Source organism: Lactuca serriola, chromosome 5 (genome assembly GCF_051521515.1).
Source record: "Lactuca serriola cultivar US96UC23 chromosome 5, Lser_US96UC23_V15, whole genome shotgun sequence".
Classification (NCBI taxonomy): domain Eukaryota; kingdom Viridiplantae; phylum Streptophyta; class Magnoliopsida; order Asterales; family Asteraceae; genus Lactuca; species Lactuca serriola.
Window position 1 is genome coordinate 280761523 of NC_136412.1, and position 62598 is coordinate 280824120.

The 62598-nt window shown below is 36.5% G+C and overlaps 3 protein-coding genes, 1 long non-coding RNA gene and 1 other non-coding gene across 6 annotated transcripts; 3 read left to right on the top strand and 2 right to left on the bottom strand.

The window, feature by feature from the left end:
- Nucleotides 1-11021: 11021 nt before the first annotated feature.
- On the bottom strand, nucleotides 11022-12332 carry LOC145051662 (uncharacterized). The gene is made up of 3 exons (XR_013683758.1): nucleotides 12249-12332; nucleotides 11411-11478; nucleotides 11022-11121 (listed from the first exon to the last, which is right to left on the bottom strand). It is a non-coding gene; the product is annotated as an uncharacterized LOC145051662 (long non-coding RNA).
- Nucleotides 12333-19057: 6725 nt separating this feature from the next.
- On the top strand, nucleotides 19058-19771 carry RPS17 (ribosomal protein S17). Its single transcript, XM_079002657.1, has one exon. The coding sequence runs from the start codon at nucleotides 19094-19096 to the stop codon at nucleotides 19559-19561; it is 468 nt and encodes a 155-aa protein (XP_078858783.1). The 5' UTR covers nucleotides 19058-19093; the 3' UTR covers nucleotides 19562-19771.
- A 14683-nt stretch (nucleotides 19772-34454) lies between these two features.
- On the bottom strand, nucleotides 34455-34527 carry TRNAA-UGC (transfer RNA alanine (anticodon UGC)). The gene has a single exon. It is a non-coding gene; the product is annotated as a tRNA-Ala (tRNA).
- A 92-nt stretch (nucleotides 34528-34619) lies between these two features.
- Nucleotides 34620-39941, top strand: LOC145054456 (golgin candidate 5-like). Its single transcript, XM_079002658.1, has 19 exons — nucleotides 34620-34906; nucleotides 35078-35169; nucleotides 35272-35353; nucleotides 35497-35715; nucleotides 35797-36506; nucleotides 36620-36691; nucleotides 36906-36980; nucleotides 37109-37223; nucleotides 37314-37375; nucleotides 37469-37516; nucleotides 37600-37944; nucleotides 38037-38186; nucleotides 38249-38566; nucleotides 38680-38779; nucleotides 38866-39089; nucleotides 39230-39289; nucleotides 39366-39479; nucleotides 39570-39644; nucleotides 39733-39941. Exons 4-19 carry the CDS (start codon nucleotides 35562-35564, stop codon nucleotides 39769-39771), a joined length of 2661 nt encoding a protein of 886 aa, XP_078858784.1. The 5' UTR covers nucleotides 34620-34906; nucleotides 35078-35169; nucleotides 35272-35353; nucleotides 35497-35561; the 3' UTR covers nucleotides 39772-39941.
- A 14818-nt stretch (nucleotides 39942-54759) lies between these two features.
- On the top strand, nucleotides 54760-57848 carry LOC145054457 (uncharacterized). 2 transcript variants are annotated; one of them, XR_013684801.1, is made up of 5 exons: nucleotides 54760-55018; nucleotides 55783-55913; nucleotides 56018-56202; nucleotides 56283-57333; nucleotides 57612-57848. XR_013684801.1 is itself a non-coding variant. In XM_079002659.1 (4 exons), exons 2-4 carry the CDS (start codon nucleotides 55849-55851, stop codon nucleotides 57245-57247), a joined length of 1215 nt encoding a protein of 404 aa, XP_078858785.1. In that variant the 5' UTR covers nucleotides 54760-55018; nucleotides 55783-55848; the 3' UTR covers nucleotides 57248-57434. The 2 variants fall into 2 exon arrangements, 1 of the variants encoding a protein (XP_078858785.1); XM_079002659.1 differs by lacking the exon at nucleotides 57612-57848 and having other exon boundaries at nucleotides 56283-57434.
- Nucleotides 57849-62598: the final 4750 nt, after the last annotated feature.

The following is a 62598-nucleotide window of genomic DNA, read 5'->3' on the forward strand; positions in this document are numbered from 1 at the left end:
ACACCATAAATACCCCCAAATAAGAAAAGACCCAAGAAACTGCAGTCAGATCCTCTATTTTCCGCCCAAAATATGAATGAAGTCAGACTCACAACTACCACAGTTCTTAGAACTTAGAATCAATGCTTTCAGAATCACCTTCCTTACGTTAACACTTTCACATCATTCCTTAAAAATCACCAACAAATATGGTTTCCAACCATGGCAAGAAATGGAAACCAAAAATGACAAAATGTGCAATAAACCTATTAGACATGGTTTTGAGTGCATCTTCTACAACATATAAACTAGTAAAGAAATTCAAATGTTTGATTTAAACTCACCACTAATGAAAGTACATGACAAGCCAATACTAAAAGTAAAGGCAAGTGTGAAGATCCCTAACAATACATAATTCACATGATGTCACTGATAATTGTAACATCCCTAAATTATGTGGTAAAAATTTTGATTTTAATTCAACCAAAACATAAATTATCTTTAAGTAAACGTTCAATACTCCTTTGTTAAACATTCAAAAGTACTTTGTAAGAAAACAGTTATCAGAGTACAATCCCAAAATCATCATAATGCGAAAACATGGGTGGATGAGTTGTGTAACGCCCGTAGATCAGGGTTAGTCTATTTAGAGACGATAAGCATCAAAAATGACTTTTTGATGGAAGATTATCTAGAAGGATTAATCTTAACTAAGTTGTAGTCAAAAATGACTTTTGGTTATTAAAGCTTCCACCGTTCGAGTCGTGCTTTCTATTGTTGTTACTCGAGGTTGGTCCTTACATTAATTGGATATCAAAAAGTCTTTCCTAAATGACAACCTCTCTGAAACAGTTTTTATGGAGCAACCCTCGGGTTATATTGACAAACGCTTTCCTAATCATATTGGTCGTCTAAAAAAGGCTTTATACGGTCTTAAACAAGCCCCACGTGCATGGTTTCAATGATTGAGCACATATCTGAGTCAACAGGGTTTCACTTGCAATCAAGTTGACACGTCTTTATTTACCTTCCTTAAAGGATCATGTCTCATTTACCTCCTTGCTCACCGGAAATGATGAGTCTTCCATTAAACGTTTCAGTGATTCTCTTCACAAAGACCTTTCACAAAAGATCTCGGTGAACTCATTTATTTCCTTGGCCTTGAGGTCACACATACATTAAATTCCTTGTTTCTATCTCAAACAAAAATGCTTAAGAAATTCTCAAACGAGCTACCTTGATTGATTCCAAACCCATCGCTACCCCTATGAGTACAACTGATGTGTTCTCTTCAATATGTACTGCCTTTTCAGATCCTACTTATTATCGATCTTTGGTTGGAGCTCTATAATATTTAACAATCGCTCGACCAGATCTTTCTTACGCGGTTAATCATGCCAGTCAATTTGTCCATGCTCCAACAACTTTTCATTTTCAGTCAGTAAAAAGGATTTTGTGATATGTCAAAGGCACTCTTTCACATGCTTTGGTATTCAAACGTCCAGTAAACCATTTTATTGTTGGATACTCTAATATGGATTGGGCAAGATGCATTGAAACAAGACGATCAACATATGGTTATTCATTTTTTTCTGGGAGGTAACTTGGTCTCATGGAGCGCTAAAAAGCAACATATTGTTTCAAGATCCAGTTGTGAATCTAAATACAAAGCTATGGCAAAAACGACCTTTGAAGTTATTTGGATCACCCACCTTTTGTGTGATCTAAATGCATTAAAGATTGGTCCACCTACCCTTTTACGTGATAATCTCAGTGTTGTTTTTATGAGCCAAAATCCGATTTCTCATAAACGTGCAAAACATATTTATATTGACTATCACTTCATTCGTGAGTTGGTATTAGTTGGGAAACTTCATACTAAATTTGTTCCTACCAAGCTCCAAGTGGCAGATATATTCACCAAACCGCTTCGTCAACCAACATTTGAGTTATTTTGAAATTGTTTATGTACAAGACTGCCACCCGTTCCCTTGGGGGGGGGGGGTATTAGTGATTATAGATAGCTTGGTATACATTTTATATTAGTTTAGCATATATTATGTATTATTGTATTTCCTTATTTACTCTCCCCACGTACTCTATGTATATGATTGTGTTTAATGTACAACGAGATCATTCAGCCATATTATTTCTTTATTGTTTCCTAAGAGGTGGTATTGGGGAAACACGTCTTCATGGGAGATTGAGGGGTTGGCCACTTTGTAACCGAAGAACAAAAAGAATAAGGGGTGATACCAAGTAAAGAAGCGATTTACCGAATTGTGTATATCAGTAAATGTAATGTACATAAGATCACTTGTTGCGAGCACAAGCAGTGATACTACGTTGAGGATGATAAAGTCATTGATATGCCAGCTAAGAGTTTATTCTTTATAAAGAGTGCTACAAAAATCACATAAACAGAGCCATAATGAGCTTTGATTGGTTGTAAGTAACAGAAAGTGAAAGTTCGAACCCAAGTGGAGGAGAACCAACCATTAAGGCAAAAGTGCGAAAGACAACTCGACTTTGAATTCGACGTCAAGATCCAGAAGAGTTGCAACATAAGAAGCTAAGAGAGAATTATTAGCTTTAGGTTTTGATATGTAAATGATAAAATGGATGTTTTGGTTGGAAGATGAGAAAATGACATTTATATCATGAAGGAACTTGAGACCTTTACTTATGCTTATATATAAATGGAATGATATTACCTTAGATCTTATCATCAAGCATTCCATCATGATGTAGAACCACGATATGTCATGAGTCAAAATTGACCATGTGATAAATGTACGATTTTATGGGCATTTTGTAACACCGTAAAAATTAAAACAATTTTTCACATTTGAAAACACATTTTAACAAAACCATTCATTCATAAAATGTCATAACATCATGTTTTTATTTCACAAATGTCTCCCAAGATCAAAATACATCCAATCCCATGTGTGTGTACGAATCAAGCCGGCGCCTTCCCGCGGTCATCACTGGTACCTGAAACACAGAACACTGAACACTGTAAGCATAAGCTTAGTGAGTTCCCTTCCTTCTTCTTCACTAAGTCACTAAAGCACCAAAAAGCTCAAATCAACACTCTCACACACTAAGGACGATGGGGATCTCTTTTAGGGTTTCACTCACTGATATGGAGGCTAAGAAATGAGCCATAACACCCTTTAAATAGTGCACAAGATGGATTAGGGTTTTTTGCACCTGGGCCGGGTACGCCCGACGTAACTCTAGGTACGCCCAGCGTACCTTGGCGACTCCGCGTCCAAATTAAGCGCATGAGTACGCGCAGCGTACCCCTCTGGTACGCCTAACGTACTCACTTGCTACAATTCCTCCACTCAAGGACTAAACATGACAAATCAACAAAGAACAAGGATGAAAGAAATGCACCTGAATCTCAGGGTGTTACAATTCTCCCCCACTAGAACTAGACTTCGCCCTCGAAGTCTCATTCCTCGAACAACTATGGATGCTGCCCTCGCATCTCCGACTCTGACTCCCAAGTCATCTCGGACCCCTTCTGATGTTGCCACTGAACCAAAACCAAAGGTACCTCCTTGTTCCTCAAAACCTTGATCTTCCGATCTCTGATTGCTACCGGTCTCTCAGCATAATTCAGGCTCGCATCCCCCTGAATATCCTCCAATGGTACCACTGCCGACTCATCGGCTATACACTTCCGCAATTGCGACACGTGGAAAGTGTCATGGATCTGACCTAACTCTACGGGTAGCTCCAACCGGTAGGCTACCCTTCCTACCCTTGCAATCACCCGAAAAGGACCGATATATCGGGGCCCCAACTTGCCCCTCTTCCTGAATCGGATCACTCCTTTCCAAGGAGAGACCTTCATGAGAACAAAGTCGCTGACCTGGAACTCGAGCTCGGACCGGTGCCTGTCCGTATAACTCTTCTGACGACTCTGAGTGGTCAATAACCTCTGCCTGACCTGCTGTATCTGCTCAGTCGTCTGCAGCACAATCTCGGTACTACCCATAACACGCTGCCCGACCTCTCCCCAGCAAATGGGGGTCCGACACCTCCTCCCATACAACAGCTCAAAGGGTGGCATACCAATGCTTGAATGATGGCTGTTGTTGTAGGAAAATTATGCCAATGGCAAATACGTGTCCTAACTCCCCCCGAAATCCAACACACATGCCCGGAGCATGTCCTCGAGCGTCTGAATCGTCCGCTCACTTTGTCCGTCAGTCTGGGGGTGATATGCGGTACTAAAATGCAGCCTGGTACCCAATTCCTCGTGAAATTTCTTCCAGAATCTGGAAGTGAAATGCACATCTCGGTCTGAGACAATCGAGATCGGCACTCTATGCCTCGACACCACTTCTCTCACGTACATCTCTGCCAACTTCTCTGCGGATGAGCTCTCGCTGATAGCAAGGAAGTGGGCGCTCTTCGTCAACCTGTCCACAATCACCCAAATTGCATCGACTCCCCTAGCAGTCCTTGGCAATTTGGTGATAAAATCCATGGTAATCTGTTCCCACTTCCATTCGGGAACCTCCAACGGCTGCAACTTGCCATGCGGTCTCTGGTGTTCGGCCTTAACCCTACGACAGGTTAAGCACCTCTCAACAAACCACGCGACATCCCTCTTCATACAGGGCCACCAATACTCCCTTTTTAGGTCTAAATACATCTTAGTGGCCCCAAGATGGATCAAGAACTTCGACCGATGAGCCTCTTCCATCAGAATGGTACGTGTCCCTCCCACAAACGGTACCCATATACGCCCCTGAAATGTCATAAGCCCCCGGCTATCGGTGACGAACTCCGATACTAACCCAACAACTCGCTTTCTCTTCTGGCTCTCAGGCTGCACAGCCTCAGCCTGTGCCCCACGAATAGTGTCCAACACCGGAGCTATCACGGTCAATCTCAAACATACATCTCGCAATGGGGTGCTCTCCGCCATGCGGCTCAGTTCATCGGCTACAACATTAGCCTTGCCCGGGGGGTATAGGATCTCACAATCCTAATCCTTGACCACGTCCAACCACCTCCTCTGTCGCATGTTTAGGTTGGGCTGATCCATCAAATACTTCAGGCTCTTGTGGTCCGTGTATATCCTACACCGAACCCCGTACAGATAGTGACGCCAAATCTTGAGGGCGAACACCACTGCCCCCAACTCTAGATCTTGGGTGGGATACCTCGTCTCATGAGGCTTCAGCTGCCTCGATGCGTATGCTATCACATGCCCTCTCTGCATCAGCACCACTCCCAACCCCAAGATCGACGCATCACAATACACCACAAAGTCCTCTATCCCCTCTGGGAGGGCTAACACTGGGGCTTCACATAGCTTCTGGCGAAGCGTCTCAAAGGAGGTATGCTGCTCTGGTCCCCATGAAAAAGTGACACCCTTCCGGGTTAACCTGGTGAGTGGCACGGTGATCATGGAGAAATCCCTGATAAATCTCCGATAATAGCCTGCCAACCCCAAGAAACTCCTGATCTCGGAGGGTGACCTCGGCACCTCCCAACTCATCACTGCCTCCAATTTGGCCGGGTCGACCAAAATCTCCTTCTGGTTAACGAGGTGCCATAGGAAATGGACCTCTCGCAACCAGAAATCACACTTGGAGAATTTGGCGTAAAGCCTCTCCGATCTCAAAACTCTGAGGATTTCCCTCAAATGCTCCTCATGCTGCTCTCTGGATCTCGAATACACCAAAATATCATCGATGAACACGATCACCGATCGATCCAACATCGGCCTGCACACTCTGTTCATGAGGTCCATGAACACTACCGGGGCACTGGTGAGTCCGAAAGGCATCACCACAAACTCGTAATGCCCATAAAGAGTCCTAAACGCTGTCTTCTGGATGTCCTCATCTCGCACCCTTACCTGATGATACCCTGAACTCAAATCGATCTTAGAGAACCAAGATGCTCCCTGCAACTGATCGAACAAATCATCGATCCTCGGCAATGGGTAACGGTTCTTGACCGTCAGCTTGTTCAACTCCCGGTAATCAATGCACATCCGGTGTGAACCATCCTTCTTCTTAACAAAAAGGATAGACGCTCCCCACGGCGAGCTGCTCGGCCGAATAAACCCCTTTCCCAACAGCTCCTGAAGCTGCGAGGATAACTCTTGCATCTCTGGAGGTGCAAGGCGATAGGGCACCTTGGCAATAGGCGCGGCCCCCGGAACCAAATCGATATAGAACTCCACTTGCCTCACGGGAGGCACACCCGACAACTCCTCTGGAAATACGTCCGGGAACTCACGCACTATCGAAACCTCCTCAACTGACCTCGGTCTCTCTGAATCAACCCGTATATCCATCACATACGCCACAAAGCCCTTATAGCCCTGCTGTAGACACTGCCTCACTCTAGCGGCCGAACAAAATGCTGACCCAGAACGCGTACCCTCGCCGTACACCGTAAGAACTCCCCCACTAGGGTCTTGTATGGTCACCAGCTGTTGCTCGCAGTCGATAACCGGACTGAATCTGCTCAACCAGTCCATGCTCACAATGACACAGACATCACCCATCGCAATAGGAACCAAATCAATCGGGAACTCAACACCGAAAATCTCGAATACGCACCCTCGGATCACCTCTGTGGCATATATCACCCTCTCGTCAGCTATGGAAACTCTCAGAGGCCGACTTAATGCCTCACGACTAACACTGATATGCTGACTAAAAGCCAATGCTACAAAAGACCGACTCGCACCCGAGTCAAATAACACCAAGGCAGGTACATAATTCACAAGAAAAGTACCTACGCATAACATAATATAAGCACAATATCTCAACATCAAAATAAATACACGAAAGAATACATACCAGCCACGACATCGGGCGTTGCGCGGACCTCCTCCGCGGTCAACTGGAAGGCTCTCCCTCGTGCCTTCGGTGCCTCGGCCTTCACCAGCCGACTCTCGGTAGCTCTGATGGCAGCAGGGGCAGATCCCTGAGATGCTCCCTGTGCTGATCCACGCAACTGCGGACACTCTTCCTTCCGGTGTACGGTCTGGTTGCAGTGAAAACATACTGCAAACCCCTTGGGGCAGTCCTTGGCCATATGCCCCTCCTTGCCACATTTGTAGCAAGACCCTGCTCTGCACACCCCGCCGTGGCTCTTGCCGCACTTGCCACAAGTGCGGCCCCTCTGGCTCCCTGATCTCGAATCGGCGGGCTTGGCCCGCTTGGCTACCGGCTGAGACTGCACCGGTCGTCGATCCCTCCCCTGAGACTAAGCCTCCTCCCTAGCCTGAGTCTCCAACACTATCTCCCTCTTCCGGGCATTTGCCTGAAGCTCAGCAAATGTCTGGTACGTTGAGCTCGCCACGAACTCACGTATGTCCCTCCTCAGAATACTCAAATATCGACTCATACGTGCCTGCTCGGAGGACACGTGCTCTGGGCAGAACATCGCCCGCTCATGAAACATCCTCGTAATCACCGTAACAGACTCAGTACCCTGCTTGAGGGTCAGAAACTCCTGGTCCAAACGCTCCCTCTCCACCTGGGGAACGTACTCATCTCGGTACATAGCAGTGAACCTCTCCCAGGTCACTGCTGTGAGCTTAGCAGGCGTATAATGCGCCGTCACAAACTTCCACCAGTCCTTCGCTCCCAAGCGAAGCTGGTTCAGCGCGAACCGAACTCTCAAATGCTCAGGAGATGAGAAAGTAAAGAAACACCCCTCTATGTCTGAAATCCATCTCATCGCCGCAATCGGGTCCTGGGTCCCGTCAAACTCTGGTGGTTTTGTGTTGCTAAACTCTCGGAACAGCAACGCATCACCACCCTGCGGCCTCGTTGCAGCTATAGTTGCAGTGGCTGCAGCAACAGCAGCCTCAGAAAGAGTAGCGTACTTCTCATCAAATGTCTCTATCAGCATGGTCTTGATAGACCCGAACATCTCTGGTATCTCTGCCCTGATGGCCGTAGCCACCTCCTCCTGGATGATCCTACCACTACTAGAAAACAGCCCTTTAATGACGCGCAAACAATGACACGTGCTGATATAGGACGCACATTCGTCCGTCCCCTAAAAAATAATGTCAGATTTGCAAAATTTGAAGGATAGAGGGCACGCATTTGTGCGTGCCCTAAAATTAATGTCCAAAAAAAAAATTACAAACACGGAGGGCGCTTATGTTAAATGTGTGTCATCTACAAATGTCGCTTTATAATTTTTTAATTAGACGAGCATTTTTAAGGGGGGAAAATGAAAAATCTCTAAAATTCTAAAAATTTTAAGTGCCCGCTTCTCCATTCTATCCTCATCTCCTTCCATTCTCTCCCTCTATTCTCTTTGCAAACCCTAATCCATCGCCATCTTATTCTCTGTGCAAACCCTAGGACGTGCTAGGGTTTTATTTTATTTTAAGCTTAACTTCTCCTTATTTACTCTCACTCTACCCCTTCCTCCTCCAATAAAAAATGTAGTGGGAGGCATTCTTAACGTATACGACCATTTGCAGCTGCTTTACACTGCCTCACCATCATCTTCTCATACTTTTCTCATGCCGACGTCTATATACCACCGTCTATATAACCGTCACCATTCTTTCTTCAAAGGTGAACCCTTTTTTTGGGTTGATTTGCGTTGGAGATGGTGCTCCTGGAGATGAGCTGCTTCGTCCTCCAATAAGAAGGATGTGGGAGCGATTCTTAATGTATACTGTCGTTATCACCTTCACCTCCCCTCATCTATAACTTCACCGTGGTTCTGCACTTAGCTTTGCCACCGGTCGCTTCTAGCTTTGCACTCATTGGTATGGAACGTCACCTCCTGTTTAATTTGGAGTGCCTATGTTGAATCACTCTTACTACTCTTATTCCTTTTCTCTTTGCCGCCACCTCCTGTTGTACACCGTTGCTTCTCCGAATCCTCTACCGCCACCTGTTTCTGGCTTTATTACCCAGAAATTTGAGGTTTACTTTGGTTTAGGTGCGATTCTTCTTCCTTTTCACATCGTATAACTTTATCTTCACTCTAATTCTCATCTTTTGCATTCCGATTTTATTTAGCCTCTCAAAATCGATCTCAAGGTCGATTTTACATGTATTTTGACTTTAATCAATTCACTTTGACATTTGACTTTAATCTATTTTGACTTTAATCAAGGTCACTTTAGTTTGATTATGTGATACTGGTTTATTTATTTATTAAGCAATTCGCTTTCATATTTGGAAATTCAGGGGGTTTGACTCTTTATAGTTTAAAGGAGGCAAGAACCTGTACTAAGGTTCAAATTTAAGGATTTACAGAATTGTGAAGGGGAGAAGTCGATTCACAGACTAGGCAGCGAGACCAACATTTGCACTGGTGAGCCCCAATTGCAAAAAAGATTACCATTTTGCCCTTGCAAGTTTCAAACTAACTGGCATCGAGAGTTTTGTTTTTTACAATCACTTCTAATTGGGGTAGAAAATTACCATTATGCCCTTGCAAGTTTCAGTTGCCAAGAAAACTAACTGGCACTGAGTTTTTTTCTTCAATATTTAGCTTGCAATTTTTTTTAATATAGTTTTGATTTTTTGTTGCAGTAGCACTGTACAAACATGGAAGAAGAAGAAGGAGGGGATGTCTAGGGTTGGATTCAATTAAAAATGATAAAATAATGCGATTTTCAACTTCGAGAAACTCGTGGCTGATTTTGTATGAAATCTGTTGTCCCAATATCTGAAATTATTAATCATCAATTTTTTAATGTCGCATCTTGTTTATTATATGCAGGCCAGTACATAGCCTCGATCTTTAAAGAACCCTATAAAAGGTTTTTAATCTTTTAAAGAACCCTATAAAAGGTTTTTAATCTTTAAAGAACCCTATATTGTTTCAGTTTTCACTGCACAAAGCTTCAACCTCTAAAGAACCAAACCTATAAAAGGTTTTTAATCTTTATTTTCAGGTTCTTTTGGTATTGTTCATTGTGCTGATTGGAATGGCTCTGTAAGTAATACACCTTTTTCCTTTTATTATTATATATGTAACGAGGGTATTTTGGTCTTTTCATTTAAAACTTTACAAACTCCACTACTTTCCAGGATGTTGCAGTGACAATTCTTTTAGAACAAGATTTTCATCTAGAGAATCTCTATGAAAAAACAAGAAGGAAGGTGAAACGACAACTGTCAATGGTGTTGCTGGTGGGACGTCTAGTGGGAATGGAAACATGGCCACAGTATGTGCTTTCATCTGTTGTTCTTCCTGACGAAAGTTTTTTTTTCTTAATTTGACTTTGGCTGATTTGGCAGAAGAATATGGAGCAAGAAGGCGGGATGGGTAATGGGGATTCAGCACAAATACGGATGAGCAAAGGAACCGGGGAACCGGTCGGAACCGGAACCGGAACCCCATGGAACCGGTCGGGCCGGGACCAATACTATAATATTGTCATAAAGGTAGGAGGTGAGTCAGCAGAACACGAGAAGTTTGTGTCTGCAGATGTTGCTGAGACAATGCATGGATATCGGAGGTCCCTGCACAGAAGCCCTAGTTAAGTAAGCCATTTTGATATCGATTTTTCTATTGAATCATTTCTACTTCCCATTAAACCAAACCTCCATCTCCCTTCAATCTTCTTTCAGATTATCTCCGAAGATCTTTTAGATCCTGTTCATTCACATAAAGATCTGGACAAAGATGCAGCACTATATTTTAGAAAGGTAGTTCAATTTTAAGAAGAACTTGCAAAGCAAATGGTCAGCCATGGTTATGTTTTGGATCTTTTTTGCTTCTACCCTTGACCAGGTCAACATTCATTCTCTTAACTCTGCTATTCATTCCATCATTATGTTCTTAACTGAATCTTTTTTATATTCTTAGGTTGGAGTTGCAGAAATGAAGGTGATTATTGAAAGAACTGGTGGACTTGTTGTTTTAGCTAAAAGTTTTGGTCATTCGATTTTTAAAGATTCATTCAAACATCTTTTTGAGAAAGTGTAACACCGAGAATTTCAAAATAATTTTTCACAAATTATAAAAACATTTCTCATTAACTTTTCATAAAAACATTAAGTTTGAATCCCAATTCACATTATACAAAATCCCAAGATCACATGTATATCAAAATCCCATGCGTGTGTACAGATCAAGCCGGCGCCTTCCCACGGTCATCGCTAGTACCTGAAACAACAACACTAACACTGTAAGCACAAAGCTTAGTGAGTTCCCCAAAATACCACATAAACATATATTAGCCACTCGAGGCTATAACTCTATGGGTCCGTGCACCCAAGCTCTGTGAACCCTTAGGTTCTAACTCTGGGAACCTTCCGGTTCCAACTCTATAAACATGCACAGCATAAATCACATAGACATCATGCAGTACAATACATAGCATACACATAACATATATACTCTGACACATAACTCTGATTACCTACTCAAGGTAAAGTATAGTGAGAAGACTCACCTCGTATATCTCGATAACTCGCGAATCCGGGAAATCACTCGTGCTCGATCCTCCGAGCTATAATCCTCCTATAACATCATACATCTCTGATTAACACTTTTACCACTAAGGTTGACTACCCCTATCAAGTCAACTCTGGTTAACGGTCAATGGTCAACGGTCAACTTTGACCGGACTCGGCGAGTGCACTAGGGCGACTCGGCGAGTCTATACGTATTCACCAAATCTCTAGGATTCTCTTTTGACACGTCGAGTACTCCCCTGACTCGACGGGTTCCACCTGGCATGAATCGCGGGGCCACCACGACTCAACTCGCCGAGTCTCAAGAACAACTCGGCGAGTCCCAGCTCGACTCAGTCCAACTGTCCACCCTCTCTAACTCTCCCTGACTCACTGAGTCGACCCTTAACTCGGCAAGACCACTCGCTGAGTGGTTAAGGACAATCTTCATGCTACTCGCCAAGTCTGTTCTTCAGACTCGGCGAGTCCATGCCATGCATCAACCCAAACTAGCTTCTGAGGTCAGATCCGCACCATCCACTCATAGATCTGGCCCTCCTAAGCTTATTCATCACGTAAAGTTCATATCTAGGTTACCATACAACACTTACAAGGCTCTTTTTGGAGAAATGACTTCTAGAATGGCAACCCTAGCCTCCAACCCAAAAGGGAGGACATAAAGCATGACATTAGGGACTCTCTGGACTTGCTAAGGTCCAGATCTAGGCACCATATCCCCAGGGGACCTCTCACACTTCCAATATAAAGCAAATAAGGCATGAAGAAACCCTAGATTTGACCATATCAACAAAATACGAAAATAAGCTCTGAGGATACCTCAAGAAGCCTCCTCTGATGAAATGAAAGAAGATCCAAGCTCCCCAACTCTTCTAGCTTGCCTTTCCTCTTCCTTTCTTGCAAAAACACACAAATTTGGTGAACAATGGCCTCTTTCTCACTCACACGAATCCCTCAGCTGTTTTGGTGCTCTCAAGATCCAGGTAGCCACAATGAAGGGCCATAAGGTCCTTTAAATAGGGCTTAAGACCGGGAAATTAGGGTTTCATTAAACAACAAGGATACCTCAAGAAGCCTCCTCCGATGAAATGAAAGAAGATCCAAGCTCCCCAACTCTTCTAGCTTGCCTTTCCTCTTCCTTTCTTGCAAAAACACACAAATTTGGTGAACAATGGCCTCTTTCTCACTCACACGAATCCCTCAGCTGTTTTGGTGCTCTCAAGATCCAGGTAGCCACAATGAAGGGCCATAAGGTCCTTTAAATAGGGCTTAAGACCGGGAAATTAGGGTTTCATTAAACAACGAGGACTCGCCGAGTCCATCCCTTGGACTCGTCGAGTCCGGACGCGAACCCGCGTCCTGAACCGCGATCCTACTCAGCGAGTCTGAGCTCCAACTCGCCGAGTCCCCTCACAAAACATTAAAAACATAAGCATAAAAGATACCTGGAAATCCGGGCTGTTACAGAAAGGAGAAGAGTCTCTTGGTCTTGCTCGTAAGTGAGTACATAAGATGAATATAGTATCATTCATCATCATATTATTTGATGTATAACTATAAATGTATAATGAATTTGTGAATTGTGATTATATTACTTTCAGTGGCACACTTAAAATTACATGTTCAAAGGATATCAAGATTCAGGGGATCATAGGACCTTGCACATCTTTGGATAAGGTGGCAATTTAGTCATTTACTAAACTGTTCATTAATCTTTACCAATTTGTATATAATTTTTTTTGGCTATTTATGTTGCAGAAAGGACCTGTTGTTGCAAACACAGTGATAGGTCAATGGAACACCACATCATGGAAGCTATGTAGACTTGATAAAGACACTTATTTGACTGTTTTCTTTGATATATCATCAAGTGATAAAGATCCTTTAGGAAATGTAAATCCACAGTTGTATATACAAACCACCACAAGGTAATCACCTTTCTTTTTTCCCCACTTTAAAATTGTTTGTTTGAGAATGTAAGGGTAAAACGGTCATTTTGGTACAGATACTAGAGTTTTGATGGGCAACCGAAACTAAGAGTTACTACAATCACTAGAAGATGGGTAGAGAGTGCTATTGTTTTAGAGGTAAAAAATAGTAAAACACTTTTCTTTATTTTGCTAAAAGACTTATTTACCCTTTTCTTTAACAGGAATTAACGCAAGGTTTTGATGTAGAGAGTGCTGTTGTTTCAGTTTTTGTTTGTTTACTCTTCTTGATTTTGTTTCTAAGTTATTAGAAAAATATTGCTTTTTTTTATTTCCAGCATGTATTTTGTTTGGATGGAGTTGCACCCATGGAAACCACTCAAGCTATTAACAACTCCGAATCTCACACCACTACAATAAAAAAACCCATGGCAAGAGGATGGTCTCACAGCTGGAAAAATTGTTGTAAGTAGTTAAAACATTTAAGCTACTTAAAAAAAATAGTATTTTTTTTATGATTCAAAAGATCTTATTAGATTTAAACATCCTTTTAATGATGTTTACCTAACCACTTAACTATTTTTTTATAGTAATTAAACCATTATACTCTTTTTGACCATTTAAGAAAACCATTTCTCCAATTACTTAGCTTTGGAAAATGTTAAAATACAAAAAAAAGAAGCAAAACACACTTTCACTATATCATGGATTAAGCCACTAAACTTTTATCTGTTTTATGATTATTATAGTGACTGTTCAGTGGCTAAATCGATAAATACTTTATGCTTTTATTTATTTCAATCCTATATCAAAACCAGGTAAGCAGGAGAAATGGTTTTATTAAAAGGTCAGAAAAGTTATAATGATCTAACTACATAATTTATCCTTGTTTCCTTATATTGTTTTTATAGTCCTAATACTATTTTATAACAAATGATTTTCTAAGAAGGAATTAGGACGTCCAAAACCATCTAAGCTATATCTTCATCTTCAAACTTCATATATTTGTTAAGACATGGTGTTGGTGTTAGTGATGAAAGACAAGGTTCGGATTCAAAAAGTGTTGTAGAGCTAACAAATGGTTCTTCAGGTATGCAATACTCTAGGCATAATTATAATATAAAACTATAAAAAATATCATTTTTATATATATATTTTTTGTTTTGTTTTGCAGAGGATACCCCTCACATTTTCCCAAATTACCCCTTCCTCTACAATGTTTTTCTGTTTCTGTGTTTTTCGTGCATCAGGTAAAGTTGATGGAAGAAAGGAATATGAAGCCACTTGATTCAAATCTTGCAGCATTATCAACAAGATGCAGTAAAGACTTGGAGTTGAATTTGGCTAAGTCATTCTTGAGTGAGATGGGCCAATATACAACTACTTATCCATATAATCAGCTGCTTGGAGCATTAGTCTTAAAGAATTATGAAAGGCAAGATGCAACTTTACTTAGTTGGAATTTGATGTACAAAGTAGATTAGATGCAAATTTGGATATTGTAAGAAATTGAATTGTATGACATTAAATTTTATGCAATGGATTGTATTTTTTGTATATGATATTTTATTTCTATTATAAGACATTAAATGCAAATTTAATTTAAAAATCAATAAATATATAAATATTTTTTTTTAGAACATTTAAAATTATGATACGCAAAAATGTGTGTCATCTTCATTTATGACATGGCTTTTCTTGACAGGGGCTTCCTTGATACGCATTGCGTGTCATAAACACGCGTGTCGTAAGGTTACGACACGCAAATGCATGTCGTCTTCCTTTATGACAGGGCCTTCCTTGATACGCATTGCGTGTCATAACCGCACGTCGTAAATGTCTGTCATAAATGCGCGTCGTCTCTCTTTATGACAGGGCCTTTCTTGACGCGCATTTGCGCGTCGTCTGAGCGTTTTACGACGCGCAATGAGCGTCGTAAAAGGCTGTTTTTCTAGTAGTGTACGGATCTCCTCATCCCTCGTATCACTGGTCCCTGGTGTGTGGCGAGTCCCAACCATGATCCCTCTCTCTGAAATACAACATAAGAATAATATCAGGGACTTGCTCGAGTATACTCACACTCGAATACTCCATCCTACTTGTTCCTTGGTACTCCAAGGATTCTTACTTGGACTGTGCACTGACCCGGTGTCTTCAGTAGTACGGGCCCAATACTACCGTCCACACCGCATCAATATCCACCCCAAGTCCTCCTCCCAGAGTCCCAAGTCCCAAGCACTCTACTCTCTCTAATCATATGATACTCGCAAACAGATCTCTCACAATCTCCTCGCTGCTACCTAACCACTCTGAAATATTCATAGCAACAAGACTCCTAGACTCAGGCATCACATATCAGGCCACTCTAGTCCTAATAAGAATACCTAGTCTACTCTAGCATGCATATCATAGCTCATCATATAACATATCACATCATATCTCATAACACTTATAATAATGGTATTTTGGGAAATCACCGTTCGGGCGCTGACTGTTCGTACACACGACTCTGCTCTGTTTGTCTCGCAAGTTCTTCTTTTGAAAACATGTTTTATTATCAAAATTTTCTCAAATCCTCGGTTTGAGTTCATATACGCCCGAAGGTGCACCCGAATCCCTCAAACCTAGGCTCTGATACCAACTTGTAACACCGTAAAAATTAAAACAATTTTTCACATTTGAAAACACATTTTAACAAAACCATTCATTCATAAAATGTCATAACATCATGTTTTTATTTCACAAATGTCTCCCAAGATCTAAATACATCCAATCCCATGTGTGTGTACGAATCAAGCCGGCGCCTTCCCGCGGTCATCACCGGTACCTGAAACACATAACACTGAACACTGTAAGCATAAGTTTAGTGAGTTCCCCAAAATACCACACTAATCACATAATAGCCACTCGAGGCTGTAACTCTGTTGACCCTCTGGTCAATGTGTCTCAGTGGGGCCCTCCAGCCCCAACTCTCTGTGGGCCCTCTGGCCCTAACTCTAGGGACCCGAAAGTCTCAACTCTGTAACTCTGAATCATGCATATCACATATCACAATAAATCACATCACATAATAACATCCAATCACACTGGCATATAACTTTGTAATACTTTGTCTCTTAACTCTAAAAGTATAGTGAGAAGACTCACCTCGGGTATCTCGGTAAATCTCTGACTCGGTAAACACTGGCCTAGCCTCCGCCTAATCATATGAAATAAACACTCTCAGAAGGGTAAAAGACCATTTTACCCCTCTCATAGCTCAAAGGCCCCACAATAGACCATACCCTAAAAGTCAAGCAAAAGTCAACTCTCCGGGTTACGCTGCGCGTACCAGATGTGTACGCTGAGCGTACCCGGCTGCATCCCAGAATCGGGGAGCGCCACCCGGTACGCGGTGCGTACTAGGGATTACGCCCGGCGTACTCCCCTGCTTCAGCCCTTTAGCTCTTGAGGTCTTAAACAGTTAATACCTACGTCTATATTTTAGATCTGACCCCATCTAAGCCCCTTAATCCATAAAGTTGATGACTTTAAGCCTTTGCATGGCTGAACAAGTCACCAACTCCCACAATGATCCAACCTTCAACTCTAGAAGGCTTAAGACACATGCATGACTCCAAAGTAACATCCAAGATGGAAACTTTATGGCTCTAAATCACTGATAACACTGAAAAGGGACAGATCTCGGGCCATGGAGCACTTTACACTCATAAAGTCTCAATCTTTGGGGTTTTTAGCCCTAAAAAGGACACGTACATCAACAACCAAAAGAAGAGGAAAGTTTTGAACTTTATACCTCCAAGTGTAGCCCTTTCCTCTGTAGATCTCAGATCCAAAATGGCACCTCAAGCTTTAGCCTCCAAGAACTCCCTTCCTTCTTCTTCACTAAGTCACTAAAGCACCAAAAAGCTCAAATCACACTCTCACACACTAAGGACGATGGGGCTCTCTTTTAGGGTTTCACTCACTGATATGGAGGCTAAGAAATGAGCCATAACACCCTTTAAATAGTGCACAAGATGGATTAGGGTTTTTTGCACCTGGGCCGGGTACGCCCTGCGTAACTCTAGGTACGCCCAGCGTACCTTGGTGACTCCGCGTCCAAATTAAGCGCATGAGTACGCGCAACGTACCCCTCTGGTACGCTCATCGTACTCACTTGCTACAATTCCTCCACTTAAGGACTAAACACGACAAATCAACAAAGAACAAGGATGAAAGAAATGCACCTGAATCTCGGGGTGTTACACATTTTATACATGGAGAATTGTTCTATAAAGAATGTTTTCGTAGACTCATTATCATGAACAAGTAAAAATTTTGATTTAAGATTGTCCTTTTGATTATCTTAAAAAAAACACTTATCTTAGTGATAATGTGAAAACTGTTTTAGTCCAACAAAGTCGAAACTCGAAAAGGACACACAATAGTTAAATTCATGAACTTTGTCATTTTTGTATACAAAGAATAGTTGTGTGAGGAAATCGATGTAAAAATGTCGTTTATATGAAACCTTAATCAATAGAGTTAGTTATTATGCAAGTAGGTCGATAGGTTGTTAAGTTGTCAAAAAAGAACCTAGAATATTGTGTTTCGAGTAAGTCAATTTTGTACTGTGGGTGCACGGTACAAAAACAATACTTACTTTGGGATCGGAAGGTGACTTAAGGAATCACTACTCATATCTGTGTAATTATATCAATATAATTAAACTTTCCGATTTATATATTAAAATATCAAGATGTTATGGAAGTCAAAAAAAAAAAACTACATAACAAAAAAAGTCAACAAAAGATTTTCTAGCATCGATTTTGTGTTTGTGACTTTTATGTACAATACTAGAGTGTGCCAATATGTTTATTTCATTCGTACATTTCTCTAATGTCACTACATATAAAATGGCGTTTAAAATTATAGTCTTCGTGTATGAAACAAATCTTTAACTTTCTCAACATCCATTCAAGCACAAGGCTTTAATAATCAATATTCTATTTAAACAGACTCCTTTTTGCATGCATGTCATCTCAAAAGGAAGCTATCATGTAGAAGTACATTAACTCATAAACCAGTTAGAACTCAACTTCGTTTTCGGGTCCAAATTGGGCACACAACTCATTTCTCCAGCAATATAAACATATCAATAGGGAAATGGACGAGATTGTCTGAGAATTATAACAAAAACGAATTTCAAAGTTAGATTATAAAATTGTTAATTGTTCTAATACACTTTGCGAATTAATGAACCCCATATTCATGGATCATCTAGCGAGTTCATTTTTATAAACAAAAACTTATTTCATTAATTTACAAAATTACGAAGTTTGTAATTATTTTGTTGATAAATAGTTAGAAAGATTGTCTTGTAGCTATATGTAAGTTCCAAATTGCTCATTTTAGTAGTTTTATCCGAAAAAATATAAATAATCAACCAATAAAACATGTGATTGGTAAGGTGAAATAAAATCAAGTTTTGAGTTTGTATCACACTACCTATGGAGCTCGAGGTTGTATCATTGAGTCATTTCATTTTCATTTGTAACATGTAGTGATTGTCCAAGGTACCTCTAAATTCTAATCAGCTTTGGTAAGTATAATCAACGGCTTTGCAGGCATGCGTGCTTACGTGTCTCGATCTTATTAAAACGAACTTCTTTACAAAAGTAGGCGCGAAGCACCAGAACACAGATATCCAATCCCTAAATATCATCATCTTCTTCCACTCTTATCCAGTGAGCCATGTCTCTCCTCCAACTTCAACTCCCTCTCTCCCAGTTCAAATCCCTCAATCTTTCAACCCCTTTCATCCATGGCAACTCCGTCGTCTCCACCAAACCCTCCTCCTCCACCTCCAACCACCACCACCAGCGCCACGCTTATCTCCCCCCAATTCGCGCCATGAGATCTCTCCAAGGCCGCGTAATCTGCACCACTAATGATAAGACCGTGAATGTTGAAGTGACTCGTCTCGCACCTCACCCGAAGTACAAGCGCAGAGTCAGGAAGAAGAAGAAGTTCCAAGCTCATGACCCTGAAAATCAATTCCAAATTGGGGATTTGGTTCAGCTTGAAAAGTGTAAACCTATTAGTAAGAAGAAAACTTTTCTCGCTATTCCGGTTCCCAAGAGGACAGCCAAGCAGCCGAAAGAGGTGGCGCCACAGGACCTTGGAATCCCGTTGGAATCTGATTCTTCTTCGCAAGTTTAGAGTGAGAAGGTTTGTTGATTTTTGTTTATCATTGTATTGTTTACGATTCGACTACTGGAAATTAAGTTGGTTCAATGTTGGTTGGATTTCCTATGAGGGTTTGTGCTATTTTGTTTAATTGTGATGTAAACTCACCTATGTCTGATCAAATGAACACCTCTTCGAGGCGTTCGATTCCAATTTAATAAATTCAGTAGTTCATGATAGAAACGAAGATAATGTGTTTGATCAAATGCCCCAGAGACACGAGGTATAATGATCAATCCAGCATTGTTTTTATTCCTTCCGGAAGGAAGTTATTTTGAGCTTTAGTTAGGCCAATATTTAAAGTTAGAATTTGATGATTATTTAATTAAATTGTGAATAGTTGAAATCAAAAGTTTCTTGGTTGATTATCTTGGCCAATATCAGTATTGCAAGTTGCAACGAATCAAATGATTCAAATCGTTCCACATACGAACCAAGATTGTGTGGTTAAAAAGTTGTGAATTTACTTTGAATCTTTGATTCCACAAATCCACAGACCATATGGACAATATCCGTTTAAATGGTTGATACAAAGCCTCGCGTTGCAGACTTCAAAAGCCCGAATACTTTCAAAACAAGAAGTAAAAAAAAGAACAAAGGGTTAATCACAAAATAGCCGGAAAATGGAACTATTGAATCACGGGTTACTCCCTTTATTGGAATTGCTTAATCGGAATGTCTAAATTTCTGAAAGTAGCTACCAAGGCCGTGTGTTATAATACTCTCCCTTATGGGGAGCTGAGCGGTCGCTGGTGAGGTTGTATGGCGGGTCAGGCTCTATACTTGGTCGTTCAAGTGGATCAATAGGTAGTGAATTTAAATATTTGCTTGCCTCGCTTCTCTCTATACGGGTAGCTAAAGCGAAACGACTTTCTCTCTGAACCGACTTGTGAGAGCAGACGCAAATTATCTATTCCCTTCCATCCTCTCGCAAATTTCGAGAACTACGTACCTCGATCTTCTGATACAGCAAGGGTCGCCTCCCTCCCCCTTACCACACTTTTCCACCCTCTGGCTATTAAACCCCCTCTCCTCGGGCGATAGGGGTTCCTCTAAGCCCCCCTCGTCCCCCCCCCCCCCCCCCCCCCCCCCCCCCCCCCCCGCGCTCTCTCCAATACTAGATCAAAATTGTTAAGAGCTCTGTAAATCTTATTTGCGACACGTAAGACTCATAAGTCCTCGGACTTAGGAGTCTCCCTTGTGGAGTGTGAACAATGCCACGAATACTCGTGTATTGCGCTAGAATCGAATTCTTTTTATAAAACTTAAGCAAAGACATTCTTGAAGGATTGAATCTTGATTCTGAAATTGAATGTTCTTTTATCAAATATATAATAACAAATTAACAACTCTAAATAAATAATAACTAAACATCGAACAATGTTCTTATATCAAATACACAATAATAACTCAAACTAAATTATGAAATTAATTGTATATTAATTAAATGTTAACATAAAAAATTCTGAAATCTGATCAATAGTTCAATGAAAATGATATATATTATACAATCATTAATCATACAAAACCACAAAGGGTTTCGATTTCGAACAAAAATAATTCTTTAATCTGAAATTGTAACTTACAAACTTGAAAGGAGGTTATTGACCTAATGTTGAGGGAGAAGAAATTGATGGGTTTGGTTGCTGTCGTTGGACGGCCGGAGGAAGTCGACGCCGGCGGCCTGGCCGGATTGTGACCGAAGCAGCTGATGACCGGTGGATGATGATCGATTTTGCAACATGGGACAGGTGGATGATGATCGATTTTGCAACATGGGACAGACGGTCAATGAGAAGCCGAGAACGAGATAGTATGCGGCGTTCGATTTCTTATTATCTATTTATTTTTTTTCATTTTAATGGATCATTGGATGATAAGGCTATTAATTAGTAGATATAGGCTGTAAAATATGAAATATATGGATTGCTGATAAAAAAAATTTGCCAAAAAAAACTAGGTAGTTCCTTTGATAAAAATAAGGTAGGTCCTTAATTTTTTTATACATAATACATTAGAAAAAAAGTAGCACCTAAGACCTACCTTCTCTGTCTTTACCTACGCCACTGGGGAGTAGGGATCCAACGTGGACAATAGGTAACGACGCCACCCTCCTGGCATCTTACACCTCGTCGTGGAATATATCTCTCTCTCTCTCTCTCTCTCTCTCTCCCATCTTTTGTGACTTGTCTCTTTCATATATATTATACATTGTGTTGCATTTACTTGGCATTGCTATTGAAATGTGAAAAATGCATATAACATGGTTTGAAAAGAGGGTGTTAAAATGAGTAGGGGAATGATGTGGCACAATACGGTAAAAGTTGAATAAAGAGTATAACATAGTCTAAAGGTTCGCAACAAGAATTCCTCGGTCCATAAGAATAATCCCATATTTGTTAGATAGGATAGGTTATTGGGTCTTACGAGGCATTGGCCATCTTTCGGCATCAAGCTTCAATCTACATATTCATGAGGATGTGACATACCTTTGCAGTCGAGACCAAAAAGGAGTTTTGGTGTTTTTTTGTGTGTTTAGAGCGTTTGACTACTGATCTGTGGCTTTGGATGGTCTCACCAACAACACCGCTATGATGTTTTGGTTGCGTTTGACACATATATATTAGGGATATTGTAACGAGATTTAATAGGGATTGTGTGTTTAAAAACAAGTATTTATTAGGGTTTTGAAATAGATGTTAAGAACAAATAGTTTGATTTAATACAACACCTCCTAACTAAATAAATGTAAAACTTTCAAATGACTAATTTTAATTCTATATATCTAAAAACTGAAATGAAAGGAGTTTTTTTTGGCAATTGATAACTCCTCGTCTCTTTTGAATTCTCTTGAGATTCTCAAGACGGTAGAAGTATTTGAGTATTTGAATAGAAGGGAAGTGTCATATTAAAATCATATATCCATTTTATTGCAATTTTAACTTCATTTCAATATTTGAAATCCAGTTTTTCCTATCGGTGTTTTATTCCCTACGTGTAATAATTTGTTTGTATTTGTTGACGTCTGTGGTTGACTTCTTATAAGCCTAACATAAGGTTTGGATTGCACAAGACCGTTGTTGTTTTGTTTAGGGTCCAATGATAACGCCAATGATGCTACATATGATTGTTGTTAAGTATTACAGGTATGGATCTAGCACATATGTATGTGTCGTAGAAAGGTTCACAGTTATAAAGCCAATAGCCATCGAATAAAGAAGATAGTTATGACTAACCGATAAACCATATTTTGGGAGCAACCTCCGATGATCAAGTTAAATTGTAATGTAAAGTGGAATTCTAAGCATGAGATGACTCTAAAGAAATAATAATGTAAGTGTAAGAGAGAAAGATAGCATATGTGTGTGACAAATAGTGTGCTTGTGTGTGAGATAGATAGATAGATAGATAAATAGATAGATAGATAGATATAGAGAGGGGGGGGAGGAGGAGGGACATGTTTATCTATATGAAAACAAATAAGGGAAATACATAGAAAAAAGGATCGATTAACATAAGGTTAGGACTCTATACCATATGCAATGAACACATGCTTATGACCAATAAACCAAGACCATACGACCACCATTTTCTTGTACATATGGTACCCTTCAAGCCCCACAGTCTGAGATGTCTTTTAGTGTTTAAACATATCACATTTGTGACTTAATAATTCCAACTTAACATACTTTCACAAAACCGCTACACAATAGAAAACTTATCACCATCATATAAGAGTGTTACATCGCTTCTTTTGAGTTTCACTCGGTCGATTCTTCTACTAGCCCATTTGGGTTGGAAGAAGTGATCCTGCCCTATTTTTCTATAATGCCTAGGTCATATCTTAATTGCAATATACTTTTGTCCTCTGAAGGTTGTATCTTAATGATAATATACTTTGTGTCCATGGTTTCTATGTACAACCTCTGAAAATGGTATGTAAACATTTTATTCGAAGAAGTCGCCGTTATACCATATATGAAATTCCTCCAAGGAGATCATCGTTATATGCATAGGCGGAATATGTGGCGATTTTATGAATGTTGCTTTGATTTGTAATGTAGAAAAGGGATGCATTAGAGAATGTTAAGACTAAAAATGTAATTACTCGCTTTCATAAAATGAAAGAGCGAAGATGTGAACTTTAAAATGTAACTTTTTTTTTATGAAAATTGAACTTTATATCGACTGAAATTGTGGGTTTTTTTTTCTTATTGTATATCACACAATTTTTTTCTTTCGGAATACCCATTTACTTTGGTCCTGTCCCCGCCACTGATTATATGTGATAGTTGATTTTATCTTGGTGGGAAATTTTAATGCTTGTTTATAGGAAAACATTTGTGTGAGATTTCTTTGAATATGTTATATAATAATATCATGAAATATATATATATATATATATATATATATATATATATATATATATATATATATATATAATTGATTCTTAAATATATTTTTATTTTTATTAAAATATATATGCCTAATGATAGTCATCATTAACATATAAAAATAATGATCATTGAGTTTTTTAAAGAGTTGCCTTCACATTAAAAAGACAACATGAGAAAAAAGATTTTGTGAAAGCTATTGAAATCATTCGTATTAATATACATTTATTCAATTCATTCATTAAACTATGTTAGTGTGTGGATACTTTCAAACGACATTTTTATTTAGCTTCTTAATCTGAGAATACAATTGAACGGATACCTATTAACTTGTTGATAGTGAATTTGTAATTCTCTCTCATCTTATTGCGAAGTTAACTAGATCAGGTGTGTCATGCTTGTTTGTAGTTTAAACTTTAAAGTTTTGCTTACACCGATCTCTACTATAAACCAACAAGTAATGGAACCAAACTATCATTGTCTAGATACAATTTTTGTTTTATTTTATTTTGTTTTGTTTTGTTAAGAATATGTTTTCATGAAGCAACTTTGATAACATTCATTGGTAGGGGTGAGTAAAAATCGCATCACAACTAAAATTAACCGAAAAAACCGCATAAATAAGCAACCGATAAACCGTAACTGCAATGAAAACGGATGATGAGGTTTTTTGTTCTTCAAAAACCGCAAATTTTAGTTTTAATTAACTGCAAACATACTGCGCCGTACCACATATTATATAAAATTTTTTATTAATTATTAATATATCAAAATATTAAAAAAAAATACAATAAAAGAACTAAAAGTTAGTCTTTGACCTGGTACTTTTCAATAGAATTTGTAATCTCCATAGTGTTTCTCTTTTTGGTTGTTTACTTGTAGTCTATGAAATAGAAAGAGTTTCACTGACTAATTGGATACATATATGTGTTATTATTTGTTAAATAGGATCTGTGTGTGTGTTCAAGTCTTCACTTGACATTTAGCATCCCATACCATCCGTACATCCAAACCACTCACTACAGGTGAATTTATACCCCTTAATCAACCTTTTAAATGTTTTAAATGCTTTTAGGGGGGGGGGGGGAATACAAGTTGAATCGTTTTAGTTATTATATCAATCACATGTGATTAATAACTATCAAACTGTGGATTTACTACACTTTTAGTTGTTTTACCAAGAAAACATGTTTTTACATGTTAAACTCTTTATCAAACTTGTTATATATACTAAATATTTCCTTTCAAATTCTGTTACAATTGTGTTTCAAACAAAGAATTTCTTATACTTTAAACTGTTTATATCAAACAAACTGCTTTTAAATCGTTTCTCAAATGTTTTACAAAACTTCTTTTCAAACTTTTATATTGTCAAATGCATGCCTATATATGTATAGTTATGTAAGTAATGTTTAAAGGACTTAGGACTGCTAACTCGCTTTAATTCCTTTTCCTTGTTTGAATGTGGCCTTAGGGTATCGGTTGTTTGTCTGAATGTTGTCTAAATATTAGTTACATATTATTTATGCATATGTAGACATAAAAGTTCTAGTAGTCAACTCAGTACCTTTAGGTAGCAAAGCCATACTTTCATTCAGTCGTATACATACATTACTAGTAACTATAATAGGTGTAGTTTAGGAGATACTAATTACTATTCCTAGTACAAGGAATCACACAAGAGTCAGTTCAGTCATGAGTCTATACAAATATACTACATACTATATGAATAGATACTACTACATACTATATGTAGAGATACTATTACATACTATAGGAAGAGATACTATTACGTACTATATAAAGAGATACTACTACATACTATATGAAGAGATACTATTACATACTATGCGAAGAGATACTATTACATACTATATGAAGAGATACTACTACATACTATACAAGGAGAATTACTACATACTATACAAAGAGAGTTACTATATACAGTACGGGACTGACCATCCTACACATGGTTGCTAGCTACAGCGAGACCTGTTCATCGACGGATGTTCTCGGTTGTACTGTTCAGCGAGTTACCACGCCGTGTTTATCCTAAGACAAAAGGATATGATTTCAATGATTATATAATTTTCCCTATTACTTTTATCTTGTGACACATTCACGACACATTCACATAAACGATGAGGTAGACTATATTTTAATAATAATAGTTATACATGGGAAAAACCTTCATTCTTACAGAGAAGCAAACCTTCAAAACAGTCGGGTCTTGGTAGAAGACTACATTTTATACTAGAAGGAAATATGGGATTTTCTAGGGTTTTCATACTTATACAAACTTATTCTTCAAACATTTACAAGTCTTCTCTTTACAATTTTACTAATCAATGACACTAAAATACTTATGAATTCACCAGCTTAAATGCTGATAAAACTCTTTCAAAATAACTTGTATTCTCAGGTCACCAGAAGACGGAGCAGTCAAGACTCGTCTTTTATTTTGATTACTTATTATCATGTCTTATTCTATAAAAGAACACTCATGCATTAAAATTTTACTATTAATGCAATGGATGATGTTGTTGCTTGTTTACTACTTTGCACTGTTGTGATACTTTACATAACGTCCTCCGCCCCAGAACGTTTTCGCCGTTCTTAGTTTTTGTGACAACCTGAAATTTATTCTGTCGCTGTAACCCATTTCCATTAATAAAATTTATTTTTATTGAAAATTTTCCGTTAACTTTTGGGTTAGGCAAATCAATTAATGTTTTTATTTTATTTCTTAAGTGTCGGAACGAAATAAAATCACGTGAAACACCCTCAATAATCCTTTGGAAAATTTTAGTTTACGACCATGTCGGGTTACGACTATTTAATCGGGTACGACCATAAACTCCGTTTAACGTCAATACTGGGTGGATCCCCACTTGGCCACAAACTCAAGCCTTATATAAAGGATGAGTGGCCTTCATTTGAGCTTTTTCCCACCTCCTCATAACTTTCTCTCTCTACTCTCTCTCTCTATAACTCAAGTTTTGATCCAAAAACACCCCTTCAAGCTCCAAAATCGTAAGTGATCTATCCTAGCTTGTTGTTTAACTTGTTAAGCATGCAAATTTGTGTTTAAATCATCCAAAACTATCAAAAACTTGTGTTTACGGTTGGGGAACATCTCCCAAAACCGTAAACTCCCATAAAGGGGTTTTAAAGCCCCAAAACCCTTCCAAATCCTTTCTAGTGCTTAGCTATGACTTAAGGACTTGCATGTACGAGCTTAGAACACCAAAATCTTTTCATTTGGGTAGTAAACATGAGTTTACGGCCCAAGAACATTCTTGGACTGTAAACACTCCTTCATAAACCATAAACACCTTTTAAGGTGTTAAATTGCCCCTTAAACACCTCCAAAAGCTTGCATGAGTGCTTAGAACCTTGTATTCCTTCATGTGATGCACCAAACCATGCAAAAATGACCCACACATGAGTTTACGGTTTGGGAAGGTCTCCCAAAACCGTAAACACCTCCAAAGGGTGTTTAAGTGCCCTTAACACCTTGTATGGCTTATATTTGGGTCTAGAACTTTGCATGCTTAACCTACAACCACCAAAACACATGAAGAATGAACCAAGCATGAGTTTACGGCCGTAAACTCATGTGTTTACGGTAGTAAACTCACCAAGGGTCCTTCAAGAACCATAAACTCCATTTTCAAGGTCATTTTAAGTCCCGATTACTTCCATAGCCCTTGAATCAACCCTAGAACCTTCCCTTGTGCAATATAAGACCATTGAACACCCAAAAACACCCCACCATGAGTTTACAGCCGTAAACTCATGGGGGATATGGTCTTTGGGCTGTAAACACCCCTAAGAGTTTACACTCGAAGAGTAAACTCCTTATCTAGGCCCTACACTCCTTAGATGCAACCTGTACCACTTCCAACACTTGAGATAAAGTGTTTTCGCGCATTAGAGTGTATTTACTTGCTTAATTAGTGGTTAAATGTCCAATTAGATACCATTATGTATCACTTCATGTTACATAGGATCCTCGCGTGTGTTCAATTCCTAAATTGACACCTAGAGTCCTACCCGACACATTCTCGTCTAGTGAGTTCATACCCCTACACCATTTTCCGTGTTTTTCATGTTTTCAGGGGGGATACAAGAAAAAGTACAAGGAAATCTTGTACTCAAACTTATTATTTCGTATGAAATGTTACATGTTTAGTATGCTTTTAACACTGAAAAACCGTATTACCAACCGTTTAACTTGCAGAGTTAGTTTTCAAACTAATTGTGAAACTCATTATAAAATGTTATATTTTATATTTCACAATGGATTCATGACATTCATAAAACAAGATTTTTCCGTATTATTACTTGTAAATTCGTTATTCTTAAGATTGGAGACACGTCCTCAGTAACACTCCACAAGATACGCGAGTGGAGGACTGCCCTTGTAACCAGAATCTCCTGGAGGGAGAACGTGACTTGAGTGTATAGATCTATACTGGGTTGACTACCCCGAACCTTGCTGCTAGCTACAGTGAGACCGACAGGTCTACGGGTGACAAAATTCATAAAATGATATTGGACTTCTTATTGCCATATCTAGTTTATCGTATGGTTATGGAACTCGCAACTTAGATAATGGAGATTTACTCTTAAGTAATAATGAACTTAGTGAACTAACCTCAAAGTAATAACTATTTGATTACTAGAGGGTATCAATAATACCCTTAGGTATTAGTTCACAACTTACTGATTAGTTTTATATACGTGTTAAAACTAATGTACTTTCCAAGGATAACCAAACTTTCAGGGAAACTTTACTTAACATTGCAATTATGGTAGATACTTGTACGCTTCATTTCGGATCGATAACCAACCACTAACTTTTAAGGAAAATAAGGGTTTTTCCTAGGATAACTTAACTTGTCATAAACAAGTTGTTTAACAAATGGATAACCAAACTTCTTTTATAAGAAAATATGGGATTTTCTTGGAAAACAACTTTTCGTAAACTTAAAGGAACATTTTCTTTCACCAGAAATAAACCGCTTATGAACTCACCAGCTTTATGCTGATATTTCTAAAACTGCTTGTATTCTCAGGTTCACGTTAGACAGGTATCCCGCTTACTTTTGAAGAAGACGGTGCATATAGAAGTCTCGTCTATACTTTTGTTATACTGATGTATATATGAACATGTATTACTTTGCTTTCAAACAAATGTAAATTTTCCTATGTAATGTAATGGTTGTGTTTACTATGCTTGCTATGTACATTGGTTGTGATACTTTACATGACGTCCTCCGCCCCGGAACGTTTCCGCCATTGGTTTCGGGGTGTAACAGTTTTGGGGTGTGACAAATGATGTTATGTTAGTGACTGGTTAGATTGGTATCCTGGTTAGGATGTTTCTATATATGTTATATGATCTGCTAGATCGGTTTGCTCGTCTATGGACTGTTATGTGATTAATTGTTATATGTGCACATGGTTGTTGTTTGGGGGTTGGGTTGAGGCGGGTACTGCTTCGTGTTGTAGGCCAACATACCTAGGGCAGACTGGATAGACTGCAGGCCCAGGAGGGTACCTAGTCAGGACGAAGGCCCGACGAGCGGTCTGGATAGGCTGAAGGCCCCGAGAGGGCGGTCCAGACATGCCGAGGCTCGGAGAGTGGGCCAGATAGACTGAAGGCCCAGTGTGGGCGGTCCAGTCATACTGTAAACTCAGAGAGTGTACCAGGTGGACTGAAGGCCCAGTGCGGGCGAACCAATCACACTGTTGACTCGAGATGCATGGTTGTTCTGTTTTTGTTGATATGATATGATATGATTATGGTTATGAGGTTGGTATTTTGGGGGTAACTCACTAAGCTTTAGGGCTTACAGTTTCAGTTTATTGTTTCAGGTTCAGCAGATGATCGCGGGAAGGCGAAGGCGTGACCGTACACTTTCTCGATTGATGATTATGATTTATGGGAACTCTGATTTATAAACTCTTTTGAAAACTAATTGTAAAAATTGAATGGTTTTAAATGATTCAAAAAGTTTTAAATTGGCTCGAATTTTATGGGTGTTACAAGTTAGTATCAGAGCCTTGGTTTGAGTGAATTGGAGGAACATTCGTGTGAATCCTGTCTCAAATCATAGAAAGATTTTCAAAATGATTTTTAAATGGTTTTCAAAATAAGTAAAAGAGGATGCGAAGTGTACGATCAGTCGGAGCCAGTTAGTAGACCCCAAAATACCATACAGTTATTTGATTATGTGATATGTTAGAACAACATGCTAGTACTAGGCTAGGGATCTTCAGGAATTGCATGATAGAATTGTTTGATTACATGATGCCTGATAGCATAGGGATTCCTTTATATGAAATTGACATCATTATTGTAGTTGTTTAGTGTATGCATCACGGTTATACATAATTAAGACCTTATAGTCTGAGAATGTTTGATTTGGCCTTATGTTATGTTCTTGTCTGATTGGGAGCATATGGTTGGATTGGATATTCGAAAGTCTGTGGGGTCCAGCGTTATGTATGGCTAGTATACACTAGTGCTGCAGGGTTGGTGGAAGTTTCATGGATGGGTGGGTTGTGCGAGGCCAATAGGCTAGTTACGAGATATTTAGCATTTCCTCTAGGAGTGAGGATTGAGCGCTCGCTATATTTGTGGGTATTTTTAGGGCGTTGTGATGATACTTGGGACAAATATGGGTAGGTGTGGAAGGTAGTATGGGCCCGTACTACTGGAAGCATAGGACCCATACGTGTATCAAGGAAGGCATAACCCCTAGGGTTTTGGTTGGGAGTTGGTTCCCGGGTTGTTATGAGGAGTGTTTGATATCTTTTCGGTATGTTTTCAGTATGGTGGTTACACGATGACTCATGACTGGATCCGGGTCAGGATCAGGAGAGGACGGACAGGAGGCGCCGGCAGCGCCCGAGACTATCGGCCAGATGAGGCCAGACGAGATGGATGACAGAATCCGGGAGATCCTGCATGATGAGGTTGCTGCTATATTCCGGGCTTAGTTACCGGAGATGTTTGGGTCTATCAAGACCGCCATGGTCGAGTACTTTGATGAGCGTTATGAAGCCCTTGCGGAGGCGGCTGCCATGGCAGCTACTGCAGCAGTATCAGCGGCAGGGGTAGGATCCAGTCGGGCTTTTTAGTATCGGGACTTTGACAACATGAAGCCCCCGACTTTCGATGAGATTCAAGACCCTATCATATCCATGAGGTGGCTATCAGACATCGAGGGATGCTTTTTCACATTTTCCTACCCGGCTGACCAGAAGGTCAGGTGTGCCCTGAACATGTTGAGATACGGGGCGAAGGACTGGTGGAGGTTAATGACAGGGTCTTATTCAGATGAACAGATAGCTACAGTTTCTTAGGATCAATTTAGGGAGATGTTCTACTCTTGTTACATTCCGCGAGTCGAGCGTGAGCGACTAGCTCAGAAGTTCTTGGAGTTGAGACAGGGTGCGGAGTCAGTGATGGAGATCACCCGTATGTTCGCTGAGAGGGCGATGTTCTGCCTGGAGTTTGCTTCCGAGCAGGCTTAGATGACACGTTATCTAAGCATGCTCAAGACTGACATTAGACAGTTTGTTGCTACCCAACGATGTGATATGTTACTGGAATTACAAGAGGCCACCAGGCGGCGGGAGCTGGAGATCGAGTTGCAGTTGCGAGAGTAGAGGCAGGCCCTGGTGCAGTCTCATCCGGCGCCGAAGCGGTCCAAGACCGCTGATTCTAGGGTTGGAGAATAGAGCAGCCGCACTCGTGCGAAGTGCGGGAAGGGTCATACCGGAGTTTGCAAGTTCGTTGTTTGTGATTTAAGTTAATTGTCTTATACCTTACGGTTTTTTTATTATTACAAAAAAAAACTGCACCACAAAAATAACCACACAAAGCGGTTTTGAAAATGGATTAACCGCATTTACGGTTAATGGTCACTAATGAGGTTTTAGCCAACAACTGTATCACACTCACTCCTATTCATTGGGGTTGAATCCACATGATAAGAAATGATTAGTACGCCATTATACTTAAAATCTATTTATGTAAAAGAAAAAAAAACCAAAACTAAAGACCAATAACAATTCAACTTAAAACAAATCGATGAAATGTTATATGTAAAAGAATGGTGAAGAAAACCATAAAATCAATAAAAAGATTTTAGAAAACAATGTTGTTAGTTTTTTGTTATGTTTAACTTTGGAAAATGGTGAAATTCGATAATTTTAAGACATTTTTTGTTAATTACTAGTAATTTGATGTTTTAAAAATGATAGTTGTTTGTAGGGGTGTTCACGGTGTGGTTTGGTGCGGTTTAGAGTTGAAACCGCAAACCGTACCGCACATACAGTTTGAGTTTTTTGAAAATCGCAAACCGCACCATAAAAGCTCTAAACCGCATTATGCGGTACGGTTTCATGCGGGCGGTTTGTGCGGTTTGATAAGTTGTTTCAATTTATAACTTTGGTTGTTATTCATTCCATTTAAACACTTTCAAAATTTATTAATTATATTGCATACCGTTTAAAAGACATAGATATTGCAAACAAAAAAAAACACATAATGTTTTGTTAAGTTGTTATGACTTATGAAATTTGATATCATAGTCTTTTAAGTCTTTAATTACCATATTTAACCATGATGATATAGAATAAGGGAGGTGATAATTCCACAGAAGTAATTGATTCTTCCACGGATTTTTAAAGCAAAATGACAATATTGTCCCTTTGTAATTAGCTATTTTTTAAAAATTCCATCGGTGTTTCTATAACACTTGTTTCAATCCTTTAGCCCTCCTTATCATCTTCCATAACCACCTCCTCTATCTTCTATCTCCTTTCTCAATCCCCACCCCCACCACCGACATCTTCACTGCCATCCCTATCTCATTGCTTAACATCGTTGCATTCATCCTCTGCTCCGCATATAGCAACCATCAATAATTGAAACAACAGGTTTAATGCTCGCCGTTGTAGAATTCCACCCACGATGAAAGAACACAACGAAAGGGTATTTTGGGAACTTTTTCTGCTGGGATTTTATTCAACTAAGAAACTGTTGCTAAAGATAAAAAAAACCAACTCTTATTTATACTAGAAAAGAAAAGCCAACTAACTATTATTATCTACTAACAAATTTGCAGTAAAAAAGATAATCACTCGAATTCAAAAATGGATATTCAAAGTTTGAATTTTCTGGATCATTCAAACAACCGTCTCTTGCGGTTCCCATGAACTCACGGTCTGCCTATTTGCTTAATTTATCCTCTCAACAAACCCATCTGGCAACTCTAGGATCGTTTAAGTCGACCCGAAAATATATATATAAAAAAAAGCAAAAGCAAAAGCGGAGTCAATCGGAGTTCGCATAACCATAATGAAAGGTTGCTGACTGATCAGTTGTAAACCTAAAGCCAACTTGGACCTGAGTCTTTTGATTGTCTGTCAAGCCATGTCATAACTTATTTCGCTTTGGCGTACCCATCAGAAGGCAATTTAATCCATCTCTGTGAATGGTCCAATGTGATAAACCGACATCGTGGAATTGTCGTTGGAAAATTTCTTTCCTTCTTCACTCGCAAGAACTTCTTAGCATTCGATAAAGTAGAAACAAGTTCATCAGAATATGAATTCATTTCAAAGCAGAGAGTAAGCAGAGCTGCTAATGTAAAAAGCAGATTAAGGTAAAAATGATGGTGAAGGAAGACGAGATTCTTGTGGAGTATATTTCTGGAAACCTCGTATCTCCTTTGGTATAATTGTTTCACTAAAAATCCTTTGAATAATTAATTAAACTCTAAATAGAACTAAGGGCACAATTGTCATTTTCTTAAAAAAATCAGTGGATGTATCAATAACATCCGTGGAATTATCACCTCCCATAGAATAAAGTTATTGGACAGTATGAAGTATTTGGTGATTGGAAAGTTTGATATATATATATATATATATATATATATATATATATATACACGACGTGGTGCGGTTTGAACCGCGGTTTGGTAACTATAAACCACAAACCACACCGCATAGTGCGGTTTGACAAAATTACGAACCGCAAACCGCACCGTGAAATTCTAAACCGCATTATGCGGTGCGGTTTGATGCAATGTGGGCGGTTTGTACGGTTTTTTGCACATCCCTAGTTGTTTGTGATTTTAATTAATTGTGTTATACCTTATGGTTTATTTATTATTAAAAAACAAAACAAAGCAAAACCGCACAATAAAAATAAATGCATCAAATGGTTTTAAGAATGAATTAACCGCAAATTTTGCAGTTAGTGATAATTTTTTCACTAATAACCGTATGGCGCTCACTCGTATTCATTGGGTTGAATCTACATGATACCAAATGATTAGTAGGGAATTATACTTCAAATCTATTTATGTAAAAGGAAAAAAATCAGAACTGAAAATCAATAAGAATTCATCTTTAAACAAATCCGTGAAAAATTGTATGTAATAAAATGGAGATGCGGGGGATCGAACCCCGTGCCTCTCGCATGCAAAGCGAGCGCTCTACCATTTGAGCTACATCCCCAATTTGATATCTACTACTGCTTTTAGTCTAATATTTGCAATCCGTATTTTGGGGTCAAAACCCCTCCTCTCATATGCCAGCACGGAGAAGAGGTGCTTCCATAGTTCCATTGTTGCACTCTCTTTGCGTTTACAAATCGAGCTTCAGCGCAGACTATTCACAGAAGACACGAAATCGGTCCATTTCTCGACATCCCTCGAATCATTATCATATTCTATCGATTTTCTTGATATATCTTCTGATAATCATTTTGGGAGGTTTTTATTGGAAGTTCTTGCGTCATCTCCAGTTTCAGATTCACACGGCTTTCTTTCTTTACATATACATTTTTCTACATTGTTCATCATCCCTTCAGGAATGAACTGTTTCTAAAGTCGAGGTAATCCACCATTTTCTCTTTGAAATCAAAGAGATCTTGAAATTAAGCAATTTGGGTTGCGTAAATGTTCGAATTTCCCACTGTTTTTGCTTTTGTGTTGCACACCGACCGCAATTTTTTTGACTTGTTAGATACATTATTTATATGTTTGATTATTGGTGTCATTTATAGGGTCAATTTATCCGTGAAATTTGTGACAATCAGTAGTTGGGGGATCATCGTCACGTTCCACTAACCAATCTCGAAATCTGCGGGTCATTGAGGTTAGTGTTCATCGCCTTCTACGGGCATTTCTCTCGCACTTGATTTCTTTTTAAATCATCCTCGTTTCTTCCCATCTGATCTGAACACCTGTTGTCTTCCAGTTTAATCAACCGTCAGCTGGTCCGTCAAATCATTCAAGATTCACTACGAATCCGCAGAGATTCATTGAAGAATTTAAACAGAGTACGTATCCACAATCTAAGTCACCGAATAAAAAAAATCTAGATCTGTATGATCAGTGTCGGCAAATGCCTAAAATTGTGCCTTTTGTTTTCCACCATGGGATTCAATGCTGATGATGTTCAAATCATTTGTTTATCTTGTAGGGGTTTTGATGCATTTTATCTGTATAGTTTCAAGAATCGGAGAGATTTAATTTATAGATTAGGAGATGGCCTGGTTTAGCGGGAAGGTCTCATTAGGAAACTTGGATTTTGCTGGCGCTGTAAACAAGCTGAGTGAGAGTGTTAAGACTATTGAGAAGAATTTCGATAATGCCCTTGGGATTGAAGAGAATCCTGATGGCGCTTCTTCCACCTCTCAAGGTAACTTGTTCACTTCCTGCAACTTACTGAAATTCCAAAATTCCAATTCTGTTATTTGATTACATTCATATCTGTTTACAGGTTTATGGTCTACGGATTTAATGTCATTTATAGGCCAAAAAGATGATGATGAGGATGATGATACTAAGCCCTCAGAAAATCCTGAACCTTTAGAAAAAAATGAACCTTCAAATCATCCATCTTCTTCACAGGAAAATGAAATGGCTGAAACTGATGATCAAGTAAATGTTGAAACTTCAAAGCCTGAAGAACATCAGAATCATCCCTTGGAAACAAATAATCCACTTTTAGAGGAAGCAAACAGCAGGACTGAAACGTCAGTTGAAACAGATGTTGAAGAATCTGAAGAGGCAGTTACCATTGACAAGGATGAAAGTGAAACGAGTGATAAGTTAGAAGCAGAAGCAGGTGTTGACCATGTTGACCATGCTGAGTCAACCAATTCTGAAGATCAAGTTGCAGGTACTTCTTTGGAATCAAATGAGGTGAACATAGTTCTTGATCTTCAGAAAACTGAAGATGAAGTAAAGACACAAGAAGAAGAGAGTATAGGGGAAGTTTCTGATGGGCAAACTGGAAATGGGACACGTCAGCATGAAGCTCAATCTGCCTCATCTGATGTGGCAAGCATACAAGTTTCAGATGATGCCATAAAAGAACAAGAGATGATTTCAGGAAGCAATGAAGATTCAGTGGTTGAGCTGGAGAAAGTGAAGAGAGAGATGAAATTGATGGAAACTGCACTTTTAGGAGCTGCTAAACAAGCCCAGGTACACAAATGTTAGCTTTTTTGAAATTATTGAAAACCTTTTTTTTTTTTTTTTTGCAACAATTTTTTTAATATATTATTGAAGTTTAATCCATTTGTTATCTATCTTACCAGACAAAAGCTGATGAAATTGAAAAACTGATGAATGAGAATGAGCAACTGAAGTCTCTGCTTGAGGATCAAATGGTAGGCATATATTTATACAATTTATTAAACTAAGATTTTTTTTTTGTAATTCTTATTTTCTTTTGGACTATGATGTTACATAATACTATTGTAGTATTATCTGTAAAAACTGCTAGTTACAGTGCCCATATTGGTGAAAAGAGTAAAATATATTGCTATTTCCTGCAATTTACTCTTTTATTTTCTAGTCTTAATCTTTCACACTATTAAACAGAGAAAATCAAATGAAGCTGAAATCGAGTCTCTAAGAGAAGAGTATCATCAGAAGGTCTCCACTCTTGAAAGAAAGGTAATTAATCTGTCCATATACATTTTAAATCTTGTTATCTCATAAATTTTTTTCTTTCACAACATTGTAAGAAAGGTAAAAAAACTTAAAATATCACATAATAATGATAAAAATCCTTATATTGGCAGGTTTATGCTCTCACAAGGGAAAGAGATACCCTACGTAGAGAGCAAAATAAAAAAAGTGATGCTGCTGCCCTTCTCAAGGAAAAAGATGAAATCATCACTCAAGTTATGGCAGAAGGTGATGATTAACAAATTTTAGTCTCACCTAATCAAGATCAGAATCTCTATGATAAAAAACATTTATCTTTTTCCTTTATTGTTCATTTAGGCGAAGAACTCTCAAAGAAACAAGCAGCTCAAGAATCTCAAATCAGGAAACTACGCGCACAGGTATAAAATCAAATAAACCAAAACTTTCACTTTACAACGGTTTCCACATATTGTTATTTTAAAGTTTTTATTTTTGTTTTTTATGATCACTAGATCAGAGAATTTGAAGAAGAGAAAAAGGGATTGACAACAAAGCTACAGGTAATTACATTCTTTACCCCTGTGATTAATCTTAACAGTTCCCTCAAATTGTTAATTGATTTTATAAAAAAAATTCTTTTTAGGTTGAAGAGAACAAGGTGGAGAGTCTAAAGAGGGACAAGTTAGCGACAGAGAATCTCCTCCAAGAAACAATAGAGAAAAACCAGTTTGAACTTTCAACTCAAAAAGAATTCTACACAAACGCATTGAATTTAGCCAAGGAAGCGGAAGCAATAGCACAAGCACAAGCAAACAATGAAGCCAGATCCGAATTAGAGTCTAAATTAAAGGAATCAGAAGAACGTGAAACAATGCTCATTCAAACCCTAGAAGAATTACGACAAACTTTAAGCAGAAAAGAGCAACAAACAGATTTTAAAGAAGATATGCTAAGACGAGACATTGAAGACCTTCAACAACGATACCAGGTTTGCCACGTGTCATCAAACTTTTATAAAATAAAACGAAATTTTCATCTCTAAATTGTGTTTTTTTTTTTTTTTTTTTTTTTAATCTACAGGCGAGTGAACGTCGATGTGAAGAGTTGATCACACAAGTTCCAGAATCTACCAGACCTCTTTTGAGACAGATTGAAGCTATGCAGGAAACAACTTCTAGAAGGGCAGAAGCTTGGAGTGCTGTAGAGAGATCGCTAACATCACGTCTTCAGGTTATAACATATATTATATATATTTTTTATTTTTTTATTTTTGCTAATATTTAAATTAACAGGAAGCGGAGTCGAAAGCTGCGGCTTCAGAAGAAAGAGAGCGTTCTATGAGCGAACGGTTGTCCCAAACCTTGTCTCGCATAAATGTTCTAGAAGCTCAGATTTCGTGTTTGAGAACTGAACAAACACAGCTAACGAGATCACTTGAGAAGGAAAGACAGAAAGCAGGAGAAAGTCGGCAGGATTATTTGGCGCTAAAAGAGGAGGCGGATACACATGAAGGTCACGTGACTCAGCTTCTAGGAGAAATAAAGGAACTCAAAAGGAAACATAAGGAAGATTTGCAGGAAGCATTGACTCACCGTCAACTTTTACAGCAGGTAATTTTATGTTATATTGTTATTTGAAAATAATCTTTTACTTTTTTTTTTTTTTTTTCAAAAATATTATTATCATATTTCATACTTCCTTTATTTATAAAAAATATTTACAGGATATAGAACGTGAAAAGGCTGCTCGTTTGGAGTTGGAAAAGGCAGCCCACCTTGCTGAGCAAAATCCGATACTCAGAACAAACTCGAATTTTGAGAATGGTAAATCAGCGTTTAATATCTACAAATCTTTTTTTTTTTTTTTAATTATTATTATGTTATTTGGATTTTAATTTATGGATATGCAGGTTTGAGGCGTGGAGTTTCAAGTGCCAATAGTTTGAGTAGCATGGAGGAAAGTCATTATCTACAGGCGTCTTTGGACTCATCTGATAGTTTATCAGAAAGAAGAAATCCCGGAGAGGCTACAAATACAATGAGTTCGTATTATTTAAAGAGTAAAACACCAAATGCATTTGAAGCTGCTCTTCGACAAAAGGAGGGTGAACTTGCATCTTATATGTCTAGACTGGTATACATCTATCTTTTCTTTATAAAGCTAATAAACATATATATATATATATATATATATATATATATATATATATATATATATATATATATATATTTAAAATAACATTAATGATGATGATATTTGTTATTTAATTTTAGGCGTCTATGGAATCCATTCGGGACTCTCTGGCTGAAGAGTTGGTTAAAATGACTGCAGAGGTATGTCTTTATTATCTTTTTTTTGTTCACTTTAAGACAGCTGCCCGGAAATTATGGAGTATGAATGTTTTTGCAGTGTGAAAAATTACGGTCAGAGGTGTCTCAGCTGCCCGGAATGAAGGCAGAGCTAGAAGCATTGAGACGCAGGCACTCCGCTGCACTGGAGTTGATGGGCGAACGCGATGAGGAGGTACATGTTTTTATTTATTTATATTTATTATTTTTTCAAAATAAAAATATATAACGAGTTTATATTTTGAAAATTTATTTATTGTTGCAGCTTGAAGAGCTTCGGGCTGATATCGTGGACTTGAAGGAGATGTATAGAGAGCAAGTAAACGTTCTTGTAAATAAGGTATGTTTTAGAGTTATAAAAAGTTATCAAAAAAAAAAAAGTCTAAACATTGAAAATATTCTGTCTTATTTTGTTGGTTGTATTGTAGATCCAGGGGCCGAGTTCATCAATTGGTGCTGCTGCCTAAATAAGGGAGAGGAAAATACATACCTACCTTTTACTTGCAGAATGATATGCTAATGTTTTGTGATGAGTTCCAGAGCTCATATGTTTTGTAACTTTAATTCATATGAATAATAGAAAATGAGAAGCTTGATAATTTCAACACCCAAGGCGTGTGTGTTGAAGTTTTTTGAACTCCTTCCAAAAGCAGCAGGGGTAACTGTGTTGTGTTTTTCTTTTTGTTCCACACAACATGACAACAAAATAAAAAACGAAAAATACAAAGATAACATAGAATAACAATTAATTTATTTAATTAACAATTAATCATATATAACATGACAAACATGAAAAGCACGACAAATAAATGCTATATTGTTTTAATTTCATGTCGGATTTCGAAAACAAACACACACGATGTGACATCATATTTTTTACATTAGAAAGGAACATGAATTTGAATTTCATTTTTGTTCTAATTTTGTTTCGTGTTGTGTCATCGATTGCATCAATATCTAAAAGTGTTTTTGTGTAAGATTGCCTATTGATTTATGGTGGCGGTAAAAAGAGCTTTTCAAAAAATTGTTTGGATTAGCTTTTGTGGTAGCAAAAACCAATAAGTCAATAAATTAAAAATTGTTTTGATTAATTATTTTTATTTTTATTTTTGTTTATTTTAAATTATTATGCTTATAAAGCCAATTAAAAAAAAAAAATCAAGTTTTACATGATTTTTAAAATTTCTTTTTTTGAAGCTAATGAAATCTCTATTTGGAAAATGATTTTGAATTTGTCAAACATTTTTTTTTAATTTATTGATTTTTCAAAAAACTAACAAATTATTTTTAGTGATATATGTCTCAAACGTATGATCTATAGTTGGAAGTTATCTCATACTAATTAGAAAGAGTTTTCTTATAAATAAAATTTGTTGCCCAAGTCTACGAATTTGATGCATATCTTGATGTGATGATGTCAAACCTCACAATAAAGACCAAATCAACTTTCTTGTTATCTATATCTTTTCTATCATAAGCATTGTAACCTTAATTGATATAGTAACGTGTTTTTCATCATCACATGCTTGTGATTTTTCCTAGTTGGGTTTCACATAAAAATATGTTGTTGTTTTCTCTTTCTTAATTTACATTTATGATAACAGTTAAATTTCTATTTGTATTATTAGCATACTACTTAACAAAAACATGTGATCTTGAATATTGTCGACTAACAAATTGAGGTAGTTTTTGCTTTGCTATAGATGTTGGTCGAATTTGTCAACAATTGGTGCTAGAGTGTCCTTTGGATAGTGATTCGTGAAAAACTGTTTAACAACCATGTAATCAGGGAAGCACGATATCCATTTACTTGACAACAACACAAGATTCCCAGTGGAAAGTAACAATGAGAGATGTGTTAATTCAAAAGGATTTCCACAAAGTACTTTTGGGTTTAGACAAGATGCATGCATCGTGGTCAAATGAGGAAAAAAGAGATGAGAGACCTAAATGCATCATCACACATTCATCAATATCTATTAACGACGTTCTTTAAAACGTTTCGAAGTAAACATCATTAGCAACCAACTCTCTGGTTAAACCTGGAACAACTGGTAATGAAAAAAAGCTAGCCTAACAAGTTACATATCAAATAACGATTTTTAACTTACAAATAGATAAGGAAAGTTGGTTGACTAATCATCTTTATATTTTCAAAGAGTTAGTAGGAATTCTGGATATGGACGTCAAATATGAAGATGAAGACTTGACATTATTTCTACTATTATCCTTACTATTATTTCTACTATTATTTCTACTATTATCTTTACCAAATTCTTATGATCAATTTCATATTACTATTATATATAGTCAATACAACCTTGTCTTGAATGAGATAATGACCACTCTAGACTTGAAATAAAGGATGCAACAATTCATTAGTGGTAGTAATGATGACATAAAGGTCGAATGTCTCAATGTTAAAGGAAAACCTATAGAGAGAAGTAACAATTTACAATCCTCTAATAAGTCAAGATCCAAGTCCAAAGGAAAATTATAACATTTGCATTCATGCAGTTTCCCTTTTTGCTCTTTATTTGAAAATTCTTACATTTTGGTCCCTAGCCGAATACGCTGGGCGTACTGGCTTAATGGCATGGTTATGGAAGCACCCACGTACATGGGGCATACGTGGAGTTATGTAGGGCGTACGGTCACTAGGGGAAAGCCCTAATTTTTTAGAGTTTGTGCCCTATTTAAACACCTTAATTTGCTTATGGACTTTCTTATGACCAACCTCCACCTCTCTAAACCCTAATTTCCTTTTGAGTGTTTTGATCTTGGAAGTGAACTTTGAATGTGTTTTTAGTGATCTTGAAGGAAGAAGAACTCTTGGAAGTTGCATTGGTGTGGCTAGAGCTTGTGGATCCAGAATCATCACCAACTTGGAAAGCTTTTGGAGGTATAAAGCTCTTAACTTGATGGTTCTTTTGATAGATCTAGTTAGGGCTTGTTTTTATGCTTTTTGATATGTGCATATTTAGTTCATATTAAGTATAGATTTTTATTCATTTATTAGCTAAATTATTGCATTTTATGGACAAAAGGTACTTAAAAGTGTTTGAATTATATTTTCAGTCAAAAAATGAAGCTCGGAAGCAGAAGGAAGCAGGAGAAGCAGTTGAGAGATCAAGAATGGAATAAAGAAGAAAAACACCAAAAATAACACCTACTCGGCGAGTAGGGTCGACTACTCGGCGAGTCCGATTGAAGAATCGAGAAGATAATGACTCGGGATCCCAGAGACTTATCACAATACGGGGATTGAGAAATGGACTCGACGAGTCGCCACTTGACTCGACGAGTCGATTCGTATATATAAAGATAACTCCTTAGAACGATGGAGGAGAATTCTGGAACGATTCAGAAGAGTTTAGCTGCGATTGAGAAGGCAGAAAAACCCTAGAAGACGACGAGAGAAGCTAGAATTCAATCCCGAAGAATAATTGAGGCAAAATTTCATCATTCCACTTATTCTTTTGTTTTATCATTATGGTTAAACAATTTGACTTTGTTTGTTTGTTGTTATTTACTTCAATTATGATCTAAAACCTTTAGACTTCTGTTTGGGGATACAAAGTTGACAATATGGTTTGATTGATTGGTAGGGTTAATTCTAAGTTGGTGAATTTTTGTTATTTTAGCTTGCTAAAGAACCTTGTGTGTGAATAATAATTAATTTTCTGTTGATAGGAAGATAATTGATTAGCATGAACATCTATTGATTATTAACCTCATATGCTATGTGATCACTATGCCATATGTCTAGGATTAATGAATATGAAACTAGAATTAATAAGAAAATTGAGTAAATTCATGTGCAAGCTTGTAAGATGACCATCAAACAAGAAGTTAATTAGAAGAATAAATTAGTTAACTATTGCAAGTCTAACTTAACCCGAATAATTAATCTAGTAAATTTAATTAAATTAGACAACTGGCCACTGTTTAAGTTAGTTTATTTGCTAAGGATTAGGGTAGTGAATACGAATCTAATCACTTGAATCGGTAACCAACGAAAGAATTAATCCATTGCACCATTACCTTGAAATCAACCATAGAATCAACTAAGTTGAACTAAACAGAAGTCCCCTTCCATTTATTGAATCTAGTTAGTATTTTGTTTTCTAGTTTTTAAGTAAGTAATAGTTAGTAAGTTTCTAGTCTTGTAAAACTAGATAAACCCCCTACTTATTAATTAACTTAGATAAAATTAGTTTTTAATTTTAATTTGCCGTTCCCTGTGATCGATACCCTGCTTATTTAACTATACCACAATTGATAGGTTCATTGCCTTTTGTGTGTTATTTGATAATTAAAAGTAGGTTTAAAACTAAGTGAGTTTGCACACATCACTTTTTATGGTTCTTTAAGTCATGCTTGAGAGTATGAGCTACTCCAGAAGCTATGGATGGTAGATCTTAGCATTTTTGAGGTCCCTTGTTCATAAAAATGCAATCTTGATGTGTTATATTGGACCATGCATGAGTTAGGGTTCTTATTATGAGTTTTATTGAGTATTAGGTCCCATTAAGACATGAAAAAGAGTAAATTTGCCACCTTTACGTGTTAAGACATCATTTAGGATCAGATATAAGAATTGAACTTAATGGCTTAACCGATTAAGAACTTAATGGCAAGTTTGGACTGTTGTGGAGTACGTTGGGTGTACCCAGCTCGTACGCAGCGCGTACTCGCCAAAGATGGCATACGCAGGGCGTAAGTCTGAGTATGCTGGGTGTGCTTAACATTGTTGACTTTTGTGATTTGGGCAATATTTGGACTATTAGGGTTTTGGGCCTTGTTGGTGTAACACCCATAAAATTCAAGCCAATTTAAAACTTTTTAAAACATTTAAAACCATTAAGATATTACAATTTGTTTTCAAAATGGTTTAAGCATCAAAGTATCCCCATAATCCAATCATGAAAATATAAGGAGGTGCACAATTACGCATTCGCCTTCTCACGTTCATCAAAAGTACTTGAAACATAATCATCAACTGTAAGATCGAAGCTTAGTGAGTTCCCCCAAAATACCAACGCCATACAAATATAACCATAACATATAACAAATACAGAACATCATGTATAATGAGCCGTCAGCCTGACCGGACCGCCTCGCCAACCTTCAGTCTATCTGGACCGCTCTCCGCGCCTTCGGCACGTCTGGACCGCCTCGCATGGCCTACAACCTATCCGGACTGCTCGTCGGGCCTTCGGCCTGACTGAATCCCTTTGTAGGGCCTTTAGTTTATCCGGACCGCCCTGGGTATGTTGACCTACAACACAAAGCAGGACCACCTCAACCCAAACCCTAACTAAACAAACATGTGCGCATAAATATCATACGCTAGCTCATTTCATATAACAGTCAAACTGATCTAACAGATCACCAATCATAACAACATCCCAATAACCGGGATACAGACCTAACCGGTCACTAACATAGCATCATCCTATAACCAGGACAATCATGTGCACATAGATATCATATAACACTAGCATGTATATGTATATATATATATATATATATATATATATATATAACAGTCAAACCGATCACAAAGCATAGCAACAATCCTATAACCAGGATATCGACCTAATAGGTCACTAACATAGCATCATCCTATATACCAGGATACTGACCCAACCGGGTCACTAAAGCATAGCATATCACCATCCTAACTACCAGGATGTAAATCCGTAAGCATAACATGCAATAATCTAAATACAATCCATAAAGGGTTGGCCTTGGTGCCTTAGACCCTGTTGATATAGTGAGGATAACTCACCTGACACTGATAAAGAGTGTATGATCTTGAAGCCAGGCATTGTCATTCCGGATGAGTGGATTCTTGTTAAATCAAAGCGGGATGGAAATGCATATATCATCAACATGAATAACAACATTCCTGAACATGTCATCTGCCTCTTTTTGAAAGTCTTAGAACAAAATGCTATGCTGGCACTGACGACTTGGTCATGCAAACGCTAAGAATCTGAATCGTCTTGCTAAACATGAAATGGTGCGTGGCCTGCCTGTTAGAGACTTCATAACATTTGAAAAATGTGTGTCGTGTGCCCAGGGAAAGCATCATAGAAAACCACACCTGCCAAAACATGTCAATTCAATAAGCCAGGTGCTCCAATTGTTGCACATAAATTTATTTGGTCCGATTAATGTCCTAAGAATCAACAGGAATTCATACTGTCTAGTAGTGATCGATAACTTCTTGCGTTTCACGTGGGTTTTCTTTGTATCCAACAAAGCTGGGGTATCTGATCTGATCAAGAAGTTCATCGCAATGATAGAGAACCAAACCAATAATCGGGTGAAGGCGCTTCGTACTGATAATAGAACAGAATTCAAGAATGCAGTTCTTTTTCACTTTTGCGCATAAAAAGGGAATTGTGCATCAATACAGTTCCATTCGCACGCCTCAGCAAAACAATGTTGCTGAACGGAGGAATCGAACGCTGTAAGACGCTGCACGGACGATGCTGTGTGACTCTAAATTACCTGTTTTCTTTTGGGCTGAGGCGATCAACACAGCATGTTATGTTTAGAATCGTGTTTTGATCAACAGATCCCAGATGATCAAGACTCCGTATGAAATTCTATATGGTCACAAGCCATCTGTCAGCCATTTCTGCATATTTGGCTCCCCTTGTACCCTTCTTCACCTGGAGTCTAACCCGAAGTTCAATGCCAAAGATGATGACTGCTATTTTGTGGGGGTATGCTACTCGCACTACGTACAGGGTCTAAAACAAAAGAACAAAGAAAATCGTAGAATCCTTCGATGTGCGCTGGTTGGAGGAGAATGAAACGGATGCTAGAGTGGGTCCTGATTGGTTGTTTGATTACACGTCAATGTTCAGATCGTTCAGTGTGTGTTCAGATAGTTTATCTGGTTCTACTTCTGGTTCGAAGACTGTACTTGAAGATGAAGACGAAGAAGTTGTTTACAGACCGCCGATAGTGTCTTCTACAATTCCTGTGGTGGAGTCATCTGTTCCAATTAATTGTCCAGAATCTACAAGTCAACAAAACGCTCTAGATGCTGATGCTACACCTCTAACTCCTTATGAAAGAGAGTTCATGTCCAGAGATGCTTCCGCTGTTACTCAAACTTTTATAGAACTTTTCTTTCCTGATCAAATTACTAATGAGTTTGTGGCAGATCCTTCTAACGTGACAGGTTCATCTGAAGTGAATCATTCGAAAAATGATGGAGTTATCAATATTTACAATCTTCGTGTTTCACTCAATGACATCAGCCGGGAGATACCTCCACGCATTCAACGCGATCATCCGATCGAAAATGTCAATAGCTAGATGGGTGATGGTGTTAAAACAAGAAGTCAGAGTGGAGATGTTAATACATGTCTCTATTCTTCTTTATCTCTCAAATAGAGCCAAAGAACATTGAAATGGATTTGAATGAGTCCAGCTGGGTAGATGCTATGCACGAAGAGTTAAATCAATTTGAAAAACTCAGGGTTTGGACGCTGGTTGAACTTCCTAAGGGCAAAAAGTCTCTTGACACATGCTGAGTATACCGCAATAAGCAGGATGATTCCGGAGTCATAGTGCGCAACAAAGCAAGATTGGTGGTTTGTGGGTTTAGACAGATCGAGGGTCTTGACTACACTGAGGTTTATGCTCAGGTGGCTCGTTTGGAGGCTATCCGTATCTTCCTTGCATACGCTTCCTACATGAACTTCACTTTTTATCAGATGGATGTCAAGACATCCTTCTTGTATGACAAGGTGAAGGAAGAAATCTACGTTGATCAACCTCCTGGGTTTATTAACTTAAAGTTTCCCAATCATGTCTACAAGTTGGACAAGGCATTGTATGGGTTACATCAAGCTCCTAGAGAGTTGTATGCAACTCTCACAAAGCACTTGCTCGAACATGGATATTCTCGCGACACTATCGATCAAACTTTGTTCATCAAGCATGTGGGTAATGATCATATTCTAGTCCAGATCTATGTTGACGACATTATCTGCGGGTCTACAATTCCACAGCTATGCAAAGAGTTCGAAAGAGTGATGAAAAAGAGGTTCGAGATGAGTTCGTTAGGCGAAATGACCATGTTTTTGCAGCTTCAGGTCCAACAAAGATCAACCAGAATCCTGCTCCATCAAGCAAAGTATGTGGAGGATATACTTGAGAAGTTCGGTTTTCAAGATACAAAACCTGCCTTGACGCCAATGGTTGACAGACCCCTGCTGACTCCAGATACAGATGGCGAATTCGTAGATCAAACTCACTACAGATCGATGATCGGTTCGTTGATGTATCTAACTGCAAGCTGTCCAGACATCATGTTTGTAGTTTGTCAATGCGCACGCTATCAGGCTAATCCTAAACTTTCACATCTTATTGCTGTCAAAAGAATCTTTCGGTATCTCAAAGGCAGCCCAAATCTGGGTCTTTGGTATCCGAAAAATTCTGAATTTGATTTATATGCATTTGATGACAATAATTATGGAGGCTGTGAGCTTGACAGGAAATCTACATCAGGAGGATGTCAATTCCTTGGTGATCGGCTGGTGTCTTGGCAGTGCAAGAAACAATACATCGTCTCAACCTCAACAGTAGAAGCGGAATATGTTGTTGCCTCTGCTTATTGCTCTCAAGTCATATGGATCCAATATCAGCGGTTGGATTACGGTTTGAACTATTTAGAAACCCCTATATTTTGTGATAATGAGGCTGCAATTCAGATTGCTAAAAATCCAGTCCAGCACTCGAAAACTAAGCACATTGACATCAAAATTCATTTCATCAGAGATTGTTATGAGCATTCGCTCATTCGGATGAAATAGGTTCCCACTGCTAATAATGTGGTGGATCTATTCACAAAGCCGTTTAACTAAGCTCGATTCGATGTGCTTGTGAGTTTTTTAAAAATGATACGTTTTGAGGACTAATTTTTGTTTTAGGTTAGTTTAAATTTGTGCATTTTAATTTCATTCTCACCATGCACAAATTTAGGGGAGAAAGAAACAAAAAAACCAAACAAAAATTAAAAAATTAAAAAATCCAAAAACATTAAAAAATCAGAAAATTAAAAATATGTTGCTAATAGTTTCTGTTTGTAGGTGATGTGCTGGGAAGTGATATAATCATGAGATAACAGACAATCTGAATTTGTGTAAGGTGCCAAAGTCGAATTTTCTGAGATCTGTGTTTGATGCGCTGGTAAGGTGCCAAAGTCGAATTGTCTGACATCTGTGTTCGATGCGCTGGTAGGCATGGAAAGTTTTCAAATTGGACTTGACTAGGATCAGATGAACTTAAGAAATCTAGAGACCTGACAAATCAATGACCTAGATAGTTTCATTTAGCTTGACAATACGACGCTTGGGTAGGTTGAGCAGAGAAATATACATGAGAATCTGCAGATACATTAAATGATCTGTATCTAGAACTATGGATTAAGTTTTCCTCGATGTGCGGACTTTGTCCTTAATTCCGGTATTGACGGGGCAACTGGGAAATTCTGATAAATTAGGTCTGTAGAAAATTATTTCCTTTCTTTTTATCTGTTAGTCATATGTTGCCTCCTCTGCTGATTGGAAGAGATCCGACCTGGAATGAAACATATGCAACTCTATCACTCTGTATCTTCTTCTATGCTATTCTTCCTACCTATTAGCCATATGTTGTCTCCTTTGCATGATTAACAATCCGACCTGGTACACAGAATATGCAACCTTCTACTTCTCAATCCCTCTAAACTCTAGTTAGTCATATGTTTCACTCTCTGCGTGATTGGAAAAGATCTGACCTGAGTGTACAACATATGCATTCTAAATCTATCTTCTCTCCTAATAATTGTCTGCTGATCTGATGTAAGGAGTATTTCTGGAAGACCTTGATTATTGGGGTATATCAGGAAGCGGGAAACACGTTTTAATACAATTAAAATTGAACATTTTATAGGTTGTCAGTAAATCTCGCTGCTCAATTTAGGTGGACAACAATACCTTTGGTCGTCGTCAGCTGAATGGTCTTTTAGGAATATTATCTAAGTTCATAAGATCTATTGACTTGTCACTTATAGTGTGTAATATTTTTTTATCAAAAACCTTTTGTGTTTAAGTGGACCACAATACCAACGATCGACCAGACTTGGACTTGAAGACAGAAGTATCGATAAGTGGATTAAAACTCTCTAACAACTTTGATCCCAATATCACAAAATTATTTTTAGTGTTAGAAAGAGGTGAAATTAGTTTAAAATACCTCTTAAATTTTAAAAAATTTAAATTTTAGTTTTGCTCTTAATTTTAGTTTTATTTTATTTTTATTTTTTTATTTTTTGTCCTCAAAATGTTTTATTTAATTTTTTTTTTGGGTATTGGACTTATTCTATGCATTGTGGATTGCAGCCCATAGTATTTTTTGGACTAGGTATAAGGTAGAACAATAGCCAAAAACCATTTTTTTCCTTCATTTCTGAGTTCTCGGCCGCAAAATCAAAATTTTTTCTCTCTCTCTCAAATTTTTTTTGTGAAAAATCGAGAAATTGATCTGTTAGCTTTAAAGGTACAATGATTTCGATCAAGGAAATGCTATTTTCACTTCAAATCGACATGTTTTGAGTGGTTTAATCAGTAAGAATTCATTATTGGTGTTCTCGGCCAGCCATTTACGGTCAGGCGTTTATGGCCAGACGTTTACGGCCCGACAGTTTACGGCAAGTGTTTACAGCCAGAGCTTACGGCCAGGTGTTTACGACCACGAGTTTACGGCCGTAAACTCTCCTTTGACCGTAAACTCAACTTTAGTCAACCTAATCTTGATTTTTCATATTTTTGTTCATTTAAAAGCCAAATTAAATTGTAGAATGAGAAAAACATCAACTTTTAAATGTTTAAATAAATTCTTTCCTTTTCTCACTTGGCTCGGTTTAGTGCAGATTGTAATGGCAGAACTTAAGTTTGCTGACAATCATAATCTGGCTATTCTCTTGGCTGATCCTCCAGCTGCCCACGGAGAATTCAAATCAATGATGCATGGATTGCGAGAATGCTGTCTGTCTATTGCGCTGACTGTTAATCCAACAATATTTCAAGGCCTAATAAAAGAATTCTGGAAGACGGTAGATGTGAAGAAAGGAAGTGATGGTACTGTTTCTGTTGAAGCTACAGTCAAAGACTGCAAAATCATCATCACAGAACAGTTCATCAGGGATGTTCTCAAAATTGACGATCAATCAACCTTTCCTCACTGAGATCGAGATCTCTCAAGTTGAAGAATTTCTTATCAAAATGGGATATGAAGGTGCTTTCCCTCCAACTTTGAAGAAGCTGTTGCCACCGTTCTGGAGATTCTTAGCTCGTGTCTTTGTGAGTTGCATTTTCGGCAGAAAATCTGGTGCAAATGAAATTTCTTTGAGGAATACTGGTGCTATCATCTCTTTGGTTGTAGGACTGAATTACAATTTTTCCAAATTCATCCTCCATGAGTTGATTGCAAACATCCAAGCAAAGACAAGGGACAAGTTCTTGTTGTACCCTAGATTCATTCAAGTGTTCATTAACGAACAATTTCCCGCAATAGCCAAAGACGGAGAAACTCTTGACATGAAATCTCTTGGGCCAAACACCGTCGGTTTAATGAAGCAAAACAGAAAGGGAAAAATCACTTTTCAAGGAAAGTATCCCTTTGTGAAGTTCGGCTTGTTTGTTGATTAATGTGAGGCTTCTGAGTCTCATGTATCATTTGATCGCATGACCTCTGAAGACGATATCATTTCTGAAGATGACATTATTCCGGTTTCTGATCACGAAGATGATGTAGATACACCTGCTGCCATTGTAGCTGAAGAGAATGATCTACATTCGGTACAAGTTGAGAGTGATTACATCGAGGGAACGATAGAGGATGCGACAGAGAACGAAGAAGATGATGGTGATTCTTTTTATAATTTGGATCTTACTGGTTTTGACAAGGATGATATTTCCTTGAATTTTGGAGGCAATGAAAACCTTCTGTCAAATGAAGACCTCGATACGTTTTTTGACAATATCTATGATGTTGCTCATCCAATAACGGAGATAAGGGAGACAGAAGATGCTCTTGAAACAACGCCTCCTTCTTCTAATCAAATGGCTGATACTTTAACTCCTATGGAGACAACTTCAAGGATTCCTCCCTTTGAGGATGTCATTCCTAATGTTGAGCCAACAGTAAGTGATTCATTAATGACTCAGACCTCCTCGCCTCCATTGAAGATGAGAAGACACGATCCAAGACAAGGAGTTCTTGTTCCTGAATTGTCTCATGGCCTTCCGACTCAACCAATAACTACTTCTTTTGTTGTTACTTCATCTATTCCATCCAATGAAGGTCTAAGTACTATTTTTGAGGTTGGTGGTTCTTCTGTTCCCCCAGAATCATCTCCTTCCAGACCTTATCATGAAGTTGTCTCTGAGAGACTTGCTTTACATCTGGCCCAAGAACAAAGTTCAAAGCCTTCCTCCTGAGCTAAAGGAATTTCTATTGAGGAAGGCCACTCTGGAGAAGATGACCCCACTATTTTTAGACTTCAAAAGGAGATCAGCGTGCTTAATTAGAAGAATATTGAGCTTGATTTCCGTGTGGCCAATCTTGAAGCTGAAAAGGCCCACCTTAAAATCTGTCTTGCAGATCTTGAAGCGGATAAAACTCTGAAATCGCAACAAATTTCTGATATGCAAACACACATGGGAACGTTGACTGCATTTTATTTTGATCTAAAGAAGAAGCTGGCAGAGGAGTTTGGCGACAAATTCAAATCCAATGCCGATCAGTCATTTGTTCAAGATCCCCCGGTTAATCCGCCTATTGAAAGAGCTTCTCGGGTCGTAGATCGATTTGAGACCGAACCAGTTCAAGCACCAAATGTATTTGCTCTTAAATGTGCAAAACTTGCAGCATATGACAAGAAAAAGCAATTACTATTCAAGAAGATCTTAGATCAAAATGCAGTTGGAAATCAACCCAAAATCACCGTCACTGATCTTGAAAAGAAGAAATTTGGACACAGGTACGGTGATAGGACAAGAATTGTCTCATGGGGATTTTATGACAGGCTAAACATGTGGTTAGTAAGACGCAAAAGCAAAAATGTGGAGTACTACAAAGACTTCCATGATTTCAGTTCCTGGACTAGGGTTGATCTTTCAGAACTAGCATGTACTCCATTCGCAAATCCTTCTGGAGATCCAAATGCAACTCATTTCAAGTTGTTCTTGGAGGATCAACTAAAGAAGGGATTTTCTGGCATGAAGACTGTTGAGTCTTTTGTTAAAAGCTTCCCTAAAGTACTGGATCCCAAGATGAATAAGCCTTTTCAGACTGTTATGTAGCCGCCAACCAATTAAGTCAGACAGATTCCGGTGCTGCAGAACTTCAGTGATGGATCTCTTGCTAAAATGCTTTACTGGGTCTATGATGAAACAACTGCAACTGTTATCATAAAATTCCAAGATGGTTGCTTTCACCTCAATGACAAAAGAGACATACTTCAATTTGGAAAGTGGGATATTCATCAATTGTCTCTACATCAGATCAAGGTGGCTGAAGAGATTTTCGAGTCTTCTGCTAAGGAGTTCACATCAATGGTCACCAAGATTATTGCAAAAGAGATGTGGCAAGGGGCAATGGGGGGGGGGGGGGTACGACGTGATTATAATTGAAAAAGACTGAGTCTCAGCTAGCCCCAAATCAAGGGGGAGATTGAAGGGTCCATTTAATGGTTTGGGCTAGGCTATTTAATGTATAGGTCTTATTGAGTCTTTTGCATGTAATTGATGTGTTATTGATGAGTTTACGGCCAGAGATAGTTTACGACCGTAAACCTGTTTACGGCCAGTCCATCTCTCCTATATATAGGGAGTGTCTGAGTCTGTTAGTGGTTGTTGATGGTTCACTATTGTTTACGGTCTTTAGTATGTGTCCAAGTTGTACTAACGTTTTTTTTGATATAAACGTGTGCAAGCTTTGGTTTAATCTTCTTCTTCTCAATTCTTATCTTGTTTGATTGTTAGATTGCTGTTTGATTGTTAGATTGCTTGATCACTGGTTAAGATACTGTCTCCAGGGACTTACAAGGATCAATAGCAATGTTGTAAAAACACACATTGACGTCACCATTAGAAGTAAAAAAAAAAAGATCTGAGTGCTGCTCCAATTAGTTTCAACACGACCGATAACAAACACCCCTCGACCTTCATTTAATTACAAAATACGCCATGAATTTTATTGTTCCAACCTTGGTCATATGTTATCAGCTTTTCAGTCCTAACTAAGCCCGTGGAAATTAGGGTATATAGTGGTGAATATGGTGGTGTTCTCACAGATGTTTATCGAAGAAGATCAGGGTATATGGTGGTACGGTTGATGGTTGAAGACAGTAGCAAAGTGGTGGTAGGGCGTAGGCAGTGATGGTGTGATGGTATACAGTGAAAGAGATGCTCATGTAGCTTTCATTTGGAAAATAAATGAAAAATTACGTGCATACCCTCCACTTCACTAAAAGTTAGGCCCTTTTTGTGGCTAAAATTTCTTTTCAAATACTCTCAAAATAAGAACTGTTCTCCTTGGAACATACTTATATATATATATATATATATATATATATATATATATATATATATATATATATATATATATATATATATGAAATATCATCCTAGTTTTTATTATTACAAATCCTCCTACCCAATTAAATGGTGATATGTGTGAAATTTAATGCTTATTTAATGAAATTTAATAATATTTTAGTATATTAATATGACATATGTTATCATTTAAACGAGTAGGAGGAAGATTGATAAAAATAAATAATAAGAGGATATTCAGTGGGTGTTTGAAATAGCTTTTCAAAATAACTTATTAGTTTTTTAGGTTTTCAAAAAGTTAATAAAGTAAAAAAAGTGTTTGTGTATTTAAAAAAAGCTTTTAAAATAGCTTTTTTGATAGGAAAAAATAAAGTTTTCAAAAAAAATATAAAATCATATATTTTTAGCTTTTTAGCCATTTTACTCCTAAAAATCAGTTTTTCTTATTCAAACATTTTTTTAAACCCGATTTTCCTAAAAGTCATAAGTTAATAAACATTTTTTTTAAAAATCTGCTTTGCGATAAAAAACTAACTCAAACACACCCTTATCTCATATATATATATATATATATATATATATATATATATATATATATATATATATATATATATATATATATTAAAATTGGATGACAAGAGAAAATATGGAGTATATATAAAAACCGACCAACTAAGAGGATAAAATTAATTTTTCCTACATTAAAATTGGACATTACTACACGTCACCTGTTCGTGTCGTTAACCTTTTACGCATCAGATGTTTAGCGACGGCCTAATCCGTTTATGCCCTTCACGATGGCGACGATACAAACCACATTAATACTCTCTCTCTTCTCTCTTTTAACATTTTATGGCCACACTCCTCTCTCTCTCTCTCTCTCTCTCTCTCTCTCTCTCTAAATCTAAATAGCCAAGGGTTTGTCTAACTAAAAGATCAACGCAATTTCCAAATACCATCCACGAAATTCAAAACTTTTTGAGCTAAATTTTCGTCACGAGTTCAGGAGTTTCGATGGGTTTTCGATCTTGGTTGATTCTTCAAAAACCCAACCGACAAGTTCATCCAAAATCATCTACATGAGGTAGGTTTTGAATACTTCATATTTTTCATCCAGATTCACTGCGTGTATGTCTTGGTTCTTGTTTGTTATGGTGTATTTGAGCTTTACTTTTCTATCAATTCAATCATGAATCTTTACTTTATTTATGTGTTTATGTTGTTTGACTATGTGTATATAAACTTTTGCTTTTAGGGTTCCATTTGGTTTCGACAGTCGAATTTATGCCAAAGTTCGATTTTTATTGCTCCCTTTACTCATATGAGCAATGAAATCTTAACTTTTGTAATTCCTTAGACTATTTCTATAAATATATGCATATGATTATGTGGTTTGTGATGCGAAAGTTGTATTTATTTTGTATCTCACTTAGTGATGTTGCAATAAATTTGTTTCATAATTTAGATAGAAACTTACTTTTGGCGGATATTTCTGTTCCTTAGATACGACAATCACGTTTTTTCTTTCCACTTCATGTGTTGTCCGAGTTTGTGATTTTATGTAGGGTAACATTGAAAAAACTTGTTTAATTAAGTGAACGATTATTTCCCTTATATTTAATATGATTTCGATTATGCTCTTGGGCTTTTTTGAAATCATACTTGCTAAAATTTCTTAAGTTGTGACATAATGTAAAAACTTTTGCAAGTGAATAGTAAATACTATAACCAATATGCAACTCATTGTTTTTCTTAGAAGAAGCTTTAAAAATTGAAGTCGTGGAAATCTATCGTCAATTATATATGACCGATATCTTGTTTTAATTAATTTATCTTTATTCTTGCTAGGTTCTTCCACGTTTGTAGCGACTGTTGTGTTGTAGCTGTTAAATATTAATTATCTACTCACTTTCAATGGAGATCGGTCTCAACAAACAAGAAAATACCAAAACAAGTGAATTTATGAGCTTTTCTATTCGGTATGTACATGTGATTTTCCATTAAAATTTAAAAATGAAATGGTTAATTTGATCTTGTTCTCATATATGCATTTTATCTTCAACCGATCATGTTTAATTATCAGTGAGTATGTTGCTGAAATTCGCAAAAAAGATCGGAAGAAATGTTGGCCTTTTGGATCACTGGGTGATCCTGAAAAGTATGATGTTTTTGCTTCATATCAATCGGTAGATTCTACATTCTTGTGTAGTCCCAGTGATCATATTGATGGTTCACATGATAAACCAGAACATAAAGAAGCTTCAAATTGTAAGTCTTAAATTCGATTCTACTTACTTTCTATGTTATTTGATGCTAATATGCAATCTTTGTCTTTGCTCTTTTGAAAGCATCTATCAAAAAAACTCTCACTGGAAAAGAAGATCGATCTCAAACTAAAGATATGATTGAATCTCTAGGAGCGAATGATATTAATATATGCAAACGAGTCAACAATGGATACCCAGATTCAAAATCTTGCAAGGTGATTTACAAGGAGCAAAACCAACCTGAAAATAGTGCGAATGGAAGTGGATATAACGATAAATCTGGAAGAATTCAGCCACGAAGGAAACATCAGAAGCTTTGTTTGTTGTCTGATATATTAAGGAATCTTGACAAAGTTAACACTAGAAACACTACAGAATCTAAAGATGAGAAATATGAGGATGTTGCGTTTTCCAGAAAACAAAAGGGTGTTCAAATTACCACAATCTCAAACAACAAGATGACGACATATGGTGTTGAAGAGATGAGATTTGGAAAAGAAGAAAAGTCAAAGTGTGGATCAAAAGACTCGCATGAAAATGATTCGAGGAAAACTAGGATTGATGACATGGATTTTCAGGTCATGGAAAAGCGTAGAAAAGTTAGACCACTGGAGGAAAATGGTATCCAATCTACAGTAACACCAAACGAAGATTCTGAAATGGAGGCTGTGATGCTATTGGCTACGCATTTTAATGAAGAGAATCCTTCAAATCCAACAGATGATGCAAAAAGAGCTCAAATGGTTCAATCGACCATGGAAATGGAGTCACTAGCAGGAGAAGCAAGCAAACATATGACTACTTATTCACCAATATTAACCTCAAATGTTGGGAATCGAGCTAAATTTCGGCATGATCAAGGGTTTGCAATGGGGACGACTTGTGCTTGTGTCCATAAAAAGATCCGAGTGAGTTTAGGGACAGAGAATAGGAGCTCAACAGCTGCCAGTTTTCAAAACAATTTGACTCTTGTGTGCTCGATTAATAGGAATCCAGCTGATTTCAGCATACCTAATGCTCAAAATGTGTTTATGAGAGGAGGTTGAAGTTTAAGCAGCGTTTTTGTGGTCTTAAAAGTTAGGCTCGTTGTCGTATTAGAAGAATAATCATCACAGCTTTGAAGTTGTTCCAAGTAATATATAAGATTGTTGTATTACATATATCATATATACATATATACATGAGATTAGTTATATTTCACAAATATTATGGTCTAATTAGTTTATTTTTTAAGTCTATTGGAATTTAGTATTTGACGAGACTACAAAAATAGCTAACCATAAATTATAAACTAGTTTTTTGACAAGTTATCTTAGATAACTTAGTGATAAACTCACTAAAATCTTACTAAATTAGTTTAAGCTTATAAGCCAAAATCTGACCAAATTATTGTATTCCATGCGTGTGTAGATACAGGTTGCACATATGGAGAATCTATTGGGCTTTTTGGATCAGATGGACCGGGTAGGTCTTTGACTGGGCTATAGTGTCATCAGTTTGGACCGGTGAATTTGTGGTATTTGAGCTATAACATCATCATATTCTTTTTTTTAAACCGTTATACTCGTTCGGGGTTTTTGGATAGGTTTTTATTTGTATTTTCTTAATATTGTATTTTGAGTTTATTTATTTATTTATTTATTTTAATCATGCTTTTGTAACATATTCTTGAACATTTACAATATATATAGAGAGAAGTAAGTTCAACTAAAAAAATAAATAGTATGAAAATGTAAAAACACTATTTTTATGTTATTACTAGGTAAATGCCCGCGCGTTGCGCAGAAACAGCTGTATAGTTGAAATCTTTACAAATATATGTTTTTTTTTTTTTAAATATAACAATAACGTTGTTGTTAAATTTGATATAATAATTCGTATACTTAATTGATAATATATTGATTATTTTGAATTATATGATAATATATACATCTGTTATAACTGCATCATTTCAACTGTTTGAATGACTTCTACCCGCGAGTTACTCATGAATAAAATTAAATATAATATATGGTTTAATGTTATTTATAATTGTTGTTATTGTTAATTAATTTTTTAAAATTTATTTGTTTAACGTGTTAATTTCTATCATTATAACTATTTAAAATATCAAACATTGTTTTTTGATTTTAAAGGTAACAATATAATATTTTATATAGAGTTATATTTAACTATTGTTATTGTAAGTTATTTTAAGCTACGTATTTGAAAACTTTTAACGATTATACAAATATTTTTAAGAAATATTTTAGTTGAATTGAGATTATAATTCGGATTTTGCATTTAGCACTACTATTTATCACTTTTAACTATTCACAAAATATTCATTGGGTTTTTAGGTGGAACTGAAATTTATATTTAAGTTGATACTGTAATGTTATATTTAAACTAACAATTTAAGTATTTTGTCCAAACTGTTCAAAAGTTGTAGCTTTAAGTTGATAATGGTTTACATACAACATCTTAATCTAATAAATTAAATATAACCTGTTAAAAGTTAAAGACATAACTTTATAAGTAGAAGTAAAGATGTTATTTTAATATTGAAATTTAGTTTATTTATGATTATACTTTAGATTTGATATTTATTTAACCTTATTAACCAACTTATAATCGTTATTAGAAAGACACTACAATTTATCACTTTTTACTATTTACAAAATATTATTTGGGTTATTTAAGTTAAACTAAAATTTATATTTAAGTTGATCATGTAATGTTATATTTAAATTTATAATGTAAGTATTTTATACAAACAGTTCAAAAGTTGTAGCTTTAAAATGATAATGATTTACACCCAACAATATATTAAAACTAATAAATTAAGTATAATATGTTAAAAGTTAAAAAAACATAACTTTATTAGTATAAGTAAATATATTCTTTTAATATTGAAATTTAGTTTGTATATGATTACACTTTATGTATGATATTTATTTAATCTTATTAACCAACTTATAACCATTATTAAGAAGAAATTGAAAAGTCTTGGGAGTTTCAAATGAATGTAATGAAAGAGAAAATGCATGGGAGTTTCAAATGAATGTGATGAAAGGAAAAATGCTAACTTTATAAGATACTAGACGAATTCTCGCGCGTTGCGTGGCGCAGGTTAAAAATATATTGTTAGAATATAGTTTTCAGACACCTTTTAGTTAATTCGATTCATCAATTTAGGTTCTTTTATTATTATTATATTTAATATTTTCCTTTTAACTATGTTAAAATATATATATATATTGATTTTTTTAAAACATTATTTGATATTTTACTTTAGGTTTTAAATTTTACACTAAATTTTTAAGCTTATTTGATATATTAATGTAGGTTATTTATTTAACTATATATTGAAGTTAACAAATTAACTATATCATATTAATAAGTCACAAATTCTTCCATTTATGATAATGCTTACAACTAAAAGCATATTTAAGTTAATAAATTAAGTATATTGTATGGAAATATGAAAAGTTGGGAGTTTCAAATGAATGTGGTGAAAGAAAAAATGTTTTCTTTATAATATAGTATGATGATTTGATGATTATAGTTTTAATTTTTAAGTCATTGTGATATATACAATTATTTGATAATTTTATAAACCGTTTAAAATTGTGTAAATTATATATCAAATGTATGATAATCTATATATAACGGGTAACAAAATGTATGAACAAAAATATGAACTACAACTTTTAGTAACATAAAAATACAAAAACATCTATTATAACATTTGTATTAAAAAAGATATATATACAACGAATAATAAAAAATATGAAAAATAAACACTACAACTTTTAATAACATAAAAACACTAAAACATTTATTATAACATTTATATTAACTTTTCATATTTAAATCACAAATCTCTTCAAATACATTAATGTTTTTAATGAGCAAAACTTTACAACCTTATAAAAGAAAGGAAAATAAAAAGTTATTAATGATTATTAATTAATAATCATAAGTTAAAAACTCTTGAGTTGTAACTAATAAATATACATAAATTAGAAAACTCTTGAGTTGTAATGTGAGTTTCAAATTAATACAGTACTTGGAAATGTGTATTTATTATTATTATTATTATTATTATTATTATTATTATTATATTATATTCTTCACTAAATATGCATTTAAATCAAAAGAAAAAACTAACATTCGTCTACTTTGCTAAAAAAAAAACTATATCCGTTTTCTGAATCTTCTGTCTTTATTGAACACCATTCAACTATAGAAATTTGATGACAATTCTTCACTAACCTGCTATCAAAATGTTTTTCTTGAAAAAGAAGAATGAGAAATATATTTCAAGCAAAACATTGATGTTTGGAGAGTCACATTCAAGATTGAGTAATACATATAAATTGCATATAAAGGTCAAATGAGAAATTGAATATAAAGAAAGAATAGAAAAGCTTCATTTGCTTTGGTTGAAAGAAAAAATCATATTACAATTACCATCGATGCGACATAACTCATTTCTTCAAATCGTCATATTTGGATCGTGAATGCTTCAACTATATGAAAACTTTTAAATCATAATATCTTCAACCAAATGACGACTTTTGTAAGAAAAATGTACTAATATAACTACATATATAATGAAGGTGAAAGGGTGTGGGGGTTTGAAATGCATGAGGTGTTGAACTTATAGAGTGTGTGATTTTCTTGGAATGAGATTATGTGTGATTAATTACTTTGAAGGTGAAAGGGTGTGGGGGTTTCAAATGCATGAGGGGTTGGAAAAATTTTATGGAGGTTTCAAATGCATGAGATTCAAAAAAAAAATGCTAGCTTTATAAGTATGAATGACTAGGCAAATCCTCGCGCGTTGCGCAAGAAAAGAATTATATAGTTAAAATAATAACTTTTACCAAATTATTATTTAATATTTCTACTTTGAAACAAAATGTTAGTAGTAAAGCCAACATATAGTTACCATATTAGTTTTATTAAACATTATAGTTTAATTTTTAAGTCATTGTGATATATACAACTATTAGATAATTTTATAAATCGTTTAAAATTATGTAAATTATATATCAAATGAATGATAATATAACAGGTAACAAAACGTATAAACAAAAATATGAACTGCAACTTTTAAAAACATAAAAATAGAAAAACATCTATTATATCATTTGTATTAAAAAAGATACATATACAACGAATAATAATAAATATGAAAAATAAACACTATAACGTTTAATAACATAAAAACACTAAAAGATCTATTATAACATTTATATTAAGTCTTCATATTTAAATCACAAATTTCTTCAAATACATTAATGTTTTTAATGAGCAAAACCTTACAACCTTATAAAAGAAAGGAAAATAAAAAGTTATTAGTGATTACTAATTAATAATCACAAGTTATAAACTCTTGAGTGGTAACTAATAAATATACATAAATTAGAAAACTCTTGAGTTGTAGTGTGAGTTTCAAATGAATGTGGTACTTAGAAATGTGTATTTATTATTATTATTATTATATTCGTCTAAATAATTGGTTTTGATGCATCATTTTAATCCCTTCAATTATTAAACATATAGATATTTAATTATAAATTTATAACATACATAGGTGTATATACATGTTAAATAAATCACATATAATATATATATTTTCGTAAATGTCATATGTAATTCTTGTCGTAGTAATATGGATAAATTACTTTCATATAAAGAACATATCATGATAAGTCTATCATAATTACATATCAAATGTTAAAAATTATGTTAACTTTTAAATATTGTCTTTTAAATATGTTGTGTAGGATAACCCAACAAAAAAATAATAGAAAATAAAGATAATCAGAATAGAAAACTACAATCAAATAAATAAGAACATTGGGTGGTTGAATAAATAAATAAAGATGTTACATAAACATACATTTAAATCAAAAGAAAAAACTAATATTCATCAACTTTGCTCAAACAAAAAAAAACTATATCCGTTTTCTGAATCTTTTTTCTTCATTTAACACCATTCAACCATAGAAACTTGATGACAATTCTTCACTAACTTGCAATCAAAATATTTTTCTTGAAAAAGAAGAATCAGAAAGATATTCTAAGCAAAACATTGATGTTTGGAGAGTCACATTCAAGATTGAGTAATACATACAAATCACATATAACGATTAAATGAGAAATTGAATATAAAGAAAGAATATAAAAGCTTTTTTTGTGTTGGTTGAAAGATATTCCAAGCAAAACATTGATGTTATGACATCATTCTTACATGTAAGATTTTATATAACACAAAAGACACAAAAAATTGACCTTTTTATAGTAAACTTTTCACTAAATGCTAATTAAACATAATATAAGTTATAAAACTTTTGAGTGTTAAATCATAATTAAGAAAACTTTTGAGTTGCATTAGTTAAAAAAT

What these genes read in the sequence shown, in the direction of transcription:
- LOC145054457 (XM_079002659.1), top strand. Translation starts at nt 55,849, where the DNA reads ATGGAGATCGGTCTCAACAAACAAGAAAATACCAAAACAAGTGAATTT. An exon ending in TTTATGAGCTTTTCTATTCG is followed by an intron (nt 55,914 to 56,017) that starts GTATGTACATGT and finishes TTTAATTATCAG; the next exon opens with TGAGTATGTTGCTGAAATTC. An exon ending in ACATAAAGAAGCTTCAAATT is followed by an intron (nt 56,203 to 56,282) that starts GTAAGTCTTAAA and finishes CTCTTTTGAAAG; the next exon opens with CATCTATCAAAAAAACTCTC.
- RPS17 (XM_079002657.1), top strand. Translation starts at nt 19,094, where the DNA reads ATGTCTCTCCTCCAACTTCAACTCCCTCTCTCCCAGTTCAAATCCCTC.
- LOC145054456 (XM_079002658.1), top strand. Translation starts at nt 35,562, where the DNA reads ATGGCCTGGTTTAGCGGGAAGGTCTCATTAGGAAACTTGGATTTTGCT. An exon ending in CATCTTATATGTCTAGACTG is followed by an intron (nt 39,090 to 39,229) that starts GTATACATCTAT and finishes ATTTAATTTTAG; the next exon opens with GCGTCTATGGAATCCATTCG. An exon ending in TGGTTAAAATGACTGCAGAG is followed by an intron (nt 39,290 to 39,365) that starts GTATGTCTTTAT and finishes ATGTTTTTGCAG; the next exon opens with TGTGAAAAATTACGGTCAGA.